Source organism: Protopterus annectens, chromosome 3.part1 (genome assembly GCF_019279795.1).
Source record: "Protopterus annectens isolate FY-2018-M chromosome 3.part1, PAN1.0, whole genome shotgun sequence".
In the NCBI taxonomy this organism is placed as follows: domain Eukaryota; kingdom Metazoa; phylum Chordata; order Ceratodontiformes; family Protopteridae; genus Protopterus; species Protopterus annectens.
Genome location: NC_056732.1, coordinates 421815743 through 421887831, shown reverse-complemented (window position 1 = coordinate 421887831; position 72089 = coordinate 421815743).

The window sequence follows — 72089 nt, the reverse complement described above, 5'->3', positions numbered from 1 at the left end:
GTCTTGGTTCTGTTTGGGATAGCATGATCCATGCACTTGTGTAAGTGCTTATAGAGTGCATTTGTGTAGGATTGAGCAGTTGTAACTGTATTGTCCATCTGCATGGGTGTCATGAAGTTCACCACTTCTGTCTTAAGACGCATGAAGTTGGCTTTGGAGAAATTTGTTACTGTGGTTTCCTTAATGGGGGTGGGATGTGGATATTAAGGGTGATTAGCTTATGCTTATGGCAACGAGGAGTTGACTTCAGGTGTGGAACACCGGTCACTCATGTTGGTAATGACTAAGTCTAGGATATTGTTGCCCCTGGTGGGGGTGTGGATAAGTTGATTCAAGGCATTGGAGTTTATGAATTCCAGAAAGCATTGAGCTAAGGAGTTGGTACACGAGTAGTTTTCCCAGTTAATGGTGAAGTAGTTGAAGTCGCCCATTATTAGGGTGTTTGGTTGAACCCTAACATTTTCCAGTACATCAAGAAAAGAAGAGTGGGATTCCTGGGGCATGGTGGGAGATCTGTAGCAAGCTACAATTTGGATTGCAGTTTTACCCAGAGTTAGGTACACTTGGATAACCTCGGATGCATTATGCTGAGCAACTAGCCTGGAGGTGTGGATATCCTTAATGAATATGGACACACCTCCATCTTTGGTGTTTCAGTCCAGGTTACATGGCCGAAAAGTGTGGTATGAGTTATAGCCTGGTAGTGCAGGGGTGCTCTGTGGAGCCTTGAACCAGGTCTCAGTCACTGCACAAATATCGATGTTCTCCATTTTAAGGAGTGCCTCGAGTGAGTGCATTTTGAGATTTAGACTTCTAGCATTGAGTAGCATTACCCTCAGTTTTTGCTTGCCTGTTCCTGTTATGGTGGTGAATTTATTTGAACCTTGCCTAAAAAAGACACTATAGGGGCAGCAGGAGCCTTAGCCACTATCTGGAATCCCAGTGGCGACAGGTGCAGGCCATCTTTGGCAAAGCATCGTGGTCTGTCGACCATATCATCCCAAGCAGACGGATACTGGATCCCCTTAGAATGACACCAGAAGCTTAGCCAATTGTTGAAGTCAATCATTTTGTCCTTGTACTGTGGTATCATTCTGGGCAATGGCAGAATGCTACTCAGGGCTAGGGTCATACCTACATGGGCTGCAAGATAGGAGAGCTCTTCCATGTCTCTTTTCATGTAGTCCTGGAAAGGATGGATGGATTTATATAAATTTGTGTGTATATACACACACACACATTTTTGCAATTCATAACATTGAATGTTTGAAAGAGTGAACATTCTTTTTTCCTTGCTTTACTGGATTAAGAGACTGAAATCTCTTAATTCTGGCTGCTGTGAGGACTGCATCCCCTACACCAATTCTGACTTAAATATACCTACTCTGAGATAGCACAATACCACAGAAAAAGGAAAAAATCTCTGCATCCCCTGTATTCAACAAACTCACAAAAACACCATTCTCCCACTCACACTTTCCTAAATGTATTCTGTTCTTTGAGGTTTATTCATCACATAATACATTGAAAAAGAATGGCATTCTGCAACATCAGGTGTTCCCAAATACACAGACATAAATATATATATATATATATATATATATATATATATATATATATATATAAACGTATCTACGTATATGTATATATGGATTATTAGATATAGAAAGGTGTGTGTGTCATACTCTCTTTTTATATACATCTATATGTAAATGCACACATTTTATATATATATATATATATATATATATATATATATATATATATATACACACACACACACACACACACACACACACATGTGTGTGTGTGTGTGTGTGTGCATGTGAAACATTTCTAAAAGTTAATTTTCCCCTTTCTTATACCCATTACCACAGTTTACAGCAAGACAAGTTCAGTCACAACAAACTGAAATCACAATATGTAAAGTTCCTTCTGAAACCTTGACTCGACTCTCTCATTTCCTGCCTAGAGAAATCCAGGCATGTTTAAATGGATGTATACCCATCACTTGGATGCAGAATGTAGTCTATGAATGTAAACCATGTATATTAATATTTCATAGAAAAACGCAATACAAGTAACTGCATTATATGTATAACTAAAAAGGGACACAAGTCTAGCTATGAAATCCACTTTCAGTTCATTATTAACATGAATTTGGCTTATATTAATACTCTTTTAGTGAATAATTGTGCCATCAAATTACAGGATGGCCCTGATGAAAATATATTTCTTTCACTGGTAAATATTCAGCTGTGGAAATGGAAAATATATTTGTGCAGATCCAGTGTTAATCCATTGCATTGTGATATCATTACATGGCATGCTTGTACATGTTTTTAAAGGATAAAAAAGCAGCAACTGAAAATTTCTGAGAGGCATTCAATCTGCCTTAATTTACAGTTCATTTATGACTAAAATTGAAGAAGAAAATTATCTTTGCTTGCTTTTACAAATGTCTGGAAAAGAGTGAAGACAAATACCCAAGAAACAAATAGAAGTTGTTATTACATGTTATTACAGATGAGCATCTGCTGTCCAATATATCGCAAGAAAGTCAATAGGAATAACCTTGTCAGACTGGGACTGGTAGAGATACTCTGTACCTCAGAACAAGCCTTAGGTAGCTGAGCAGCACTACACAATGAAATGGGGGAACATTCAATATTCAAGTCATGAAAAGCAGAGTTCCAGTATATAAATGAACAGCACTGCAAAGTGTAAGTGGACATAGCTGAGCAGTAAAACTATACAAATAGACATAGCTGTGCAGTGAAAATTCATACACAGAAGCACAAGGCACAATCCACAAAGAAATCATCCAGCACATTGTGTGGTCTCACAGCACAGAAAATGTGAATTCAGGCAGATGCATCTCAGATATGAAGGAGTGCTTGTATTAGCTAGGCTGACTGCATTAGCACATCCCTTGGCAGAACAGTACAAAATGTTGTAGAAAGATAAGCAGCCATACAGTACTTGTGGGGACTATAGACACATGTTTTCATTCTATAGAGAGAAGGAAAGATAAGGAAGGGTGAAAAAGAAACAGGACAGCAAAGGGGATAGGAGAATGTGAAGGGACAGGCAGACATACATACACAGAACAGTACTACCAAGGGTGGTAGTGCACACTCTAAGATGTAGAAATATTGGATGAAACAAGACAAGTAATGGATAATAAACAGTGATGGAGAGGGCTGGACACTGCACGGGGTATGAGCTGGGACACAAGAAGATTGGGAGGAAATATGGCTAGGGATGGGGTAGTATGAGTACCTGTTGTCCATCTTCCATCCTAGCTTATATGGACATTACAAGGATCCATCACTATATGATGGATTAGGGTAACTGATGATATAGGATACATCCTACAGGAGTCAGCTGGTTGATAAAATCTGGAATCCATTGCAGAAGGCTCTCTATCCAGACCATATATATGTCCATTATTCTCTCCGCCATAACTGTCATCACTAGCTCCAACGTTGGATGGGCCAGCTCAAACAATGCAGGTATGTTGTCTGCTGAGGGGGGCCGGAACCCTCTCTGGCAAGGCACTTCCAGCCTCCTCACCCTCATTCATATCAACCATGGCTTCAGCAGGGATGAGATGTGCTGGAGGTGCCTGCTGACTAACTATGTCCTACAGTGAGGAGACACAATGGAAACCTGTCTGTAAGTAAGTTTATCCTAACCATTGACCAAATATATTTAACATTTAAAATACATGGCAGCACTTGTTAGGGAAACAAACTCTGTCTGCAGCAAGCCTTCTCCGAATCCCATGAGAGGTGGCATGATTGCTATTAAGCTGAAAAGAAATGGGAACATCAGAGAACTGTAACATGTGTAAGGTAAGATGTCAGAACACCAAACACAACCTCATGCATATGTCCCCTTAGATGGGTGACAGGCAACAGGAACAATTATCTACCTTGCATGTACATTAACATAGTTATTAAACAGAATGTGGCACAGTTACAGATGGGGACACACCAGATAATGTGCAGGTGCAATGAAATGGTGCAGCTTAACCCTACCACAGAAATGAAAATAAAATGTAATAGGTATGTTACATTCAGTGCTATTAATGCCACCTCCACCTGACATGAAAAATCCAGGCACTAGCAGACATATTCCTTAGGCTGATGTTGACAAATGCATGTCAATATAAACAACAGTTACAAACCTAAAATATGATAAAAAGCAAAAGCATTTCTAAAGCATACAATGTTCTCCACTTAATATAATACTTTGGGTAATGCTCTCTAGCTCTCACTTCCCATGCATTGAACTCACCAGGGTTATGGTCCTACAGGTCATCATAATAATAATACCTGCACTGTTCCCCTGTCCTTGTGATATCCATGAGTGAGGGCATCTTCTCAGCCAGGTAATACCTAATATTATCAGTTTTGAATGCACCATCATAGAGGCCAGTCAGGCAATCTCTGATATGGTTGTGAATGAGGTGGACCATAACCTTGCTTTCCTTCATGTGCCATAGCTGCCATTCTCCCCCATTTCCTCTGAAAATGGTGTGAGTTTCATGGGGAACCAATGTTAAAGTGTGAGTCATGTTTGCAATCCGGTAGTGCAAAAAAAATTGCACTTCATCTGCTTTTACTGTATTTGTGTTTCTTCCTACTTTATTACTGTATTTTGCTTTTGCCTCTTCTTAAAAGTACTCATTTAAATTTATTCTACTGCATTTATTACTGCTTGGTAGTAGCCTGATTAAATTGCAACTGTTATTCTAAGCCTTTTGGTTTAAGCACTTGGGCTTCAAACCAGTTGTTTTACATTAAAAAGGTTTGTGGTCTGCCATGTTGTGGCAGGACAGGTAGCTTACATCCTTCTAAGTTGGGAATTGCTGATTGAAGGTTCAGTGTCTGTTATTCTAAAAGTATATTAGTTCTGGTTTAAGCACTTGGACTTCGGGCCAGTTATTTTAGATTAAGAAGGTGTGGTCTCCACTCTTGTGGAATGAGAAGGCAGATTCTGTCCCTAGCTGGGAAATTCTGGTTATAGGCTTATTCTGCCTGCTTATTTGAACTGTTTCTTTCTGAAATCAGTCCACCTTGTTTGCTGTAGCATAGACTAGATTCAGGCCTGCTGAATCTAGCTTTGTTTGTATAACTTGAGCACTGATCCAGATCATCTTTTTGGAGAAGGTTTCTCTGCACCCTAGTAGCATGAGTGTGCAGTTAGAACTTGCCTGATTGAAGACTACTGGAACAGAACTCAGTTTTGAGCTTTTTAACTGGTCAATTGGGTAATTTGTTTAAATCAGTTTTGCTCGTTTTCTATTGTTTTATATATATATATATATATATATATATATATATATATATATATATTGCACTTTATTCATCTGCTTTTACTGTATTTGTGTTTCTTTCTACTTTATTACTTTGTATTACTTTTGCTGTCTGTCCTTAAAAGTACTAAATTGCATTTATTCTGCTGCATTTATTACTGCTTGTTAGTAGCCTGATTAAACTGTAACTGTTATTCTAAGCCTTTGGTTTAAGCACTTGGGCTTCAGACCAGTTGTTTTACATTAAGAAGGTTGTGGTCTGCACTGTTGTGGCAGGACAGGTAGCTTACATCCTTCTAAGTTGGGAGTTGCTGATTGAAGGCTTAGTGTCTGTTATTCTAAAAGTATATTAGTTCTGGTTTAAGCACTTGGGCTTCGGGCCAGTTATTTTAGATTAAGAAGGTGTGGTCTCCACTCTTGTGGAAGGAGAAGGTAGATTCTGTCCTTCTGAGCTGGGAGTTTCTGGTTAAAGACTTATTGTGCCTGCTTGTTTGAACAGTTTCTTTCTGAAATTGGTGCGCCTCATTTTCTGTAGAATAGACTAGATTCAGACCTGCTGAATTTAGCTTTCTTTGTATAACTTGAGCACTAATCCAGGCCATCTTTCTTGGAGAAGTTTCCCCTGCACCCTAGTGGCAAAAGTGTGCAGTTAGAACTTGTGTGATCGAAGACTGCTGAAACGGAGCTCAGTTTTTAGATTTTTATTGGTTAACTGGTAATTTGTTTGTCAGTTTGCTCATTTGCTACTGTTATATATAAAAAAAAAAAAAATATATATATATATATATATATATATATATATATATATATATATAAATATATACATACACACTTTATGCATCGCAGCTTAGCTAGGGTTAAACTACTCTCTGCGCTATAAAGTCTGCTCTTCAAATTTTCCCTTAGAACTAGCCAGTTCTTTAGTTTTAGCACTCAAATCCATTTATTTAAGCTCAGCACTTGTTCAGAACCTGTTGTAAGCACTTAATAGGCTACAAATTACTACAGCACTCAACTTTCCTCACTTGTCTAGAGGAAAACAGTTTTAGTACTTAATAAATAAGCACCTATCCAGGCATGTATAAGGGTCAGCTCCCAGTGTTTCCTCCTGTCTACCTGATGAATCTGGGCATGTTGGGGCAATGCAGCAATTGCCTCATGTACACAGACAACCCTCTCCTCCTACCACCCAACACTACAACCTGTGAGAGATGCACTTATATAGTCAAAATGGAAGCAAAGCTCTCTTCACCCAAGACTGGACAAGACAGTCAAGAGGAGAAGGTAAACACTTGCATCACACCACACTCATCACATAGTCCCTCAAAACCTACATCACCAAAACACACACACAGAAACACAAAATGCACACCTACATTCACGGAGGCTCTCAATAAAAATCTGCCCAAGAAACAGAGACCTCCAAAGCAGAAGCGCAAGCAACCTCCACCCCCAACACAACCCAAAGGACACATAGCCCACAAACTCAGTGTGCCACTCAACCACAGCCCATAAGGCACAACAAGTTACCCAACACTCTAGTCATAGGTGACTCTATAGTCAGGCACACTGATGTTCCACTCACCAGGCTAAACAAGGAGAAAAAGTTACTGTCAGGTGCCAGGATCCACCACATAACACACACGCTCAGGTCACTCCACAACACGTACAAATATGACTCAGTCATTGTCCATGTTGGTGTGAATGACCTGAGATGTACCTCCCTGGACTACATGAAAAGAGACATGGAGGAGCTCTCCAATCTTGTAGCCCAGGCAGATATGACCCTAGCCCTGAATAGCATCCTGCCATCACCCAAAATGTTACCACAGTACAAGGACAAAATGATTGACTTCAACAATTGGCTAAGCTTCTGGTGTCATTCTAAGGGGATCCAGTATCTGTCTGCCTGGGATGACATGATCGACAGACCATGATGCTTTGCCAGAGATGGCCTCTGCCTGTCACCCTTGGGATTCTGGATACTGGCTAAGGCTCTTGCCACCCCTATAGTGCCTTTTTTAGGCAAGGTTCAAATGACAAATTCACCACCGTAACAGGTACAAGCAAGCAAAATCTGAGGGTAATGCAACCCAATGCTAGGAAGTCTAAACCTCAAAATGCACTCACTCGAGGCACTCCTTAAAATAGAGAACATCGACATCTGTGCAGTGACAGAGACCTGGTTTAAGGCTCCAGACAGCACCCCTGCATTATCAGGCTATAATTCATACCACATCTTTCGGCCACCTAACCTGGATCGAAACACTAAAGGCGGAGGAGTGTCCATATTCATTAAGCTATGCATAAACAGTTTCTCCCCTGAAAGCTTCCAAATCTGTGTACATTTACCTTACAAAACTTATAACTGCAAAAGAAAAAAAAAAGGTACCTCTGATTGTCTACTGTAAGAAATGTTAATCACTAGCATGATGTCCTGTTGTGTGTATATATGCTATATGTATGTTTGTTAATCACTAGCATGTTGTCCTGACACGTATATATGCCATATGTATGTATGTTCTATTTTTTTCTACTCTCATGCAATGTATTGGAATGTGGAGCTTTTCTCCCGGGGCCTCCGCTGAAAATGGACCTGTGTCCAGTCGAACTTTCTCGGTAAACAAATGTAAAATAAATAATATAAAAAATAAAAATAAATAAATAAAATTAAGGATATCCACTCCTCCAGGCTAGTTGCTCAGCAAAATGCATCCGAGATTATCCAAGTGCAACTAACTCTGGGCAAGACCGCAATCCAGATTGCAGCTTGGTACAGATCCCCCACCATGTCCCAGGATTCCCACTCCTCATTTCCTGATACACTGGAAAGTATTAGGGTACAACCCAACACCCTAATAATGGGGGATTTCAACTACCCCACCATTAACTGGGGAAACTACTCATGTATCAATTCTTTTGCTCAACGTTTTCTGGAATTCATAAATTCCAATGCCTTGAATCAACTTATCCATACCCCCACCAAGGGCAGCAATATCCCAGACCTGGTCATTACCAACATGGGTGACCGGTGTTCCATACCAGAGGTCATTTCCTTGTTGGTCAGATCTGACTACAAGCTAATCACTCTAGACATTCACATCCCATCCCCAATAGGGAAACCACCATAAAAATTTCTCTAAAGCCAACTTCACGCTTCTTAAGACAGAAGTGGCAAACTTCACAACACCCATGCAGATGGTCAATAGAGGTATGACTGCTGAATACTACACAAATGTACTTTATAAGCACTTACACAAGTGCATGGATTGTGCCATCCCTAATAGAACCAAGATGCTATCCTCCAAAAAAAAAGGAAGCCAATCTGGTGGTCCCCTGCCATAAACAAACTCTACAGCAGAAGAAAGAAACTTTTGCAAAAAAGAGTAAAATCCCATGATTGGAGGAACTCCCTGGTCAGCCTCAGTAAGAAACTGAGATCCCTCATAAAATCCTCCAAAGCTAGTTATGAAAACAAAATCACCACTGAGTCTAAGGACAATCACAAAGCATTCTATAGCTATGTCAAGAATCTCAATGGCAACACTCAGATCTGCTCTGAGTTACAGCACAATGACACTAAATATACAGAACCAACAGATATTTCCAACATCCCTGGCAGATAGGTTCAGTGCTAACGTTACCCCCCCTTTCACCCCCTAAAGGGCCCATCTCTATACCAGAAGAATGCAAAGTTCCTGAAATCACGGCTGCACAGGTAAAAAAACACACTCTCCAAAGTCAAGAACACAGCATCCATGGAACCTGACAACACCCCAGGCTGCATTCTACATGAACTACAGAACGAACTGGCACCCCACCTTAGTACCATGTTCAATCATAGCCTCACCTCAGGCTTTGTGCCTACTGAATGGTGCACAGTGACAGTTATCCCACTCCACAAAGGGGGAGTCACCACGGACCCTGGGAACTACCGCCCCATTAGCCTAATGAGCTTGGTCTGCAAGGCCATTGAATGTATCATCATGGAACTTATAACAAAGACATTGGTAATCTCCAAACTCTGGACCCCACCCAGTTTGGGTTTGTAAAAGGCAGATCATGTCTCCTAAACCTGATAAGACTTCACTGAAGCTGTCACCAAAGCTGCAGATGAGGGTAAGGTGGTTCACACAGCCTATCTAGATCTCGCCAAGGTTTTCAATACCATCCCACACTCAGGAATTATAGAAAAACTAACTAAACTACGTATAAATCCCTATGTCACAAGATGGGTTGCCAACTGGCTCACTGACAGAACCCATACTGTGAAAGTAGCAGACTCCAAATCATACTTCAGACCAGTGACAGGTGGAGTACCACAGGGTTCAGTCCTGGGTCCTCTCCTGTTTGGTATCTACTTCTCTGAAGTACAGACTAACACAGAAGGTCTTTGGCTAATGAAGCTCACAGATGACTGCAAACTAGGAGCCATAATCAAAACTCCTAACGATGTGGACATCCTACAAAAGGGACTCACTGAAACAGATGACTGGTGTCAAATCCATGGCCTCAAGCTCAATGCCAAAAAGTGCATTGTCATCCCCTTTGGTAAAAACTCTGTCCCCATGAACTACTACATAGGCAGTAGTCTACTTAACACTGAAAGTGTGATAGGAGACCATGGGACACAGGTGGACAGCAGTCTCTCATTTGATAATCACATCACCACAGTAGTCAGGAACTCCTTCTACGTGGCACACCTCATCACAAAAGGTTTCTCATCCAGGAAAAAAGAGGCCATTGTTCCCTTCTACTCGGCACTCATTAGACCCATTATAGAGTACAGCGCCCCTTTTGGTATGTACCTCACAAGACATCTACAACTGGAAAGGCTGCAGAAATACCTCACAAAGAGGATTACAGGCCTCAAACAGATGCCCTACGTAGATCGCCTCAAAAACTCCAGCTTTACTCTGTTGCATATCAGCTACTCAGAGGTGATCTCTGCCTAACATACAAAGCTATGTCAAACCCATAACTGTTGGACATGCTCCACTTAAGAAATCCCAATCCCTCCGAGCTACACACTCTACGGAACTAAACCTTGTCACCACAATAAACAGAACATGCTGGAGGGATAGAGACTTCCCATACTCTGGAACAAACTACCTATCTATATCAAACAAAGCTCATTAGCACTCTTCAAGAAAAATCTTGATGATTGGATGGGAAATAGGAAAGTAACCCCGGGGATCACTTCTGTAGCTCTGGTCGATAGGGGCACAGGAAAATAATTTTCTTGGGTGATAAAAGCCAGGGTACCTTTTTGGCTAGGCTTATATAGGCCCTAGGGCCAATAGCCTAGTACCTACCTATGAACATGCAACTACAAGGGAGCAAGATAAGTACTCCTGTGCACATCTTCAGCATAAATTCATATTTGTATGTTGTCAGAAGTCAGCATAGGTGTAAAGTTGCACATTAAGTTACACGTGCATGTCAGAAAAATAAAGTGATTTGCAGGTATTCATGCAGGTTGACCTAATTTATGTGTGCTTCACACAGGCAGTTACAAACTCATACAGTCTTCCTGAGACATCAGACATATTTGAAAAGCTATCTTTCATATTTGGGCATAAGCATTAAAAGAAATTCCAAAGTTATCTGGCTATATAGATAGTCTGATTAGGTAGCCAGTCCTTTGAAAGTTTATGGTAAGCTGTTTGTGTGGACCTTTGTAAAGATGTGCACCCCTGCACCGGAATTCACATGACAGAAGGCTAGCAACAGGAATATGTGGACCTGCATGTCTGTTTTCCTCATAGATTGCCACTGTTAAGATGATCTTATTGGCCATACCTCTGAGCTGTCCATGATTTTGTAAATTGTCCCTGATTTTGGATCGCATATTTGCCCTGTTCATCATAAATGTTTTTCATTTTCTGGTGAATCACGGAAGATTACAGTCAGTCATGTATGCCAGATATTAGGATTTCACACTAAACATGCATGTTGGTACAAAACCTGTTGTTCTACTAAATTTTAAGTGAAATAGGGCACTATTTAAAAATGTTTCTGGTTTTCTCCATTTTCCCCATAATTGTTTTAGGCTTTGTCCAGAATTCTTGTGAAAAGAAATTGTGAGATATGATTACATCCTCTCAAATATATGGGGAAATGTGGGATTGACAGAGGCAAACAAAAAAGTAGACAATTGTTGATAGGGAGGGTTGGATAATGTACAAGGTAGGGAATGGGACACAACAAAAAGGAAGCACACATGGCTAGGGATAGGGTGGGATACCAGTAACTGTGAGCCTATGGTGGTAATTACAGCAGTCATATGCCTACAAACATGTATTACCACACAGTACTAAGGTAGGGCCATATCACTGCCATTTACCAAGGTGACTCCAGATGTCCACTGCAAGGAAAACTGCCTCACACTATTCATACCTGTTGACAATACACATGCTGCATGTATTCTCAGATCTTTCCCTACATCTATCCCATAACATACCCTGACAGCTGCCATCATGATTTTAGTATAGCATAACTAGAATAATGCTTAGTCTGTAGCTGTATTCCCACTAGTCCTGCTAGTATACGGTCTATATCGCTAGATCACATATTCACAGTGCCTCCATATCCAAGAGATGAGGTGGATGGTAGAGGTTGGACAATTTCAGCTCTGTTAAAATGTATTATCCTGCTACAAGCACTTAGCACACGTTTACCACCTGCTGGACAGAGAGTGTGCTGGCAAGCCTTTACATGAACTGGTGTTGCAGACAGTGGTCCATGAAATAAGTGCTATGAGAGGGGACATAGTCACACATTAAAGCAATGTCATACGTTTGTTACTGATTTGTTGCATCATACCAAGGCAAAGACATGTTCTATATTAGCTGTGAAGTTGGCCATGGAATGGCCAACCTGGAGCTACAAGCTGACTGACCAGAGAGTTTTTGGTGTCTTTGCAGTGGTACAATAGTTCTGGGATCATTCAAGGAGGAGTGAACACTGAGGGCATGCTGGATTTACCCTCACACATCTAGGTGGAGGATGAACCAGACTAGTACGATATTTGCCAGATATCTGTAAAGTAGCACTCCACATAGAAACTGTAAGCTGACCACAGTAAATGTTGTTCATGATTTGTTATAGGAATGTCAGGTATCCAGCCACAAGAGAGTGGTAGGAGAGGTAGATTATGATTGCATGGTGCATCCTGCATGGATACCTTTTGTGTGTGTGCCGCAGGGACATGGTTTTGGAAGAGGTAAATTTAAATTCACAGGACAAGTTACTGCTGTGGCAATGCTTGTATAGGCTATATCAGGACAACAGACTGATGTTGACACTCATGAAGGGGCTGCTTCTGCTGCTGTTGTTGATGATGATGATGTCAATGATGAAAGTGAGGCAGAAATACGCAAGTCACAATCTGATGACACAGTGGTATTATCCGTTTCTATCTTGGGTGGGCATTCACCTACAAAACAAGCTTCAGGTGTGACTTCATTCATATATGAAGATGATGCCATACAGTTTGTATGTTCACTATCTTAATGGATTCCCCGTGGCTAACTACTAGTGATGCTCCCCTGTGATGATTGCACTGCAACTAACAGGGTATTGCTACCATTTTTCAGCCTCACAGGAGGGTTTGATGCCACCACATGTCACAGTTAGCCCCTGTCATGCCAGTGGCACTCAGCATCAATCAGTAGATGTGCTACAGTACCATCCAGGTACAATCTGCTGCAACCCAGTCCAGCATGTTGCTGACTGCTGTGCTGTGTGGCATCTCTGAGGACAAGGAGGCCAAGGACACAGTAATGATTGGTGTTATGAGCAAGGGCACTAGAACCATAGAGCAAGGGGGAGGGAGTGCCCCCCTCCCCACTTTAAGGACTCAACATGGATTTGTCTAAGGACCCATGCATGTGTCGCACACTAACGTGGAGTTTTTAAAAGCATGCTGATCACTGCTACTCCTTATGGTAGGTTGTTTTCAGGCACAGTGCGAGGTGTGTGTATTCCATTATGCTGCTGATCATGGAGAAGGGGTGTATGTAAAATGCCCCAGGATCATGGAGAGTATGTGTGTGTGTGTGTGTATAAAATGCCCCACTAAGGTATACCTGTCAGGCTCAAACCCTATACCTTAGGTACAAGGAACAAGAGCCTGAATTCTCTACCCATGCCACCACTTGTGATTCAGGGAGTTAAGTCCATAGCTCTCAACTGTCCAGATTTTTACAGAATATTTGGCTCACACTTTTGGTCTGTTCCTCTTACAATTTGTGGTTTTCTGACAAATCAGTGAGAACTGAGTTAATTAAATAATGATAGCCCTTCAAGTTTCAGTCTTCCAATCTTTCAGGTAACACAAAACACTTTATTTTAGCAACTTTCTAAGATGACACAAGCAATATTTAAAATGTGCCCCTGGTTTGGGCCTTTGCCCCCCCCCCAATAAATTTTGTCTTTTTCCAGATTTCTTGTGCTGCAAAGTTGAGAGATTTAGTTGAGTGTCAAGTGGATTTTACAAGGAGCTAAGCACTTCAGGCGAAGAGACATTTAGTGGTGCTTATGCTAAGTTGCTCGCATTGTTAGTAGCACAACAGGTAGTATGCTTGCTTTTGATGAAGAAGGCTGTGGGTTCTACTCCCACAGTATGCAATACTGTGTTGTACTTTAAAGGGAATAGATGCTGCAGTCCTGTGAATGTCCTCCTTTGGAGGAGTTACCTAGTAACTATGAACCTCTTATCAGTTTGCCATCCATTCCATATTACAATATTACTAGCTTACCATTTTTAATGTAACATAGGCAATGTATTCTTCAAGGGCAGCTGGCACTTTATTTGTAGCTGAAACAATGAAATATAAAGTTGTTTGCTAGCAGCAACCTCTTCATTAGTTACAGATCCCGTTAATGTGGAATTATTTATATGACTCACTTCTGCAGAGATTTTGCTTATTTACTGATAATGGTGGACTGTAATGACAGAAGTTTGAGTGGCCTTTTATGGTTGCAGTTTTCTAAAATGGGTAGTTTTGTCATTATTAGTTCATACATTTTGTTTAATAGCTTACCAGAAGACTGTTCAAAACTACAAATTTAAAGCACATTCTAACAAGTGGTGCTGTATTATACATGGAATATAATTTAATACAATCAGGAAGGCGAATCAAAGAAATCATACATGTATGCATGACCCTAAAAATGTGCAAGGAGCCTATGGTTTGAAAACAGCCCAGAGGTAAGCTTAGTCCTCCACTGGTCAGATGCAAAATGAATGTGGGTTTTCATGCCGTTTCAATGAATGCGAGTTTCAAGGGCAGAGAAGTTTACTGCTCATGCTAAGTCTGTTTTCATTGCAAGACTGTATTGTTTGTTTAGCAAATGGTTCAGTGTTTGTCTGAAACTCAAGTGTCTATCATTATTTAAGTTTTGCAGTCCTCATAAATTTGTCAGAAAATCACACATATGAGGAACAGACCAAAAATATGACAGAATCAGGGACAGTTCAAACATATTCTCTGACCTCTCAACCTCTTAAGGCAAGAATTGGGAGAAAGTCTGAAAGGTTCAAAATCATGGGCAAATTTTAAGCTTTACTCTTGTCACCAAAGCAATGGATGAAGGTAAAAAAAAGTAAAAGGAAATACCAAAGGGCTTTGGCTGACTAAGTTTGAGATGACTGCAAGCTAGGAGCAGTTATTGAATCTCCAAGTGACTTAACCATCATGCAGGAAGGTTTGTCTCAAACAATAACTGGTGCCGGAATCATGAACCTCCAAAAAATACATCATCATATCTTTTGGGAAGTCATCTACTCCAGGGAACTGCCAAAATTACAATGCCCCCTGAGAAGTGACCCAGTTGTTTGGCATTTGGGAACTTGTGTGTACAGTGACCTAACTTTTGACCAACATGTGCCTAGAGTCATAAGAATGTCTTTCTATATTGCACACCTTATAAATAAATTGAATGTGACTAGATCTAGAGATGTTATTGTCCCCCTTTATAAAGCCCTCATTAGGTCAATCATTTTATATAATGCCAACTTTGGCATGTATCTGTCCAAACCCATGCAACAATTGGAATACCCACAGGGATACCTTACTAAAAGGATACAAGTCCTAAACAATAGGTCTTGCATGGACCACCTCAAAGATTTATCACTATACTCAGTATCCTACAGAATGTTTAGAGGTGACACGTTTGGCATATAAGGCATCCACCGACCTAATACTGATGGACCCACTGAACATCAGGAAGTCAAATGGTATCAGAAATACTCAGTCCAGGTATCTAAACTGAATGTTGTGGCGAGATGGATATATATCACAGAGGCTACAACTGTTCCAAAACAGAGTATCCATTCAGGTAAAACAAAGCTTATCCCTGGCCATATTCAAATGAAACTTGAATCAAAGGATTGGTAATAGAAAATGGACTCCAGGGTTGCACATCATGCCACTAATGGATAGAGGCAGTTCTTAAATGCTGCATCCCTTACATGGGCCCCCTCAAATTATCTATGGTATGATCACGGTTATTCTTACTAGGGTTAATATACAATTATCAGCCATAGGATAGGTAAGACCAATCAGGAAATGTTAATTCAAGCACCAAAAGGGAACTGGCTAAGCTTTATTTTATTTATTTTTATTTTACATTTGTTGACCGGGCTAGTCTACAATTGTCTAAGCTTAAAATGGCCTCCAAGTGAACCTATGTTTTGCTAGTAAATAGTTTTAAAAAAACTGCCCTTTTTAGATCACTAAGTGCCCCTCTCACCCTCTGCCCCCCAGTCTTCAACAGCTTCCGGCACCTATGGTTATGAGGTTTGTGGTGGCATACATTGCTTTGATGTCCACCTCCATGTGGAGGATTGCCAGTGCCATCAACTATCACACTTTCATTGTTGCCTGAGACCAAGGTAGGGTATGTATCAGGAGTGGCTGTGTAAGGAGGACATTGTGGGGTACACACTCTTCATCTACGTCTGCACATGTACAACAGTCTCAACCCCTCATCATGGTTAACCACAACACTCATCATTCATTAGCAAGACACCTGATAAGAAAACCCCATCCATGTCATTTAGAAGGAATCCCAATTCCTAGTGCAACAAGCTAGGATAGTGGCTGCAGATCATGATCACACAGTGGCACCCCAGCCACACTGCAGAAGGAAAATGGGCAACTCTCTAAGACACAGAGTACTTATCTCTGTAGACTCCTGTCTTGCATCAGGACACTGTCATGTATTGCAAAGCCCACCTTTTTACAGGAACAAACTCTCTACAACATAAGGTATCTGTGCCTTTGAAACACCCATAACAACCTCCTGTGATATGCGCCCACTAGTGTGTGTACAGAGGCATATGTCATTGTGTTCCAGCCATTATTGCTCATGATGACTGCAACCCTTCCACACCCATTCTGTGGTGAAAGTGGGAATGTTTAATGCACTGTTTGGCTTGACCATACATTGACCAGCATTGTATAATATTAACTCTGCATGCATCATATTTGATTGGTGTGATACTGCACTGTCACTGTGTACTCAATGGGGCACATAAATCTGCACTACACATCACTGTCTGCACTGTCAAGTATGGTGCCTGTTGCTGTCTAAGGGGGTGGTCATGTGGCTGTTATTTGTTGCTGTTTCACCACACCCTTGTTAGACAATGTTGTTGATGTGCCTTGGTTCAATCCAATCATACCAATATCCTGAGGGTGCTCAACTTATCTTCTCACCACCATACTATGGTGCATACATTATACTAAGAACATCCTGCAAGCTGTCTTCTTCTTTTGGCTTTTCCCGGTTATGGGGTCGCCACAGTGGATCACCTGCCCACTCATGACTGGCAGTGGAGTTTTATGGTGTTGAGTTGCCAGCCCAGTGCCCAACCTTCCACGGAAGACACACACACACATACGCACTCATGCCTAGGGCCAATTTAGAGTATCCAATCCACCTACAGCCATCTTTGGGATGCGGAAGGAAACCGGAGCACCCAGAGGAAACCCATGCGACCACAGGGAGGACAAGCAGACTCCACACAAAAGTCACCCCAGCCGATGATCGAACCAGAGAACCTCTTGCTGTGAGGCGGCAATAATAACCGCTGCACCACGGCCGCCCATAACATCCTGCAAACTGTAACAGGGTCATACTGGAGTGCCCCCAAGATGTCAAGGCAGTGTGGGCAGGTTTGAGGAGACAAAACTTACACTCTGCAGTGTTTCTGGTTTGTGTGTGTGCTGAGTTATACTACAGTTCAGCCATGCTCTGTGGGTTCTATATGGGCACGGTAAGCCATGGCTCCAACAAATATCCAGCATCACTTGCTACAGGAGATAAACATAACAAGTATGAGCTTGTTGAGAGTTTACTACATTTGGGCTCAATCTAGCGGTATACAGTAACATTAACTATAATGCCTGGACTTACCAATTAGATGACCCTGTGGAATTTCAGTATGTAGGAAATGCTGATAAACCTGAGATATGCGCCACATGCATAAATCTTTCTAACTGCCTAGACATTGTGCAGACATGTTGGATATGATCCCATGTGACTCACACACTATCTAGAGGTTCACAGAATTGTGGTTATTCTTGTTTACAAGCCTCTATAACTGTGGGCCAGGTGGAGAATTTTTTCAAAGTAGGCAATCTACAGAACCCAGTACCTCAGGAAGGCAGGAAATGCAAAAGCACTTGTGTTGTTAGCTTGCTACTTACTTTGTTGTGCTAAGAAACTATATATGATGCTCCACATGTAGAAGCATTATTCTGAGGAACTTCTTGAGTATTCTAAAGGCAGAGAATTACAAAATTCCCATCATGTCCCCCATTGATCTCTGAAAGGTCTCTGTAGCTAAGATAGAAACAGCCATTCCTACCGTGATCTCTACAAGTATGGGAAGGCTAAACAATCTACATATTTTGCATGTAGGTTACACATGTCAAGCCAAGGCATGTACAATGTCTCTGTCAACTCTAGAGCAATCAATAATCTCTTGATCTGTAAAATCTGACAAGTTATCTGCTGGTGGTACCATTTACATCTGTGCCAGATGGTACCTTTCACATGCCAATGGGATCCAGCAGTGCTAAGGATTGTGGTATGCTGTTACATAACTGATTCAGCTCTAAGCATTTTACCTGTAAAACAAACAAAATGTTGACATGCTTTGTCCTTTTATAGTCATAAACACAGAGATGCACAAATTCTTCTCTATATGGCTATATATCATGACAATGTTCACCTTACATGCACCTCAGAATAATTTGAACCTAATTTTACTAAACCATTTCATTCACAAATTATTGATCCAGGTTTAGAATACTTTGCTGCATCATGCTAAGTGAATTTGCACAGTGAGCATCCACATGCAGACAGTTTGTGATTCAGAAAATGCAGCTAAACTATGTGGCTAGACCAAATATGCTGGACAGTCATGCAATATGCAAAGTACTGTATAATGAGGCCCCAAGTATGATAATGAGGCAAAACAAGATGGCAGAGTGGTTTAGAAATGTTTAAAGTCCTGGCAGCAAAACTACACCTGCTTTATATTTGAACTCATTCGTATGTCCTGTTTAGCTTGAGCATATCACACAATTATGCTAGAGGTTTCAGCAGCCATAGTGTATTAGCAGGAGCCTTACAATGCAGCTGCTTTGTCTGATGGTGTGTGATGTCACCCACAAAAGTGCAGGGTCATCTGATTGGGCTTAATATTTCATGCCATCCATGACACTGACATAGTGGACTGGTACAGTGTTGACGATAACACCATGCAACAAATCATGAAAATGTGTCAGCCTAGTCTACAGTCCCATGGCTGCCAAGAGTACCTATCAAGTGGATACAAAAGTATGTGTGGCTTTACATATATTTTCTACAGGAACATATCAGAAACCTGCTAGGCTACAGTGGGTTATCTAAGACATCTGCCTTGAGAATACTTCATTAGTTTCTCAATGCCATGTTTCAGCATGTAGAGGAGCATATGTGGTTCCCACATGCCCCAGAGAAGACAGCCAACAAGCTATGGGACTTCTATGATATAGCCCATTTCCCTAAGGTACTAGGGATCATAGACTGAATCCATATTGAAATAAGGGCCCCACCTGGAGAACTGGGAAAGAGGTATGTGAACTGCAAAGAGTATCACTCCATCAACTGCCAGGTAATCTGTATAGCAAAGGGTATCATCTACAATGTAGGCGCAGGCCACTCAGGCAGATTTCAAGACTCCCACATACAGCACACATGTGACCTGTATCAATGGTTCTTGAGAGGTGACTTCCCACAGGGCCATCTTGTTTGTGATTGCAGATAAGCTTTGGAACCCTGGCTAATGACACCCATCAGAAATCCATGCAATCCTACAGAGCAGGGATACAACCATGCAGTTTTGCAAACCAGAAATATAGAACATGTGTTTGAAATTCTGAAGGTGTTACTTTGCTGTCTGGAATAACTCCTTGGTAATCTGCAGTATAACCATGCCACAAATGTCATAATATCGACCATGCATACAATATTGCACAATACTATACTTTGGAAGCAATTACAGCAGAGTGGCCTCTTGCAGGACCAGCAGTTCCAGCACAAGAGGTACTAGAAGCTGAGACAGATGAGGAGTCAGAGGAGGAGCCAGCATCACAGGATGACTATGACAGACAGGGATGGGCACAGTATGCTATGGCACAAGTAAAGATGCAGTGGATTGCACATAGTTTTACAATATAACTATATAAGAGTTAAGCAGATACACTACAGCATAAATGATGCATGCAAAATCACCAGGTTTTTCTTACCTGTGCATAGGCTGGCCACACAGTGTATCAGACATAGACAACCCTAGTAACAATGTTCAAAAGGCAGGACACATTTATCATCATTTATACAGGTGGAGAAGGGAATACAAGAGTGCATGTCTTTCACAGGACAGTGTGTGTGTGTGTGTGTGTGTGTGTGTGAGTGCTGCACTGCTGTGTATAAAAAGAAAAAGTGCTTTTAATGGAAGTATCAGAACTGGTGTGTGGGGTTAATATCAGGAAGGGCCAGGGTCAGTGGACATGTATGATGTGCTGGGGGCAGTGGTGTGTCTTTATGTATGCTTGGACAAAGGCTCAGCAATTGGGGTAGCACTGTAGTTTGGCTTACTGGACAAGTTCAGGACATGCATGGCAAAGGGTGCAACTTACTGTGCATGTCCCCAGCCATGAAAGGTGACCCTGCCAGGAGCTGCACTGGCTGTACAATGACCCTAGCTAGATCCTTGTGGTGGGCTATGTGACATCAATCGATATCTGCACAGGATTTGTAAGCATGATCACCATGAGGACACCCTCTTCTGGGAGTAGTCACTACCACAACAGATGTTGCTGTGGAAGTACTAGGACTGGGGGAGTGGGACCTTGCACATTCATGCCAATTTTGGCTAACATCTGTCAGTGTAAGGAGATAACCACCTGTGAGGATGGCCCCACACACCTGTAAGATGACCCACAGAAGACATTGCATGGTCCAGTATGTGTTTCAATCTATTCAAGGAATCACACATATGGGATATGCACTCTCATAGGTCAACATGCACAACCAGGATCACCCTTTCTATCCCTGTATTAGCTGTGGTGGTACTACCTTGTGCCTCCATGATGGCCCTGCACATACATTTGATTGCATCCACTGGCAGACAAACGTCAGGGGGAGAGGACAGCAACCATATAGTTGGCAAACACCATTACCAACCACCATCTGTGGGGCTTCCTTCAGACATCTGTCTACTGGTGGCCACAACACTTCCCTAATCTACAGTGTCCCCAAAACCCTATCCTCTCTCACATGTTTGTGTATCATGGCTATCTGCAGGCAAAGACACTATGTTCATGGTCTGTGTAGGGGATGCGGTGGTCACATTTCCTGTATCAAACCCATACTGTGCACCTTCTGATTGAGCCATCTCATTTCTGCCATCATTATCAGAGGCTACAGATCCTCCAACATCAGACGGGGCAGTTCCGCAATGCTAGCGCAGGATAAAGAATTACCCGTGATTACACCAAAGCAAAAATATTCAGTGTAAGTATGACCCAGCATCACAACAACACATCCAACTGATATCTTTTCAACTATAGACATGTGATGGAAAAAAAAAAAAAACTAAGACTCCTGGCAAGACCTGGTGCAGACGGTCATGGCAAGTAGATCCCTGATGTACCTGGATACCATAAGACAGACAGATTTAATGAACTTTAGAGTAACTAAGCAGTAAGATGTACTGCGGTGGTGGTGCTGCGGTAGCATTGTCGCCTCACAGTTAGACATTGCCCGTTCAATTCTCAGTTAGAGCGTCTTCTGTGTGGCGACATGCGTGAATGGGCATTCCTTCATTGAAGGTTGTGCGTTAGGCCCGGCAAGCCAGCATGTAAAACTCTACTGCCAATCATTAGCGGACTGGAGTTCTGCTGTGGCGACCCCTAACCGGGAAAAGCCGAAAGACACAAACAAAGAGTAACTAAGCAGTAAGGAGGAATTGCAGCTATTGATACTATGAAATAAGACTACATTCCTGGGACATCTGCAGTTGAAACTCTCTGGGACCTGCCCAGCTCTATCCCAACATCTAGCACCACACTGTGAGACTCTGTGGGTCTGGCACTGTCTCTAAGTGAGGCCAGGCTCTCCTCTGTCTCTGTAAGAGGTGTTTTGGTTGACGGCTCACCACCTATTGCCCTATGTTCCCCTGCCACAAATTCTGCTCTGCAAGTGGCAGCATGGATCATATCCATGGACCTGTGTTGGAACATGTCATAGCTATGGTCCTGACCACCCAACTCATTAATATTGCTGATAATTTCAGCCAAGGAACTGTCATGGTAAGGATGGTCAGCAATGTGAACAGCAAAGAGCCATCAGCTATGGCAACGGAAAGCCTACCCTTCTAGGCCATATAATAATATGCTGTAGCTCTGCCTGACAGTTAGATATACATATCCACAATCTTTAAATTAAGGTCAGGCATGTATGTGCATTGAACACATATTCCCTACTAAACATGAACATAACTGCAACTGAACAACAAGAAGTGCAACAGCACCTGCCAACCATTACAATAGCATTTTAAAACATTTGTGACTAATGACATATGTGACATATGTGCAAAGCACAGAACATCAGAATAGTATTGAACATTACCCTGAATACGAGTTTATTGGTGAGTCTACCATCAAATGTTACAATCCTGCATGGTACTACATTCAGTACACTTGGAATGTACCTCCAATGCACTCTCTCTTTCTCGCAACATATATATAAATGTTAGAAAACGTGCATACTTGTAACCCAGAGAATGTATCCAGCAATACCATCAGCTCTCTCTAAAACATCATTGCTTCTGAGTAGGACATAGTAACAAGACATAATTTTAGACTCAACTGATGATACAAATTAAACTTCCCTTCATAGACCTCACCAAGACATCTATCTCATTAATCACTTCTTCATCCTTCACAAACTCATAGAAACTGGTATCATTTCAAGCACACTATCATGGTTTAAGGACTTCCTATCTAACAGATTCGTCAAAGCCAAAATAAGTTACCCTCCACATTAGTGACAAAGATCCATGCTTGCCCAACTCTTAGTTTCCATCTTAATTAACAAATGACCATACAACCCCCACCTCCCTTTCCTTTAATATGCTGATGACATGTTTACCTATTGGTCCAGTCTTAATGCTGCAGAAATCCAGTCTCAGTTTCAGACAGACATTCACTCATTACTAGGGTGCCACCTTTTCAAATGGCCAAAGTGGGACATTTTCAGAACACACATCAGATTTTACAGCCGACACATACCCACAGTCAGTACAAAGGATATAACTTAACTTTTTTTCCTAAATAACAGCTTATTCTTGTAGCAGTTTAGTTGCTTATTATGTTTATTGTAACATTTAGGTATTTTAGATACTGAAATAGCTATTTTATGCAACTATTACATAAAATATGGGACATAATTATGTCCTACAATCTCAGGACATTTGCCCTTTTTAATATTTTTTGTCAGGACACAACTGCCCAAAGAGGGACTGTCCCTCTCAAAGTGGGACAGGTGGAAACCCTACTCATTACATGAATGGCTAGTAAATCATAAATTAATTTTAAACCTTTGCAAGACCAAAACCATATTGTTTGGTACTTCTCAAAATACTCCTGTTCCTCAAAAGCCAGCCACATCACATTCCTTAACAACTCTAGTATAGCAATTAATACCTTGTTCGAGTACCCTGGAACATGGCTAGACCAAACCCTTAACTTTCAGGTACACAATGGGAAAACAGAAACAAAACCAACTCACTCCTGTTTTGGACAACATAATCTCACCCTATCTAAGTAGACCAGTAAGAATGGTTATTGGAAAGAGAATCCTTCTACCCCACTTAGAATATGGTCTCCTTATCATTGCAGCAGCCTGCAAAACAACTTGGATGCTCTGCAGTCCACAACCAACAAAATCTGTTGCTTCATTACTAACTCTCCCCTAAAGAGCACTTCTGCCTTACTCTCTCCAAATCTAATTGGGTCAACATAAATCAGACAGCCGACCTCCTTCTTGGATCTCAGCTTTTAAACTGTTATGTCTCAAAACATATTCTCCTCTATCATTAAACTAATTGAAAAAAAAAATGTTTTGCTATAATCCTAGAAACCTCATAAAGATGACTCCCTCCCTAGCAAATGCCACAACAAATTTACATTAGACCAAATACTCATTGTGAAGTAAATACCTTAACAATTATGCTAATTCACAACCCCCTGCCCATCACTAATTCCTTCTTCACTCAGGCCATCTTTCCCCAGCCAGCTAAAATAACTTTGACTCAAAGTTATGTCATTGTCTGAAAATCCACCTCCTATATAAAGCCCATTCCTTCTGCCTTTATATCATTTAACAAATGTCCACCTTTCAACTACCTTTGACACTACCTCCTTCTGTTTTCCAGTCTCTCTCTGTCCAAAGAAAATGTACCCTAATTCCATTTACCACTTAGACTAGCTCTCACAATATATTCACTTGTACTATGTGTAAAAAGTTGTAAAAATCAGTATATACGTTTCTTCTTTAACAATAATATTTGTTTCTTATTATGACTGTTCCTTGCAGCAATGACTGTTCTTGCTGTAACATAACTCTGTTTATATTTAACAAATCTTACCGTGAATTAATTCATCAAAGCTGTGCCTGAAAATGGTCAACTTGATTACAGTACTACCCTGGTAAAGAAACTTATACAAGATATGTACACAGACATACATACATATATATATTTATATATATTTATAATTTCATATTATATTGTTTAGTTTTGCTTTAATTTTGCTTAGTAAAACAAAAGTAATTGGGGGAGGTTTCACCTCTCACACCCCCTAACTATATGTTCTAATTCCAGGGTCGCACTACAGTGGGGAAGGGGGCATATCCCATTTACTTGCCAATAATACTTGTCAGTCAAATGAAATTTCAGTCAAATGGGGTCGGGCAAATGGGTGTCGGGCAATCGGAAGATAGGGCAAATGAAGTAGATCCACACACATATATGGGTAGTAGTGACCCATTCGAATGAGTGTTAGGTTGACAGTTGACTAGGCAGCTGATCAACAGGTGTGTGAGATCGCACAAATTCAGGAGTTGGGAAATTTGCTCTCACCCTGTGTTTCTGCACTCTCAGAATTTGTATATATAATTAGCAAGGGGTGTGGGAGTGCGGGAGGCTTGCCCCCCCCCCACAAAAATGTTTTATTTTTGTCTTTTTTTTTTTAAGTTAAAGATTGCATATGCTGAGGTTGTTTCTCAGCGCATGCATGTTGATGTCATTTTTGAAATTTTGACGTCAACATTATGCCAATTGACAAAGGATGTTTTCATTCATTAGTAGTACACCTATATATGTAATAATAAGAAGGTGTGCAGCTCCAGTGGTATAGTGGGATAAAGCCCTGACTATGGCCCAGGCAACCAGCATTTGATTAGTGGCTCAAACACTTACTGTAGTTGGCATGGGGAAGATAGAAAGGGTGTGGCTTAGCGGACTTGTTGCTCTTAAAAGAGAAGGTGTGAGGTGCTTATCTGGGGCATGTGATCCTGTGTTACTGTCCTCAATGAAGAGTGGAGATAACACTGACCACTGGCTTCAATGGGACAGGGCAGTCTTGAGAGTCTTAACACAAAGATAACTGCACTTACAAAAATATTACTGTTTGTGTTATGCTGATTATTTTAGGAAATGGTCATATCATTGCTTGAACTGTTACTTTGTTGAGTTGTACAACAGGTTCTTGACTCACGTTTTAGACTTGCATACTTGAGAAAAATGATTTACTTGACCACAAAGTGGCACTTTCTGTTAAGAGCAAGACTTGGCTTTTTCAGTGCTGATAACCACACTTAGAACAAAACAGTAGATCATTGACAGAAAACATTTAATTTTTAACTGCATCATCAGTCTCACACATTACTGAAGCTCTCTAAACTGCCACTCTTTTACTCACAATTTTCAAAACATGCCTCGACTACACAGTAGCATTATGTGATTACTAACAAAATCTTGCTTTATTTTAATTTTACAAACATTTAAATATTCAACAAGCTCTGAGATTTAAACACAGATTAACTTACTGCTCTGTAGACATTCATAGCCTTTTCCTGTGTTAAATGTATTTCAGATAGTAGTTTTCTGTTTTGTTTTTTGTTTTTGTCTTCTCAGATACTACACACAACTGCATCTCTCAGCAGTGAATCATGCAAATCAGCAAACTCATATCCGGTGATTCATTAATATGCGTATACATATTGCTCTAAGCTTGTAAGCTTTATTCATGTTAGTGAGATGAGCAGCAGTGCTCACTGAATATGCAAGTGTCTAAGCATGGCTACATGTTCAACAGCACCTGTTTGTGGCCATAACTTCTACTAGCAGCCATGCTGAGGAACACAGAGGCTTGTGTACACAATATAAACAACAGGTTTTACATATGGACAACCCCAGAAGCGAGCATGCACAAACAGCACAATAGAAGGTTAATGTCAACTTGAATTACATAATTAAGAGGCAGAGGTAGCTTAATGAGGAGAGTGTAGATAGATACAAGTAGATTAGTGTACAAATTAGTGTACAAACAACAGTAATTACATTTATTTTTAACTACAGAATTATTCCTACACACTTATGGACACATATATAATAAAAAGGAAATGCTAATAAATGATGTAAGAGGGACACAGCTTCAGTGTAACAAAGGAAGTAAATGTGACAAGTAAAATTAATTTAAATTGCAGAGTTGAAGTAACAGTTAGCAAGGAAAACAGATACATTAGGGGATATTGCATACACTGCAAGTAGTGCACATCAGTTGTGTGTCCAAAATGTTATTTGTTGTAACAAAGATTATGCTGCAGTCGATACCTATCATGTAAAACAATTGTACTGAACTCTAAAGCTGTTGCCCTAAGCACTTCATAAAGGGACATTTGTTGTCATTTTCTGGCACTTGTAACCACAGACAGTTTATTATAAAGTTAAAACTGTAACAACTGTGTTAGCATGTGTTGAATATTAATATAATTATACAATAGCTCATACAGTTAAAAATATATATATACTGTATATTTCCTAATATATATCCCTGAGACATGCTCATAAAAATGTTACAGACACATGATTACATTGAGAATGCCTAGCTACACCCCTGTTGGAGGTGCATGTAACTACACTGTCATTGTAATGTATACTGTGAGAGTAATCAAAGGAAGTAATTTATAACCACATGACTGATGTCAGAACATACATACAGGATAAAAAAATTGTAAAGGCTTTCAGTGCCTTGTGTGTATGAAGGAAACAATAATGAAGTTGTTAGAGGTTCACTGGTGTTTACTAGGCTAATGACCACAAGGGCCTTTGTAAGCCTAGCCATACATTCCAAATCTCTGGCAAATTCTAATACCTTTGATAAATGCAAGTAGGGGCTTGGGAGATGAAACATTTGCAATCAGGGGCCTGGGAGATGAAACATTTACAGGTTGCCTGTGTCCAATAGAGACATAGGTGTCAAACCAGGGATGAATTTCCTGTTCCTCATCCAACTGACAAGTTGCACTTGAAGTGGGTTAGGGAGGAACTCTGCTTCACATGGATGGGGAGCCTGTTCCAGAGATGAGGTAGTCTCTGGGATACATACCTATCTCTCCAGCAGGTCCTTTTTATTATCACAATTAAAGTTTAAGTCATTAGAATGGGTAATGCTGGTGCTGCTTTTTTTGTGGATATGCAGGAGGTCCATCACAGTGAGGTCTGGCAATGCCCCATATGCCAGGCATAGATCTCCCTCAAATGTCTGTAGAAGACAGAATACAAGGATAGAGCCTTGAGGTGGTCTGCATAGGACATTTTACTTACACTCTGTATTCTTTTAGTCAGGAACCTCTGTGGACATTCCAATTGTTGGATATGCCTGGTTAGGTACACACTCAATGATATGTCTGATGAATGTCAAGTACATTGAAACAATGACTTCCTTGGACTTGGGTGCCATACCTTTGTTTATACATTGCGCAACATAGAATGATTTCTTCACTACTGTAGACACGTGATGGTCAAAGGTTAGATTACTGTCTATGTGTGTCCCCAAGTCCCTGATTACTGGCTCATCTCTAAGGGGTGTGTTGTCAATATGATAGTGAATGAATTCCCGAAGGATACTATTATGCATTTTTTGTTATTTAGTTTTAGTCCATGGCACTGACACTAGTTGTTTGGCTGTGTAAGCCCTTCCCGAAGAACATTTGTGTCTGTGTGGGATTCAATGGCAGCTCCTAATTTTCAATCATCTGCAAATTTACTCAGCCAGAGACCACTTACATTGGTTTTGACTTCAGAGAAGTAAATGCCAAAAAGGAGCAGTCCAATGACCGATCCCTGAGGGACTACACTTGTGACTGGCCTCTTGGTAGAGGTGAACTCCCCAATTCTAACTTCCTGGGTCCTGTCTGTGAGCCAGTTGGCTATCCATCGGGTGATAAGGGTTTGTACCTAATCTCTTGAGTTTGTCAACAATGCCTGAGTGGGGTATTGTGTTAAATGCCTTGGATGGGTCAAGGTAATAGTGTGAACCATTTTTCCTTCATCCATTGCTTTGGTAACCTTCTCAAAGAAGTCCACCAGGCTGAGTAGGCATGATCTGCCTTTGATGAAACCAAACTGGGTTGGGCCCAGTGTCTGGAGATTTACTATATCACTATTGATCATTGCCATGATAATTCTTTCAATGGCTTTACACATAAGACTAGTGAGACTTAGGGATCTGTAGTTTCCAGGGTCTGTAGATGGTCCATATTTGTGCAGAGGGATGACTGTTGCTATTCTCCATTCATGAAGCATGAAGCCTGTTTGGAGGCTACAGTTAAACAGCAATTTCATGGGGTTTGATAGGTCATGTTTCATGCTACTTAGAAGGCATCCTAAGATATTGTCTGTGTCCACTGATGCAGTGGTCTTGGCCTTAGAGAGAGCATTAAGGATCTGTTCCTTAGTGATAGCAGGGGGAGTTACATTTGATGGCATCTCCTGTGGGAAGGTTGAGGGGGATAGAGAGGTAACGTTGCAGTTTAATTTATTGGCCAGTAGGTTTGCTATATCTTCTGACTCAGTACAGGTGGCTCCATTTACAATGAACTCTACACACAATTATGTATTACCTTTGAGGCTGCAGACATAGCTAAATAATGCCTTGTGGTTGCCTTTGGCCAGGGAGGCCAAATGTACCTCAAATTTGGTTTTTAGTAGACTTTATTTGTCCCCTGAGTTGTTTGTTTAGTTTGATGAGAGTGATTTTTATCCTTCTGGGTGCTGCACCTCCTAATTTTTGCCATGATTTTCATCCTTCTGTTACACAGCCTATTGCTGATGTGATTCCACCAGGTGGCTTGTTTTTTTGAGTTACTTCTGTACTTCTTCTTTGTGGGCACGGCTACCTCTATGCAGCTATTAACATACTTGTACAGGGGTTCTGTGAACAGTTCTGCGTAGAACAGCAGTGTTTGTGGGTTTATGAAGGCTTGAAATGTTGCCAGAGTATCACTTAATAATAGGAAGTTAGCCTTAGAGTAGCTCCTGAATATTCAAGGTTTAGCTGGGGGTCTAGATTTTATTTTTACTTCAAAGGAGACCATTTTGTGGTCTGAACTTACTAGGGATAACATTACAGTAGGGAGTGTGCAGCACTCTCCCATATTAGTGAAGACCAAATCCAGTATGGCTGCACTCCTGGTTGGTGTACTGACAATTTGGTCCAGACAGTTTGTGTTTACAAAAACCAGGAATCTCTGTGCCTGCATGTTTGATGTTATATAGGATTCCCAGTTAAAAGTGGGATAATTAAAGTCACCCATGAATATGGTATTAGGATGGATGGTGAGTGTTTCCAGTAAGTTTAAATACATGGTACAGGTTTCCTGGGTTATAAAGGGGGATCTATAGCTTGCAAGGAGTTGGCATTGGATTTTGCCTTTGGTGATTTGAACATGAAGCAGCTCCAGTGCATTGTTCTGTTTAACCAGCCTTGGGGTATATTTATTTTTGATGTAAAACGAGACACCTCCACCTTTTGTGTAGTACCTGGTCTAAATGTGTGGAATGCATTATAACCTTGCACTGTTGGTGTGCTCTCCATGGCATTAAACCATGTCTCAGTGACCGCACAGCTATCAGCATTCTCTAGAGGGAAGGGAGCTTCTGGGGAGTGGAGTTTTTTGTTTAGACTGCTAGCATTGAGCAGAAATACCTTTAGATTTTCTTGGTTTTGATTTGCTAGAAGTACTTTCAGTTTGACATTGCCTAAAAAAGGCACTAGGGGGCAAGACAATATTTTAGCTAATATTTGAATGCCTACAGGGGAAGAGGTGCAGAACATCCCTGGGAAAGCAGCAGGGTCCATTGATCATCTCCTTACCTGCTGACAAATATTGCACCCCCCCATAGATGACACTAGAAACTAAATCAATTATTAGTCAGTCATCTTTTGTTCGTATTATGTATCATCCTTGGAAAAGGTAAATTGCTGCTCAATGCTAGGCTCATACCAAACTGAGACACATATTGCAAGAGCTCCATGATGTTTCTCTTCAGGTCTACTTCTAAGTTTGAAGTTTCAATACATCGACTTTCTTATGGTCGAGACCATAAGATCGATGTTTGGAAATTCGAACCATTTCAATAGAAATCACTGTACAGTGCAGAATGGTATATTTACTGTTTTTCTTGCTGTAGTGCAAACTCAGTGTTGGCATATTTAATTAGCAGGGAGTGTGGGGGGTACAGGGGGACTTGCCTCCTGTAAAAACGTAAAAAAAAAATTTTTTTTGTTTTTATTTTTTTTTTATTTAAATTTCAAAGTTTCAAAATTTTGATTTTATAATCTTGACCATAAGAAAGTCAACGTTTTGAAACTTCGAAATTTAGAAGTAGGCCCCTCTCTTCATATAGTCTAGGGAGGAATGTCTCAGGTCATTTAATCCCACATGGACTATGACTGAGTCATACTGGTACTTGTAGTCCACCAAAGACCCGAGTGTGTGTGTATAATGTGGTGGATCCTAGCCCCTGATAAGTAACTGACCATAACTTTCTCCTTACAATGGCTAGTGAGAGGGGCATCAATGTGTCTCATAACTGAGTTTCCAATGACCAGAATGTTGGATTGTGTGGTGGCTTACCTTATGGGCTTAGAATTAGAGGGTCCATGAGATGTACTTCTATGTGTTGATGTGGGTGTTGTTTTGAAAGAGTGCATTTGAAGCTGCTGAGGGTACTCATTATGTGTACTTCATCTAGGAGGTCTTTACAGTCAGGAAGGTTACATGTAAGTGTCTCAGCATAAGTGGGTGTATATCTCTGCTTTGAATTGTGTGTACTACTGACAGCCTTAGTGACATTAGAAGTACTTTTATTTGAGAGCTTTGCCTCCAGTGACATTGTGTAAATACATCTCTCACATACCATATAAATTTGTTTGAAAATTAACTTGTCAGTAAACATGAGGCAATTTCTACCTTGCCCACATCCACCAAACTAGTAACATAGATAGTTGAAAAGTTCATAGCCATGGCAACAGACTCTTTTTTATTGTTTAGACAGTTGGAGTGAGAATATATAGCAATGTCAGAAGTATCTGGTTTGCAACTCTGGGGACAGCACTTGTCACTGCAAATTAGTTGTCCTGTGTTTGACTAGGTATTGGTGAAATTCAATTATGTTTTTAAAGGGAAAATATCATTCAAGGTGTCTGTGCCTGTACAGGACACTGCCAAACACTTGAGGGGAAACTAATATGTAGACCCTGAAAATTTAAGGATGAAGTATTTAGGCAGATATTCTGAAGTTAGAAACAAATCAAGCAGTACTTACTGAAAGCAAAGAATTAGCTTGATAAGAATGATGAAAAGAGGAGAGTCGTTTGAATAGCTACTGCCTGGCTACTACTAGTGCTGGTCTCACCGCAGTTTCACTCTGCTGGGATACAATGCTTCTTTGGTTCTTCTCTCACCAGACACAAAACATGAGCACCAATCCTAAGATAAGAAGCAGGCCACAGCCTGCTTGGTGATCAACAGTCTGTCCCAGATGATGCAAGGGTCTATAGGCTTGCAATAGCCTTTTCTCAGTAAATGCCTTGAATAGCAACCAGACCAATCAGGAACGTCAGACACAGAGACTCACAGCCCAACCAGAAACAATAAGGATACAATGGACTTTGTTTCTTCTCTCACCAGGAGTAGAATATAAGCACACATTCCAAACTGTAACCTATAAAGCAGTTATTAGGCTTTCTGTTGATCAGAAATCTCCAGGAAATAATGTCATGTGCTCCTTCTCTCACCAGGAGAAAAGCACTAATCCCAAGATCACTACTGAGAGGCAGAATGTGGGCTCTCCAATAATTAGTGGTTCTCCACTTAGACAGCTAAAAATAAGTTACCCCCTTTTTCATATCTAACTGCTTAGTGCACAGTGCAGTGCTTAGAATATTAACCCATTTTCCATCTTACCTTTAAAATCTGCAACATCTATTGCAAAACCACCAATTATTGGAGAGCCCACATTCTGCCTTTCAGTAGTCATCTTAGGATTAGACTGAAAGGGGGGGTGGGCACTTTGTATTCTGGTTCTATGGAATACAGTGGGATGGCCAATAAACTTAAATAGTTGAAGGGGAGTGATTTCACAAAATGATAACTTTGTGCTTATTCACAACAGCTAGTGAAAGGGGAGAGGGAAGGCGATATGTGGTCAAATTAACATAAGGGGCAGGCAACTAGAAAGACAGTTGTGTTTAAAAACACAACAGCAACAATATGGAAGGGTGGGAACAATTTTAAAACATTCTGTGCGACTCACAAGAGACACAGCTGTAGTCTCTTTCCAAGTTTTAATATGCAATTAAAAGCAGAATACAAATAAAACACAGTGTAAAGAAAACAAATCACAGTATACCAAATATAAGAAGGCAATAAAATAATACAAAATACAAGAAAGCAAAATCAAACTAACCTTACCCTCACAAAAAGTTGAGGCAGAGTCTGGGTGAGCTTTTCCAGTAAAACTTCAAACTGTTTTACTGTACTTTACCCCTTAAATAGAAGGTTTAGTTCCTAGCTCCGCCCCCTCAGTTCACAGATAATTAACCTTAACTAACCTATTCTAACTTCTGTGTGACTCCTTAATTCACCTGTTCTAATTTCTGTGTGACTCACAAGAGACACAGCTATGGTCTATTTCCAAGTTTTAATATGCAAAATTAAAAGCAGAATACAAGTAAAACACAGTGCAAAGAAAAAGAATAGTTGCGTAAAAAACATAGATGTCCTTCTCTTCCATGTTGCAGTATTCTTGGTGTGGGATTTCCTGCCTTCAGGTGACCCATACATCAGCTCCTATACAAAAGCTTCAGCTTGGCTGTTGCAGCTGCGTGGGACGTCACACGTAGGACCATAAACCAGCAACCTTATGTGTGATGTCTGCATGCACAATCCTCAGAGCTTGAAGCTAAGCAGGCAAAGTAGATAGCCCAACAAGATAGGCTGCCAAAAGTGACATGCATAAGGCCCTGGGTCTCTTCTGTAATGGAGAGAGGCATCAGGGAGCAGTTTACACTGGTAGAGTCTGAGAGGGAATAGTGGGTGGGAAGGAATACTGCAACATGGAAGAGAAGGACATCTATGGTTATGGTAAGATTTTACACAATGATTCTATGTCCTTCTATTCCTATGTTGCAATATTCTTGGTGTGGGAGAGCACCACAGCTTAGTTTGATGAAAGGGTGGCAGATGCAGAAGATGATTCCACAAAGCCTTGTAGGATTGCCCTGGCAAATCCTGTGCATGCTTTGGAGATTTGGTCCAATTTGTAATGTTTGGTGAAAGTGTTGATAGTGGACCATGTAGCTGCTTCCATAATGGAAGCTGTGTCCACACCTTTTTGGAAGGCCTTGGAAGTGGCCACTGCTCTTGTGGAGTGTGCCTTAACCCCAACTGGAGGGTTATTTCTGTGGTGTGAGTAGCAGAAACCAATTGCCTTTCTAATCCAGGATGCAATGGTCTGTTTGGTGACTGCCTTGCCCAATGCCCTGGGGTGGAAAGATACAAAGAGTTGTTTGGATTTCCTAATGTCTTTAGTCTTGTCTAGGTAAAATCTCTGTTGTCTGTGGACATCTAGGGAGTGGAGTATCATCTCTCCTTGGTTAGTGGGAGAGGGGAAAAAACTGAGTAGGTGAATGGATTGATTTAGAGATAAGTCGTTGACTACCTTGGGCATGAAGGAAGGGTTAGTTCTCAGTGTGACCCTCTCCCTATGAAAAATGGTGTAACGTGAGAATGCCATTAATGCTTGTAGCTTGGAGACCCTTCTGGCAGAGGTAATAGCAACTAACAGTACTGTTTTCTAAGTACAAAACTGTAGAGAGCCTGTATTAGCCAGTTCGAAGGTGAGCTGGGTGAGTTTTTCCAGGATGAAGTTTAGGTCCCATGGAGGAAGGATAGGCTTCTTAGGTGGTCTGATATGCAAGACCCTTTAAGGAAGAGTTTTGCATGTAGCCTGGCTAACAAGGGATGATCTAAAGGTAAGCAGGCTGATAATGCAGAGAGGTGCACTTTCACTGATGAATAGGAAAGTCCACCCTTTATAAGTTGACACATATATGAGAGGACTAGGGAGGGTGTCAGCCTCATAAGGGTCCCTTTCCTGTCCCAGACACCACCAAGTAAATCTTTCCCATTTAGCAAGTTATGATTTTCTAGTAGTGGATTTCCTGGCCTCCCCCAGAACTGATAGCACATCCTCTGAATAGTGGTGTCTGAATGGGGTTAGTAATTTATCACCCACAGAGTCAGGGATAGCATTTGCAAGTGTGGGTGTAGGAGAGTTCCTTTGTCTTGTGTCAGAAGGTCCACCTTGTGAGGTAACTTGCAGTGATTGCCCTTGGCTAAATTGTGTAGAAGGGGGAACCAGTGCTGCCTTGGCCAGTAGGGGGTCACTAGCAAGATTTTTGGTTTGTCCTTCCTGATTTTCAGAAGGACTTTCTGAATCAGAGGGAGGAGGGGACGCGTACAGGAACTTTCCCACCCAGGTGAAACTGAAGGTGTCTACTCTCCAGGCCTAGGGGTAGTAAGTCTTTGTGCAGAAGGTCTGCAGCTGCCTGTTCTGGGGGGAGGTAAACAGGTCTATTTGTGGAGTGCCCCACTGGTGGACTATGTCTAGGAATACCGTCCTGTCCAGCATCCATTCTTGTTGTGGAGAGGATGTTCTGCTCAGGACGTTCATAGGTTCATAGGTAGGTACTAGGCTATCAGCCCAAGGGCCTACATAAGCCTAGCCAACAAGGTTCCCTGGCTTACGTCACCCAAGAAAGTTATTTTCCTGTGCCACTGTTGAGCAGAGACACAGAAGTGATCCCCGGGCTGTAGTTCCTATTTCCCATCCACTCGTCAAGATTTTTCTTGAAGAGTGCTAATGAAGAACTTTGCTTGACATAGATGGGTAGCCTGTTCCAGAGTATGGGAAGTCTCTGGGACAGGAATCTATCCCTCCAGCATCTCCTGTTTATTGTGGTGACAAGGCTTAGGTCCCTAGAGCGTGTAGCTCAGATGGATTGGGATTTCTTTAGGTGTAGCATGTCCAACAGCTCTGGGTTTGACACAGCTTTATATGTTAGGCAGAGATCACCTCAGAGTAGGCGATATGCTATGGAGTAAAACTGGAGTTTTTTGAGGCGGTCAGTGTAGGGCATTTGTTTGAGGCTAGTAATCCTCTTTGTGTGGCACTTTTGTGGCCTTTCCAGCTGCTGCAGATGTCATGTGAGGTACATTACAAAAGGGGCATTGTACTCTATAATGGGTCTAATGAGTGTCGAGTAGAGGGGAACAATGACCTCTTCTTTCCTGGATGAGAACCCTTTTATGATGAGGTGTGCCACATAGAAGGACTTCCTGACTACTGTGGTGATGTGACTATCAAAGGAGAGACTACTGTCCTTCTGGGTCCCAAAGTCTCTTATCACGCATTCGGTGTTAGGTAGATTGCTGCCTATGTGGTAGTTCATGGGTACAGAGTTTTTACCAAAGGGGATGACACTGCACTTTTTGGCATTGAGCTTGAGGTCATGGCTCTGACACCAGGCATCTGTCTCAGCGAGGCCCTTCTGTAGGATGTCCACATCATTTGGGGATTTGACTAAGGCTCCTAGTTTGCAGTCATCTGCGAACTTCATTAGCCAGAGGCCTTCTGTGTTAGCCTGTACTTCAGAGAAGTAGATAACAAACAGGAGAGGTCCCAGGATAGAACCCTGTGGTACTCCACTTGTCACTGCTTTGAGATCATATTTGGAGTCAGTGAGCCAGTTGGCAACCCATCTTGTGACGTAGAGATTTCTGCCTAGTTTAGAGAGTTTAGCTATAATTCCAGAATGGGGGATGGTGTCAAAAGCCTTGGCAAGGTCTAGATAGGCTGTGTGAACCACCTTACCCTCATCTACGGCTTTGGTGACTGCCTCAAAGAAGTCGATCAGGTTTAGGAGGCATGATCTGCCATTCACAAACCCGAACTGGGTGGGATCCAGAGTTTGGAGGTTACCAATGTCTTTGTTTCCGAGTTCCATGATGATATGTTCCATGGCCTTGCAGACCAGGCTTGTCAGGCTAATAGGTTGATAGTTCCCGGGATCAGTGGGTCTCCCCTTTGTGGAGTGGGATAACTGTTGCACCATTCAGTGGGCATAAAGCCTGATGCGAGGTTATTATTGAACATGGTGCTTAAGTGGGGAGTCAGTTCGTTCTGAAGTTCATGTAAAACGCAGCCTGGGATGTTGTCCAGTCCCATGGATGCTGTGTTTTTTGCTTTAGAGAGTGCAGCTTTTACCTGTGCAGGTCTGCTTGCTTGTTATCCTGTGAAGGGGTATAGCTGGCTTGCAGAGATAGCTTGTGCTGGAATGCTAGGTCCCAAATTAGTAGGACTAGCCTGCACAACTGGTATGCCTTGGTACTTCCCTATTTGTTGATGTACCACATTACAGTGGTATTGTCCGTCACTATCAGAAGAGGACCTGGTAGCAGTAGGGGTATGAAGGTCTGTAGAGCTAAAAGAGTTGCTGTCATCTCCTTTACATTGATGTGTTTGGTTTTCATGGGAGGTTGCCACTGGTCCTGGACTCTGTAAGAGAGCAAGGTGGCTCCCAAACCAGAGTCTGAGGCATCTGTATGCAATATTTGTGTGGTTGAGGGGGCTGCAGTGGAAGCCCTAGATTTCCTTCTTTAAACAGGGAAGAAGGGAGATAACTTGTTCCAAGTGATTCTGGTGTTGTGACCAGATATTTTTGAGGTACCATTGCAGTTTTCGCATATGCATTCTGGCCAATGGTAGCATGGAAATGGTTACTGTCATCAATCCCAGAAGTCAAAGGAATTGCCTTGCAGTGACTGTCTGGGAAACCAAGACTTCCTGGAAGTGGGAAGTTAGAGATAGAACCTTGTCCTGTGGGAGAAAGGCTTTCATTCATTCTGTATTGATTCTGCAACCTAGGAATATCTTGTCCTTGCCTGGGTTCAGGGAGGACTTCTTGAGGTTTGGGGTGAACCCTAGACTTTGTAGAAGGGACATAGTGAAGTGTAGATGTCTTAAGAGGGAATCTTTGGACTGTGCTAGGATGAGGATGTTGTTCAGATATGGGTAAATCTGGATTCCTCGGATCCTGCAGAAGGCAATGGCTGGAGCTAGGCACTTTGTAAACACTCTTGGGGCAGTGGATAAACCAAAGGGCAAGGCCGTAAATTAGAAGTGTGAAGATGGGCCAGAGAAATGCAAGAAACGTCTGTGTGAGGCCCTGATCGGAATGTGCAGGTAAGCATCTTTTAGATCCAAGGTGACCATGAAAGCATTTGAGGGTATGAGGGGTAAGAAAGTGGGAAGTGAGAGCATTTTGAAGGTGGGTACCTGCAGGTAAAGGTTTAGGAAGGAGAGATCCAAAATGGGTCTCTAGGGACCGTCCTTTCGAGGGACCAGGAATAGACAGGAGTAGAATCCCTTTCCTTCTTGTCCTGAGGGAACAGGCTCTATTGTGCTTTGTTGCTGCAGGTTTGGCAGAATTTGGGGAAGGAGATGGCATTGTTTTTTGGGGGGAAATGGAATGCCCTTCCAGGGGGGAATTTGTTTCCAGGATAGAAAGTACCCTTTTTGAATAATGGTTAATACCAATTGGTCTGTAGTAATTTTTTGCCAGAAGGGGAGACAGTGGGTAAGGCGGGCTGAGAGGGGAAGTTGGGCAAGTCATTCATGCATTATTAGGACCTCCCCTATCCTGAAAGGGTTGTCTGGGCTGAGGAGGTGGGCCAGTAGGCCTGGATGTTCTAGTTCCTCCTCTGGGTCTGGAGGAGAAGGCAGCAGAATGCGGGTTACACCTAACAAAGGTAGTCTTAGCCAGGTAGTTCCTATAAAATGTGGGTATAGGGGCTACCAGGAGATGTTTTATATCCTGTAATTATTTGTTTTTTTTTCTTGAAGATTCTTAAATAGGTCTGCAGTTTGCTTTCCAAAGAGGAGGTTGTGATCCAGGGGGGCATCCAAGATTTTGAACTTGAAGTCCTCTGGCAGATTCTGTAGTCTAAGCCAGGAATATCTCCTAAGGACAAATGCTGATGCTGCAGAGCCAGCAGAAGCTTCTGCAGCATCGTAGCTGCATCTTACAGAGTGTCTAGCCACTTGTAGTGCTAAGGACAATTAGGAGGAGATATCCGTTTTAATGGGACTGTCAGGAATTGAAGCCAGCATAGAGGTGGCTTGGGATACTAAGTCCAGAGCATACTTGGTCATGTGTGTTTGATAGTTAATGGCTCTGAAGGCCAAAGTGGAGGAAGTGTACAACTTCTTGCCTATCCTATCCAGGATTTGCTATCTTTATCTGTGGGCAATAGGGAGGCAGAAGGTAACAACCTAGACTGTTTATCAGGGGCAGTGACAATCACTGCTGGGTCTGCTAAGGGTGGCTTTATGAGGAATTTTTGTTCCTCTGGCACCTTGTAGAAGCAGTCAGGGTGCTTGGGCACAGGAGGCTGTGAGTCAGGTGTTCTAAAGGCTGCAGTAAAGGCATCCAAGTATGCTGGAAGAACAGGGGGTACAGCTGGAGGGGAGGGGGACTCCACTTGCAGCAGTTTAAAGTATCTTTTTTGGGTTTCTGTCATTTGGGAAGCTACCCATGTGAAATAATCTTCCATTTTGGTGATGGTTTCACCAAATGTAATGTCTTCAGGTTGAGAATCCCCTTCCACAGAATCCTCATCAGGAGAATAATATTCCTTGGGAGAAGCAATCTGGGATGCATAAGAGATGGATTCATCTGAGGAAGAGTAGGAAGATTCATGTTCTTCTTCATCCAGGAGGGAAGCTATGGGAATGGAAGAAGCAGAGGGAGGCCTAGGGCTTAGCAGAGGCAACGTAGTTGTGGGTGAGGCAGAAGGCCTGAGGAAAGAACTAACAACGGGACCAGCAATTCAAGCAGCAATCATTCCTTTTATTTAAGTCTAAAAGCACATACAAGAGTGAAAGAACAGACCGGTTTCGGCTATAAAATTAGTTAGCCTTCCTCAGTGTAAATGAGATCAAAAAACAAACACTCTTTATATAGCTTTAACAAGACATGTGACCATTCAAAAGTGTTCATTTAAACCAGGTGTGAATAAAGCCCCTAACTTACTTATCCACTTCTTTTCTTTTTTGTTTAGTATATCATCCCAACCAGTCTTATTGTTCCTTGGTCCACTGATTTTGTCAATTATTGTAAAACTGAAAGATGCTTTAACATGTGTTAGGGTATGTTTGTATAGGGCATTCATAATTTTGTGATTTTTAACTTCACTAAGGCGTTCTGACATCCTAATTTTTAGTGGTCTAGAGGTCTGTCCTACGTAAAAAGCAGAACATTGACAACTAACTAAATAAATGAACATTGACAACTAACTAAATAAATGACCCAATCGATATATCAATTGGCAAAGAAAGGGATATCAAAAACATGGGATGTATTTTTACTACTGAAAGTCCTAGTTTTGAGAATTTTTGGACAATGAACACAATGTCCACAAGGGTGACAACCTATTAAAGGTCCACCTGAAAGGGTGTTCTGTAATTGTGGGGTTTCCCTAGGTTGTCCTTTTTTATAGTGGCTAAGGATGGATTCCCAAATTCCTCCCTTTCCTGAAAGAGAAATGGCATCTATCACCTAATATTGCACCTAGAGAGGCATCAGCCAACAATATATTCCAATAATGTTGCACATATTCCATCAGAGCGCCTGTGTTTCTACCATAAGTGACCACAAACCTGGGGGGGGACTTACTGTCCTCGTTTGTGTGTTTATACAGGAGAAGACTGTCCCATGTTATATTATCAACCTTATTCTGGGTTTGTAAGACATCCCCCATTTTATACCCTCTGTCCTTAAATCTAGATCTCACATCATCCCTATCGTATTTTTGCTTGGCTGGCTCAGAACAAATCTGTTTGACCCTCATAAACTGTGATTTGGGAATGTTCCTACAAATATGGGGTGGATGACAGCTGGTGACCTGGAGCAAAGAGTTATATTCGGGGAATTTACGATACACTTCAGTAATTAAAGTGTTATCAGCAGCCCTTGATACCAACACATCCAAAAATTTAATTTTGCTCCTATGATGGCTCAACGTAAAGTGAATTCCCCATCTATTCTCATTCAAATAACTCACAAATTCTTTGAGATATTCAACGTCCGATCTCTAGACCAACCAACGATCATCCTGATATCTTCTCCAGATATCCATCTCACCCATAAAAAGATTATGGGAGTTATCATAAATAAGCTGTTCTTCTATATATGCCATAAACAAATTGGCATATATTGGCGCAAATGATTTCCCCATAGCAGTAGCTTGAACTTGTAGGAAACATTTATTTTGATAAAAAAATAATGTTCTTAGTTAATACATGCTCCGCAAGAACCAGCAAGAGTGTATTGAAACCAGGGGGGTAAAGCCCAGATTTGTATAGCCAAAATTCAAGGCCAGCCCAATGAGGGATGTTGGTATAGAGGGCTGTCACATTCAATGTACATAATAACCAATCAGGCTCAAGTTGTGTTTCTGAAATCACTTGAAGTAACTCAGTGGTATCCCTGATTCTAGCCTGTACCCATTTCAATAATGGTTTAAGGTATTTTGTAAGGAAATGTGATAGGGGTTCCGTCAATGAGCCCCTCCCAGAAACAATGGGTTTTCCTGGTGGATTGTTAGGATCTTTATGGATTTTAGGCAGAAAGTAAATGTATTGTCGACTGGGATCAGAAACAGTTAAGTGTTGTTTGGTAGTTTTAGTAATGATGCCTTCCCCCATGGCTCAATCTGTTTTTTGAAATCCAAGGTGGGATCAATGTGCATGCATGTATAATAGCGGGCATCCGAAAGTTGTCTCATGGCCTCTTCATCACACCGTGTCCAATCCTGGACCACATCAGCCCCTAGGATGACCAGGCCATGATTGTTAGCTAGCTTTGAAATACAATACGTTTCAATCCTATAAATATTGTTCAGCTTGGGTGTGAACTCAGTAGAGAGAAAATGTAGATCTTTAAGAATCATATTCTGAAACATAAGTACATTATGGTTCATAGGTGGCATAAACCCAGATTTGTGGTATCTGAAATCATCTGACATATCCGATTCTCTGTCCTGAAAAAATATTTTAAGATTAAGGTTTCTGAAAAATGTTAAAACATCATTAACAAAAGCATCCTCAGGGACAAAGAATCCTGGTATAAAAGATAACCCTTTATTTAGAATACCAATTTCGGCAGGAGAGAGGTTATAAGATGAGATGTTAAAAACATTATTTATTTCTTGGCAAACATTTGTATTAGTTCCTCCATGTTGGTTACTGCTCCGATGTTTCCTGCCCCCCCCCCGGTCTAAACCCAAAGGACCATTGGAGTTCCACTTTTTCTGTGCCAGCGAACCAGTGGTACCCCCAATTTCCCCCTCCAAGCCAGAGGATTCCTCACCTAAGGTGTCTATATTGGACATAGATCCCTTTTTAAGATGGATCTTGGCCGCTTTCTCTTGGGTGGATTTTTCCTAGATTGAACAAAATGAACATGCTTATCTTTACCCATATTAAAGGGGTCCCCCCTATCATAGTCAGATTGATCCCTCAGGAATTTCCTCTTCTTCCTATCCCTAAGCTGCTCTTCCAGAATATTGAGTTCATGACTACGTTTTTTCAAGCAGGACTTATAAATGGGTGATTCCTCATATTTTTTAACATCATCACATAAAGTATTTATGATCTCTATTTCACTGTCAATAGTTCTGTTATGATGTTTGGCCAAAATTTCGACAGACCTGAGAGAGGCTTGTTGTTGAGCTTCGCCCCATGTTTTTAGAAGGATCTCATCAGGATTACTAACCAGTGGTTTTAAGCATACACGCAAACCCCTGGGTGTGATTCCTTTAATCAAATAAGCCCGAAACAACCTATAATGCCAGACATTGTTTCTGAGCTGTTGCCTTGTAAGTTCCAAAAAAATGTTTTCACATCCTTCATCATTGGTTACTATATTGGTTTAATTTGCCCACTGGAATTGTCTAAACCAAAGATGGCCAAATTATCTCTGTCCGAGGCAAGCCCCCGTAACAGGTTGGAAATATCCATCATGTGGTACACTAACGTATAAATAAAAATTCAAAACCTACGTAATTTCTGTGCCTGGTCAAGTCAACCCATTCGGTTCAAAAAATACACTCCTTTATCACTTCAAAATCCCAGAGCCAAATGGGAAAACAATTCAAATTCCACTCAATGCTTGTTATCAACTGGACGATAACAGTCCCTGCTATTCTTACTAAATCAGCAGTGCTGTGTCCTTATATTAAACCCGCAGGTTCAGAATTTCAAGTGATCCAATGTTAATATCTGGACAATATCAGCCCCTATATATAATTAAACATAGTGCTGCGTCCAAACAGTATGGCTACAGTTTATTATTAGGACAAAAGGGTCTGTACCAATTACACCAAAGTGTACCAGTGTACCACTTGATGGTAAAAACACACAACTCCCCAGCTTAAAAATTAAAACTAAACTTAGACAATAAATATAGTCTGAAAATGACCTAGCACCAATATATCTCATCAAAAAATAGATGTCATATATATAAGACATCAATTCATCCAAAGAGGCATATAGAAAAAGCTAAAACAATGCGGCCTATAAAACAATACAGACTTTAAATGGACTATCAAATTTGATATGTCAATGGGTCTTCTAATTGAATTGTAATAATTACACAATAGAGTGGCCACATGGCCACATATCCACTTGTACTCAGGAATATCCCCAAACTGAAGGGGAGTCCACCAAAAATATTGTTACCCAGTATATTCCTAATTCTATTCCTCTACCTATTAACCCGATAGCATTATTAGATGGTAACATCAATCATAAATGCCAAATAAGGCCAATGCTGTAAGCATATATAGCAGCACTAAAAAACTATTATTAAGTTGCCCTACCCAGTATGAACAAGGTGCCACACAAAAACACTCCAAAACATACGATGTTAAGATAAGAAATACATCCGCTAGGTCACAAACACATGAAATAGCTTAAGCTCAACGTCACAAGCGTTCAGGCAAAAATTGCAAAGTTCTTAGGTACTTCCATATGATAAACCACCGGAAAAGAAGCCAGCCGATGTATCCTTTTCAGTCCCAATCCTTGTTTGCCATATCAGACAAATGATGTAAGCACAAATCATATGCTAGATGGAATATACCTTTTTGTTAAACATTTGTATAAAACCCATTCAGTATTAATGGTCCTTAGTTATCCATATGTTGAAAAAAAATACATGCATCTGTAAACATATATAGCCATACTAAAATGCCCTTAATATTTTGCTCTAAAGTTAGAAATTTAAACAATACATAAAAATATCATGGACAGTACTTAATCACAAAACACTCAATGTCCCAATGTATTTTACTCAAAGCTTGTTGGGCCGGGGTCGGCTGTTTGTTCCAGAACTCCACTCCTAGTCCAAAGTCTCTGATTGGAACGTCTTCACTGTTATTTAACATCCCCTCATGTAGATGTGCCCTTAATTTTGTTTTTTTAAAAAAAACATCTTAGGGATATATGTCCATTCCGCTGGTGGAAAATACACAATAATGAAAAGAAGTTCACTGAAGTTGAGGCCTGTAGATAATAAAAAAGGGGACCGTGTCCCAAAGATGTTGTACTTACAGTACGTTAGGCCACAGTTCTACATAAACAAACTCAGCCATCAGTTCCAATGACCACAATATTTGTATAATCCCCATAGGTTTCCAAATAAATCAACCACCATCCAGCAAGCTTACTCATCAGCAAATAAGTGCACGTTGACACGTTAACATGGAAGGCATGGTGAAACAGTACAATGAGGCAATTCACACCTGTAATCCCCCCCCCCCCCGGTAATAACCAGGAGATCCAAAAGCACTACTTCCAAAGTAAACCTTTGGTCACGCAAGAAATCTTCATAAAAACGAACATCCAGCCCAATGCTGCCACGAGCCCACAGCAGAGAAAGACAGGAACTCCAACTGCAAAGAAACCCTGCACATACCGCTACTGCCAGGTCCCAAAAACCATGAAGAGCAAAGAACTAAGAACGGGACCAGCAATTCAGGCTGCAATCATTCCTTTTATTTAAGTGCAAAAGCACATACAAGAGTGAAAGAACAGACCAGTTTCTGCTACAACATTAGTTAGCCTTCCTCAGTGTAAATGAAATCAAAAAACAAACACTCTTTATATAGCTTTAACAAGACATGTGACCATTCAAAATTGTTCATTTAAACCAGGTGTGAATAAAGCCCCTAACTTAATTATCCACTTCTTTTCTTATTTATTTAGTATATCATGCCAACCAGTTTTATTGTTCCTTGGTCCACTGATTTTGTCAATTATTGTAAAACTGAAAGATGTTTTAACATGTGTTAGGGTATGTTTATATAGGGCATTCGTAATTTTGTGATAAAAAAAAATGGGAGATGTCTTACAAGCCCAGAATAAGGTTGATAATATGACACGGGACAATCTTCTCCTCTATAAACACACAAACAATGACAGTAAGTCCCCCCCCCCAGGTTTCTGGTCACTTATGGTAGAAACACAAGCGCTCTGATGGAATAAGTGCAACATCATTGGAATATATTGTTGGCTGATGCCTCTCTAGGTGCAATATTAGGTGATAAATGCCATTTCTCTTTCAGGAAAGGGAGGAATTTGGGATCCATCCTTAGCCACTATAAAAAAGGACAACTCAAGGTAACCCAGGTGGACCTTTAATAGGTTGTCACCCTTGTGGACACTGTGTTCATTGTCCAAAAAGTCTCAAAACTAGGACTTTCAGTAGTAAAAAGACATCCCATGTTTTTGATATCCCTTTCTTTGCCAATTGTAATACCAATTGGGTCATTTATTTAGTTAGTTGTCAATGTTCTGTTTTTTACGTAGGACAGACCTCTAGACCACTAAGAATTAGGATGTCAGAACACCTTAATGAAGTTAAAAATCACAAAATTATGAATGCCCTATACAAACATAGTTAGTTCTTTGCTCTTCATGGTTTGTGGGACCTGGCAGTAGCCGTATGTGCAGGGTTTCTTTGCAGTTGCAGAAGGCCTGAGGGCTGTAAATGCCTGCATAACAGAAGAGGTGATGGCCTCCCAGTCTGGTGGGCCTTCAGAAGCTGGCATAATGTGTTTTGTTTTCTGCTTCTTTTTGGTTGGAGTGGCCTTAGGAGCCAGTCTAGATCTGGGTTTGGCAGCGGCTGTATCTGAGGTCTGGATCCCGGTTGAAGGAACCACCAGATCTGGTTGCCCCTTGACATTGACAGGCGTCGATATCTGAGAAAAACTCCATGGACGTGCCGGTCGTTGGCTGAGCAGCGGCCTCCGTGAGGGAGGTCAATGGAGCTAACGGATCCACCGAGCGCTCCTCAACTCCTACAATCAGTAGTTGGTGGGGGGTCAAGGTGCGAAGCAGCAGGCAATGAAGGCCTAGGTATCTTGGCCTTCTTACGAGGAGGTTTTTGGGCGGCCTCCAAAGCGGGATCCATCCTGAGAGTCAGCCGTTTGAGTAGCTGGTTTCCTAAGTAAAGATTTAAAGCTTCCAGGTGACTATGTAAGGTCTTAGACACAAAAGATTTACAAACAGGGCAGGCGTTATGGTCATGTTCCCAGACTAAGCAGAAAACGCATTTGTCATGAGCGTCCTTATCGGGAATTTGGCACCCACATTGGCACTTTCCCTTTTTCCCTGACATCAGCTGGAAACTACAACAGCCAAGCCTAAGCAATGCGAAAGATTGGTAAAATATCAGAAATGCAAACACCCAATGGGTTACTTATCTATAGTTAATTCGACGTCTGGAAAGCGATCGTATGATGCAAAGTCATCTGCAGCTGAAAAGTTCTGAGGATTGTGCGTGCAGATGTCACACATAAAGTCCCTGGTTTAGGGCCTTACATATGACATCCCACACAGCTGCAACAGCCAAGATGAAGCTTTTGTATAGGAGCCGACGTATCAACTGAAGGCAGGAAATCCCACACCAAGAATACTGCAACATAGGAACAGAAGGACATCAAATCATAGTATACAAAATAGAAGATGGCAATAAAGTAATACAAAATACAAGAAAGCAAAAGCAAATTAACCTTTCCCTCACAGCAAGTTGTGGCAGAGTCTCGGTAAACTTTTCCAGTAAAGCTGTGCACATACCTTTAACAATGTGAAAATACTCGAAAGAATCAAGGACACCTATGCAATCATTCCAATAATAGGATTAATGCATGAAAAAAGAAAGTCTGGCAACAAACTACATGCTAGAAAGTGTGATTGTTTGGATTTACTTTCCAATTTCGAATTACCATAATGTCAAACTGCAAAATCCTGAAACCAGAAACTCGAAAGTTCATAAAACTGAAACTTGAAAACATTGAGACTGACTTTACCGAAGTTTATAATATCAAATGTGAAGTTGTGCGGAATGGTAAATTTGCCCATTTACTAAATGTAGTGTGATCTCAGAGCTGATATACTTAATTTGTGGGGGCACAGTCCCCATGCAAAAATGTAAAGTAAAACAATTTGTTTGCAATCATTTTTTAAATCGATAATGTTGATAATACTTACGGTAGATATATAGCTTTAGCAGCAGTGTTTTTACTTTGATATTTTCTCTACCACTGTATCTTACAGTTTTAATGAAAAGCACTTATGTTTTTAGTTGATTCAGTTCCATTGAAGTTTACTGCAGCTCCTAGAACAGGTGTGCCATGTTGGTTATGTTAGTTTTCAGAATATTTAAAAGGACAGAAGGTTTTGTTTGGTAAAGTAAATGTCGATGTTTAGTAGTTTCAAGTGTCTCATCTCGAGATTTTGCAATTCAGCATTGTGATATTTCGATATTTTGAAAGTAAATCTGTCTGTTCACACATGCTGTGTATGTATGTATGTATGTATGTATGTAGTGAAATCCAGAAGGACATGACCCATAGACAGAACTGTCACTTTGACAAGGATATCATCAGAATAATGATGTCATATACACGTTAACAGCTAACTCTATGAATTACTGATGACATTCCTGTACGGTTGAGCTATGTTTTAGCGTACTACTGTACAATACTTGCATGTGTCGGTAATCATTTCTCTTTTTTACAGGTCCATCACTTACCTTGGTTAATGCTGCTGCTAAAAGTTGTGTCTTCTGGGATTGACCATCTTTGATGCTCACAGAACACACCATTACATAGGTAAGTAAAGGTTACTGATTTTGCAGGCATCACTGTTACTCTTTGTACATGCTTTGCATCTTAGGTTTTCACTTAGGTATTGAGTGTATGCACTATCCTCTTCCTCTTAGCCCAGGTCATAGCATATTATACATGCCTACATCTGCCATGATCATCTACAGCTGCTGGTTCTTCCCCTGACTCCTCATCTGTGTCTGCTGTTCCTGCTTGTGGTGCTGGGAACTGTAGTTCTTGGACTTGTCCTTGTTGTAGCTGTCCCCTGACAATTTTATTATGCAACATGGCACAGACTGAGTATTTTGGCCAAGGTACCTGGCTGATACTGCATGACATCACCGGAAGTATCTAGACATCGGGACCCTGATTTGGTCAACCAAGTATATGTTTGATAATATTCTTAGTCTGAACATGTACATCACTGCTTCCTTGCTCAGTGGGGTTGTGTGAGTTTCTCATGGGTGTCGTAAGCCAAACTGCCAGTGCATAACCTACATTTCCAACTAGATGCTCTTATAGAAACTCACTCCTAGGAAACCTTACATACAGATCACAGCTGTGAAATATGTCTGAGTAGTGAAAACTGCTATGGTTACCTGCACACATGTAGTTGATCAGAGTGATATTCTTTTGTGTTGATGTCCATCCTTCCCTGTTCACCAGGTGGGGCTTTTATTTAAATGTGTGTGGTATTCATGGTGGCCCAGTACCTCAGAGCAGTATGGCATAGACATGTTTCATGGTGGTAGCTCTCTCCTTGGGGTATATGGAAAGCAAACATGATCCTTTACATGTTGTAGCATTGTATTTAGAAATTGATGTAATATTCTAGAGGCTGAGGCATGTGACACCCTTAATATTTCCCCTGTATGTCTCTGAAAAGTGCCTGTAGACAGCATATGTAATATTACATGTAGTTCTGTCTCCACTGGGATGGGTTATCCATGATTCCCCTGGAGCCTCAGGTGAAAGAGACAAGAGGTTGCATATTTCCTCTAAGGGATCCCTGTCCACCCTGCAACTCTCTGCAGTTTCTGTATCACGAAGTTCATGATAAGTCAAACAAGGTCTGAACACTCGTCTCCTTATAGAAATCACATTATATTAAATCCTGTTGCACATGCACGTTAATGTTAACAGCAGCAACCCCTGATGATTTCCTCTAAGTGTGTTGATGTCTGTATTCCAAGCAGTACTGGAACTGAGGCCAAAGGTGAGTGCAGCATGTACAAGCATATTTTATATGTTCATGAATTGCTCCGCCATGTTGAATTCCTTCATTAACATGTATTTCACCTACTTATGCCTTCATTAGCATATTCCGCCACTTACCCTTGTTTTGAAGATGGGTGTGGTATGCAGAGCTGTTTAATGAATATCAATTTGCACACTCATCATCTTTTATCTCTGAGCTTTAAATCAGTGACATAAACATAACAGAATAGTGTGTACCCTGACCTCTATTTAAAAACAAAACAAAACAAAATAAAAGAAAAACAAACATAAAACATTTGGGAAGGTCTTTTTGCTCTCTAGTATTGCTGAAAATTGAGCTATATAGTGTCTATGTCAGAACACTGATCTTTAATAAGGTTAAAAGTGCAAAGTACCTTAATCACACCACACCGGCTAATTGCGTAAATAGAACCACCTGAACATCTGTAGCTCTTTTAGTCAGAACTGAAACAACGTTATAAAGGCTGAACTTCTGCACCCACTGTTTCCAAGTGTCTGACAAATTTTCTTAAAGGACGAATGCTGTTGGCATTGGAGATGAATTGCTGAGCCCATGACAAATCTTTGACACCCAAAAGAAGTAAATGGAATTTTGAAGATTTCAGAAGTCACTGTAGGACACATGCGGATACTGGAAAGTTCATCTAAAATGTTTGAGAATGAAAAAAGTTACAGTACTTTAAGTTTTTGTCATTTTTGCTGCTTTACTAAAGGATGTCACTTGTGCTATGTCAGACAGGCAAATCATTATTGGTATCTATGCCCTGCTTTGAAGTGGTTTTGGCACTTTTCTTGAAAATGATGATTTTTCAGTAGCTTTTAACATTTTGAATGCAGTCACTTGTTAGTCTAGAGGTTACCTCACTTGAGAATGAAAAAAAAAACTTTTTGAGGAAATGGCATCCTTTCAGTTCTGACAATGATTCAGGCTTTAATTGTATTTCATCAACTGGACCATGGAACAGCTTAAATTGTCCAATGAAAACTTCCCAAAGCATACCTTGTAAGGAGCGTAAAAGGGATCAGTGCTTTGTGTACTCCTCTGGAAAGCTATAGTGTGTGGCAGAGAAACAAAAGCTTGAGAATGGCAGCCTTTGCATTTACTGGTATGGGAACAAGTGAAAATGCAGTCACACAGCATGCCATAATCAAGGTACTATGGGTACTGAATGTACACTGCTTTCCACATTATACAGTCCTTCGACAAATACTAAATAACACACCAGTGGTTCATCTGTGGTCAAAGATCCACAATGATGTCACTGCATGTTGGTTAAGGGTCTAACAAGGTATACGGCATGAAACAGAAGAATCTTAACCTCTTAAGGATGGCAGCTCATCTCTGTTCAGCTCTTGTCCCAGATGGCATTATGGCTTTGGCCAGCCAGTGAAGGAATGGATGGGTAAAAAATGAGAGAAGGGGCATGGCAGTCAAAGGGAGGGGCAGAAAAAAAAAAGTAAAAGAAAAAAATGTATACTGTGAGCAATGTACTGGAGTCAGTCTTACTGGGACATATTAATATATGTTTCCATGCTCCACAGGGAAGTTGTACACCGAGAGAGAATTTCATAACTCCCTGGCAACCACATTCTTTTGCCTAATGTCCTTATCTTGGATAAAACAATGTACTGACTGTAAAGCATAGAGTCCAGCTAGAAGTATAAGTAGGCTAGGGTGAAGGGGAGAACTGCCCTGGGTGCAAAGTGTTAGGAGACATGACTGACAAATCCTGATCAGTCTTCAGTGCATACATGCATTTAGAAAAATATGCCAGTACTGCATTTGCATTCAGAAATGAAGCACTGTAGTACTTCGTGTGTGGCATAAACTATATCAGCAGTTTGCTACAGTATAAAGTTTTTTTTTTTTGTTCCTCAACTTAAACCTGGGGGAAATTGAGGAATGGTAGAATGGTACTGGGTGCAAAAACACCCAGCTATACCTCTGAGTCTGGCAATCCCTGGACGTATAGCACAAGTTCTTTATAAAGCCTGCTTTCAGAATTATGTAATATTCGTATAAAATCTATGATTAAAAAATATGAAATGCATTCAATAAACAATCTCATTTTTTTATAAATGCAGACTTTATGTTATTCAGAAACAGCATACTAATCTGTTTTTTGTCATCTTTGTAATACTTAAAAATAAAAAAAAAAAAACTATGGTTTGCTTAAGACAGCACAGCACAAAACAGCCTTTAATGCCAAAGAGAAGGAACCATTACAATACAACTCCATTTGTTTTCAGGCTTAGTTAGAATCATCTAGCATGTTAATAGCATTTCCTATCTGTACACATTTTTGTTTAGTTATTTCTATCACTTAAACTCTAGCTCATTCTAGTCTTCAAACCACTAAAATATCAAAATATAATTTATGAACCTCCTGAATGGCTTCAGTTACATAACTGGGTAGATGAGGGTACTGAACTGATCTGGCAGATTGTTACTTCTTGAAACACTAGAGCATTGCTCACTCTGCTTTGCTACACTTGCCTACCCTATCCCCAATCCCTCTACTCTCACATTATTTCATTTCACTTCCACTTACCTGCCAACAAACAGACTTCAATTTTATATACACCCCATGAATAAAATACCTATGTTCAAAAATACAATTCCCCTGTAGCTCTTTCTGTCTTTCCCAATCACCTCTTATTTTAATATTAACAAAGGACAGCAAAAAAAAGAAAAAAGTTTATAATGGCAAATTTTCTAGTTATCGGTACATAAATATGCATGCTTATATTGTCTCACAAGTCTGAATAAGCAAACCATCTCAACTTTCATCATTTTCCATGAGTCTACTATAAGTCAGTAAACGGCAAAAATAATGTAACATATCCATTTAAGTTTAATGTTCCAAAATTTTCAATAAAATTAACACTCATGCTTTATTTTGTTCTTCTAAAATACAATATAAAACTTAGGCAAGGCTCACCTTTCTCACCTTCTAAGACTACCCCCACCTTCAATCACATATGCATACCACAACTCTGACCACTTAAGCTTGTGCTACTTAATGCGGACAGCATTAAAAAACCTAGAACCACTCAATACTCACTGTTCAGACATTTTAGGTCTCACCAAATTCTGGATAAAAAAATGACACTCATAACCTTAACCTTAAGTACTACTTGCCTGGTTGCATATATTTATTTAAGTCATGGCTTGGTAGGAGAATTTGGGGAGGGGCATCTTATTACTTCTCAAAAACTCATTACAAATAGACACTGTAGCTTAAGCAACCTCAAGCAATGACCATGACCAAAACTGCCTTATGGCACATTTCTCATTAATTTCTGTGTAATCTACTCACTTAGCCATTAACTACATTCATACTCTGCTACCTTTCACAAATATAAATAGTTAATGCTCCAGTTACTGCAGAGTTTCCAACCATAGTACTAATTTAACACTAGCAGGTCCTAATATCAACTTCCTTGGTCTCAACAGACATGAAATCAAGGATGTCCTTACTAAGCAAAACCATTTCATAAATAATAAAATTTCCCAGTAAGGCCAAACTTCAAAACACACAGCATCTTCTTAATTGATCTCATTATGACAAATTTCATAAACCAGATTTCTGATACTGACATCCTTCAACCCTCCTTGTGTGATCTCTCAGTGATAGCTTTATCTGAACATGGGGAAAAAAATGCCTTCCAACTACAACCCACCCGTACTAAACACAGAACTATCCACTACAGACTAGTCTATTATCCTTGGTACCAATAGACTCACAAGAGTAGCTGAAATGTAGAAAGCAAAGCATGTGTACCAACAGAAGAAACACTTCCGTATCACCTCCAGGCTTTACAAAACCAAGACTAAAGTTTGGATTATGAAAGAACTAAAAGTTCTGATTAAAACTAGGGACAAAGCCTGGCTGAAATGGAAATATTTTCCAAAACATGTTACCACAAACTAATTTATTAATCTCAGAAACTTAACAAAAGGCTATTGGAAGACATAGGGCTTTCCATCTCTGTGTGCAACAAATCTCCTCCAAGAATCATCCCGAGCAAGACTTCCCTATTCCTTGCCAAGAACAAACTAGACGAGGATCTATCTGGATGGGTTCAGTTACGTAATGATGAACTTCTTGATCACTGCTCTCTAAAGAGAATCATTGCTGGCACACTATCTAAGTGTACTCCAGTAGAGATGGTATTCATAGATTTCACTTTTCCCATTTGCATACTTCCACGTAAATTGGCTACATGTGCAGTAACACCCAGGTGTACGTCTTAAACACCTGTTAGGCATCATGTGTGGCACATGCCTGTTATCTGCCAATGATCTGCTAACATGACATCAACATCACTTTCAAATATTGATTTTGATACATTCACAGATCAGACCATTGCTAACTGCAAAATGAGTGGGACCTCAGTGAGCATTTCTCTGTTTTTTGCATTTTTTCATTGCAGGATTGTGATGGCTACTTCAAAGAAGCTGAGATGTGTCTGTGCACCCAACTGGACTGAAGAGGAGACCACCCAGATGTTGAACGTGTTGCTGGAGTGGACCATCAGATGAGAGCCTGGCCAAGAAACTTCACAATGATGGACATATTGCAAGGGGAGCACCAAAGATGTACAGGGATCTACCACACTGGAGTGCAGATTTGCCACTGCTTTGATGATCTGCATTAGATGGACATGGAGAAGTTTCAATGGAGGGTCACCGAGGTGTGGAAATAGCCTCTGGATCCCTACAGTAAGTGTGACCATCCTACATACACCTAAGCATTCCTACAGTTTTTAGATATATATGTATGTCTGATATATATCAGATAGATGTTTTTATAACCATTAAACAGTTGTTGAGACAATTAACGCATGTGGATAAATAAGTGGATGTAATAAATGAGCCATATATAACGATGGGTTTGATTTCCATGCTGTTAATTTTTCTAATAATGTTTATAATATATGTAATTAATAACTTTGTAGATGTACATATGTTTAACAACATCAGACAAAATAATTTTCACACAGACACTGTCCTCATGCATCACTGATGCCTATAGTGCCTAGGCTGTGGATGACTGTGCATTTCATAGCTTTCCATTATAGTACCACACTATCACCTAGTGCACCATTAAACATCAAAATAAAAACTCATACATAACTTCTTTAATTCATTCCTCCTAATAAAGTAAACAGTCATACTTAAGCTACATCAAATGCTTACACATCTATTATCAGTTATGTGCTGATAGCTATTTCTGTATAATAAAATATCCAAAAAAGTGTTAGTAATTTCTGTATTCATCTATTCTCTGCAGAAATTCAAATAAATACCTGCAGGACCCGTTTATTAAAATAGAAACTGTGCTGCCTATTAGCCTGGCCTATAAGGAAACCAAACAGCTTGCTTACATTTTAGTGTGCTGTGGGGTCCAATCCACATAGGAGAAAAGTAGAGTTTTGTACCTACCATAAATGTAGATGTTCGAGTGTATACCCTGCTGCAGTCATCACACTTGGGTTATCCTGTCGTCAGGTGGTCCCGCAGTTGGCCTGAATTCCAAAGTCTTGGTCCGGCGTTGGTTGCTGTCACTTCTTCCCTGACGTCAGTGTGCCAGGTTTATATAAGGGGCATCCAATGCCATTTTCTTCAGTTTTTTCTTGCCCCAGATGTCAGGTGCCCCCCCAAAAGATGGTCAGTAAATAGTACCAATAATAAAAACTTAGCACAAACAAAACATCCCTCCAGCTATAAGCAAATACACCACAAAGGTTGTATCAGATTTTAAGGTATTGAAAGGTTTTAGTTAGGTCAGAGGGGATGGAGGGAGGGTAACCTGGACTGCAGCAGGGTATACACTTGAACATCTACATTTATGGTAGGTAAAAACTGTACTATGTTCATCGTGTTACCCTGCTGCAGTCATCACACTTGGGTAGAATCCCAAGCTAAGGATGGGAGGAGGGTCAAACAGGGTTAGAGGAGGCTAGAAGGCCCTGCAAAACTGCAGTGGCGAAGCCAGCTCTAGTCTTAGAGTAAAGTGGTAAGTGATAGTGTTTGGTGAAGGTGTGTACTGAACTCCAAGTTGCAGCTTCCAGAATATCCTTGGTTGGCCCCCCCCCTGAGGAAGGCTGTAGATGTAGCTGCTGCCCTGGTGGAGTGGGGCCTTATGCTAGCAGGAACTGGTTTTCCATGATGGGTGTAGCAAAAACGTATGCAATGTCCTATCCATTTGTAAATGGTCTGTTTTGAGATAGCCTTTCCTTGTGATGTTGTAGCATAGGATACAAAAAGTTGGTCAGATTTTCTGAAAGCCTTAGTTTTATCCAAGTAGTAATGTAGTTGCCTGTGAATGTTCAAGGAATGCAGGAGTCTTTCTCCTTTGTTCTGTGGATTTGGAAAGAAGGTGGGTAAGTGGTTTGATTTAGAGCCACACTGGATACCACCTTTGGCATAAAGGAGGGGTTAGTTCATAGAGAAACTCTGTCTTGATGAAAAATGAGGAAAGGCTCTACTGCCATTAGTGCCTGTAGCTCTGAGACTCTTCTGGCTGAAGTAATTGCTAGGAGCAGGGCAGTCTTCCATGAAATAAACTTTAAGTCAGCTGAGAAAGCTGGCTCAAAAGGTGGCAGCGTAAGTTTTTCCAGAACAAAATTTAGGTCCCAAGTTGGTGTTGGCCCTCTCCTGGGAGGCCTAATGTTTTTTGCCCTCTGAGATACTGCCTTAGAAGTGGATGGGAAAATAAGGGAGGATCCGTGTTGTAGTGAGCTGAAATAGCTGAGGCGTGCTTTTAATAGATGAAAAAGAAAGTCCTTTGTGTAACATCTCAGTTAAATGTTATAGAATCTGAGGCATGTCCGGCTGAAGGTATTTTGGCCTTTAGCTTGGTTCCAGGCACAAAATCTTTTCCATTTGTCTGAGTAGGCTTTCCTGGTGCTGGGCCTCCTGGCATCCAGAATGACATCCATAACAGCTTGTGGAAGAGGGGCTGGCTGGTCGCTTAGGTGATGTGCCATGCAGCCAAATTTAAGGTTTTGAGCTGGCTGTGTAGAATCTGACTGCCTTGCTGTGTGAGTAGATGAGGAATTTGTGGTAAAATCCATGGTGGGCCCTGGGCCATGTTCCTTAGTAGTGGGTACCAGTGCTGGCGTGGCCAGTCTGGGGCAATGAGTAGCATTCAAGGTCTCTCCATCCTGACTTTCTGCAGCACCTTTGTGAGAAGGGGCAATGGAGGAAAGGCATATACTGTCAGCATTTTCCAACTGAATGAGAGTGCGTCCACTTTCTAAGCTTGATGGTGAAATGTCCTTGTGCAAAATTTTGAAAGCTGATGGTTTTGGGGGTTAGCAAACAGGTCTATGTCTGGGCGCCCCCATTTTTGAGTTATCATTGCAAATACTTGTGGATTCAGTTTCCACTCGTGGGGATTCATGATGTTTCTGCTTAGGTCATCTGCCAATGTGTTCTTTTTTCCTGACAGGAATTGAGCTTGTAATTGAACTTGGTAAGCCAGTGCTGTGTTCCACAAGGTCATTGCTTGCCTGCATAGAGGGGTAGGAGTGTGTAGCCCCTTGTTTGTTTATGTACCACATTACTGTGGTGTTGTCTGTCCTTATTATAAGCTGTCCTGGATGTAAGAGGTCCTTGAAGGCTGTCAGAGCATTCTGTGCAGCTAGCATTTCTTTTTGATTGATGTGCAGATTCCTTTGATCTGCAGTCCCTATGCCTTGAACGCACCATCCTGCCATGTGTGCCCCCCAGGCATAGTCCGATGCATCTGTTGTCATAGTTTGCCTGGCTGGGGGTAAGGTGAAAGGCTGACCCCTGTTGAGGTGACATGCCTGTGACCACCATAGAAACTCCTGTTGAAGGCAGGGAATGAGAGGTATCATTGCTTCCAAGCTGTGGCTGTGTTGAGACCATACGCTTTTCAGGTACCATTGTAATTTCCTCATATGCAGTTTTGCAAATGGTATTAGTAGTATGCAAAATGCCATGAAGCCCAAGGCCTGCAGAATTTTTCTTGCAGGGAGTTGGGTCTTTGTTGCTATTATTTTGAAGTATTGAGCTAGTTGTAGCTGTTTGTCTGGCGTCAGAGAAGCCATCTGGGCCATTGTATTCAAGCTGGCACCCAGGAATGTCATATTTTGTGAGGGCACTAGTTTTGATTTCTTTTCATTTACTGTGCACCCTAGGCAACTTAGAAGGTGTTTTACAAAAGTCAGATGTTGTAAGAGAATGTCTTTGCTTTCTGCTTGAATGAGGAGTCGTCCAGGTATGGGTATATTTGAATTCCTCTTTATCTGCAGTATGCAATTACTGGTGCCAAGCATTTTGTGAAGACCCTGGGTGCAGTAGATAAGCCAAAGGGCAGTGCAGAGAACTGGTAATGGGTTGAACCTGCAATGAAATGGAGGTATCTTCTGCAATTTTGTCTGATAGGGACATGCAGGTATGCCTCCTTGAGCTCCAACGTTACTAGCCAAGCTTTCTTGCCCAACATGGGAAGAAGCTGCTGTAGTGTTAGCATCTTGAATTTGGGTACTTGCAAGAAGGTGTTTAGAATTGAAAGGTCCAGAATGGGTCTGGGGACTAGAAAGAGCCTTGAGTAAAATCCTTGGCCTTGTTCCTGTGTAGGTACCAGTTGAATGGCTCATGTCCATGAGAGCTGTAATTTGTTTTTGTGCCTCTGCCCATTGATTTTGTGGCAAGTTTGGCATTCCTTTTATCCTTGGCAAGGTGTGGAAATGGAATCTGTATCCTTGTGAGATAATGTCTAGGACCAATTTGTCCTTTGTGACGATGCACCAGTTGTCTATAAAAAATGCTAATTTTCCTCCCAAGGGAGCTGCCAAGAGATTTTTGCTTGGCAGTTTGAGGTTTAAGTCATTGTGTTTGTCTTCTAGTAGTTTGGGACCGGTCTTCTCCTCCCTTCTGTGTTGCAGTGGCCCATTGGCGAGGTTTGTAAGGGATTTGTGCTTGTCCTCTGCCCCTTGGGCATCTGTATTTAAACCTCTGTGGTCTGTCAGAAGCTGGAAAGAACCAATTTTTTGCTGGCCAATTTCTGCTGAAGCATTGGGGTTGTACCTGTAAGAAATCTTTGACCGCCTGCATAGATTTTGCCTTATCCTCCATTTTCTTTAAAAACCTCTTCTGCTTTAACCTCAAATAAGACATCCTGCTGTAAGGGTGCATCTAGTAACTTTGCTTTAACATGATCAGGCAGAGTTTGTTCCTTTAACCAAGCATGCCTACGTATAACAGACCCAGTAACAGCTGCTCTACAGGAAGCTTCCAAGGAATCAAATCCACATTGTAAAGTATGTTTGCCCACCTGTTCAGCTGCATGCAACAGATCCTGCATTTCCTTGAAATCAGACTGTTGAGGGTGCGTGCTCTTCTTTTGTTTTATTTGAGACATTAGGAATTGCTAGTATTTCAGCATGTGAAATTGACAATTTAGTGCTCTCATAGCTAGAGTAGCTGAGGTGTAAACCTTCTTCCCCACCTATCTAGTGCTCTGGAGTCCCTTTCAGAGGGTACAGGATTTTTAGCCATAGAAGCCTTAGCCCCTTTGGGACCCTGGGAGACTGTCTCTGGGTCAGCAAGAGGGCTTTTGTAAAGGAATTTGTGTGAGTCAGGCACTCTATAATATCTATCTGGTTTGGCTGGAGCAGGAGGCAGAGAATCTGGATTTAGACTAGATTCTAAGTAAACATCATCCACAATGTCTAAAACTGGAGGGATAGCAAGTGGTCTGTGCTGGGGGAGTAAAAGAAACTCTCGGAGCCTTTTCTCTGAGTCGGAGTAGTCCTGACCTTCCCAGTGGAAATGTTCCCTCATGGTATGTAAGGTTTCCCCAAAGGAATAGTCTTCAGGGGGAGAAGCTGAGGGAATGGAATCTTCAGCATCAGAATCTTCATAAGGGGGAAAGGAGTTATCCTGTTCCTCAAAGGAGCCTGAGGAAATAGACACTTGATCAGAGGAGGCATAATCCTCCTCTTGTCTAGGCCTTTTGTCTGGGGGGGGGTTGGGAACCCCTGATTAAAGAAATCAAATCTTCAGCCATTTTAAGCATCTGTTTCTTAGGCATGGGGCCTGCCTTGAACTGGAGACTGATGTGCAGTCTTTTTTTGGTTTTAGAGCAGTCTTAAGCTTAGCATAAGATTTTATGGTGAGAGTAGTCGGTCTGAAGACACCTTCTGTAACCGAAGGTGTTTCCGCAGCACCGGCTTTTCCTTCTGTAATGTTGTCGGTAGGGCCTAAAGAAAATGGCTGCATCGGCCTAGAACTCTCTGCTAGAAAATCCAAAGCGGTCTGGGGTTCCAATTCTGTGGTCATCAGGGGCTGCGTAGGCGCCTCACTGAAAACCAGAGAACCGGCAACCAGCCCAGCCGAGGCCTCGGAGTCTGGCTTGGATCTAGGCTGCCTGTCTTTATCTTTGCATTTTTTATGCACGCTGGTAGTCGGTTGTTCCGACGGCATAGTGTAATTAAATTTCCTACCGAAGTAGTGTCGTGCGAAATCAAAGCGTCGCTTTATAGTTTGCTTATTGAACCTAGCACAAAACCGACAACCAGTGACGTCGTGGTCTGGGCCTAGGCAAGGTATACAATAAGAATGAAAGTCCTTATGAGGTATTTGCTTCCCACAAGAAATTCAATTGTTAACTTTTTCTGACATCAGACTGGGGCAAGAAAAGGTTCCCCAATGGGGTACTTAGCTTTGAAGACTTCGGACTGAAATTCGATTTGAAAATCTCAGGTGTCGGCCGAACGGCACTTGCGAACTGCTTCTGCTTTGGGCACCGGGCACCGCGCAGCAAGAAAAACTGAAGAAAATGGCGTTGGATGCCTCTTATATACCCCTGGCGCACTGACGTCAGGGAAGAAGCGACAGCAACCGACGCCGGACCAAGACTTTGGAATTCAGGCCGACTGCGGGACTACCTGATGACAGGATAACCCAAGTGTGATGACTGCAGCAGGGTAACACGATGAACATCATATCTGAAATTGCTTCACCCATAGCCTTTCCTTAGAGAAGCATATTCCACTAACTGATGTTAATGTTTATGTTGTGCATAATTACAAATAACTGAGTTAGTTGTATTCCTAAGAATATTCCTGTGTATTCCTAAGAATATTCCTGCAATCCTTAACACTCGGCTATCAGCAGCTTTTTAGCAGGAGGGTTAGTAAAACAGAACCTGCTTGCTTAAAAAGAATGGGTGCTAGCTTTTATCTTAACGTGTAAGGAAACTGGCCAGCATGTCTACAGTTTGGTGTGCTGTGGATTCCAATCCACATAGGGGAAACACGCACAGAAATTAATTCACCCATAACATTTCTTTAGAGAAGCAGATTCCACTTGGTATTAACGTTTAATGTTGTGCATGGTTAGGAATAACTGAGTTAGTTATTGAATTCCTATAAATATGGCTGCAATCCGCACCCTCCTACCATTAGCTTTTTAACAGCAGCGTTAGTAAAGCAGTAGCTGTTAAAAAAAAAAAAAAAGGTGTGGTATTTTGCAACAATGGTTGCAAAGACATGCATCTGGAGCATTTCTCCCAGTGCCTCTGATGAAAATTGGCTCATTCCAAGTCGGACTTTCCTGGTAAACAAATGTTAAATAAATAAATGTGCTGGCTGTTAGCTCAGTATGTAAGGAAAAGTACAGTTGTGTACACTTACCATAAATGTAGATGTTCGAGTGTATTCACTGTTGCAGTCATTACATTTGGGTTTTCTGCTTGCAGGTAGCCCTCAGTCAGCCTGATTATCAAAGTCTTGGGTACTGCGTCAGTTGCTGTCTCATCTTCCATGACGTCAGGTCATTCAGGGGTATAAAGAATGCAGCCAATGCCATTACATCAGTTTTCCTTGCCCCAGATGTCTGGTGCCCCCATAATGGGAAGCAATTATATACAAGGTTACATCTCCAACAAAAAAGCAAATACACCAGAAAGCTTTAAGCATAGTAAGCAAGAATAGAGGTATAGTCAATAGAAGTCAGGGGGCTGGAGGGAGGATAACCAGGACTGCAACAGTGAATAAACTTGAACACCTACATTTATGGTAAGTGTACACAACTGTACTATGTTCTTCGTGTTTCACTGTTGTAGTCATTACATTTGGGTAGATTCCCAAAGTTAAGGAAGTGAGGAGGAAGTTAGATAGCATTAGGACCAGCTATAAGGCCCTGCAAGACTGCAGTGGCAAAACCAGCTCAACTGACAAGTGGTAATGCTTGGTGAAGTTATGTACAGAACTCCAGGTAGCAGCTTCTAGGATGTCCCTGGTAAGAACAACTCTGAGAAAGGCTGTTGAAGTAGATGCAGCCCTGGTTGAATGTGGTCTTATCCCCTGTGGGGTAGGTTTTCCATGATGCTTATAGCAGAAATGAATGCAATGGCCTATCCACTTAGAAATGGTTTGCTTTGAAATGGCCTTCCCCTCTGCCCCTGCAGCAAATGTAACCAGCAGCTGTTCAGATTTCCTAAGAGGCTAAGTCCTGTCCAAGTAAAATCTAAGTTGTCTGCGCACATCCAAGGAGTGCAGTATTCGTTCCCCTTTGTTCTGTGGATTAGAAAAGAAGGGTGGCAAATGAATGGACTGATTAAGGGCCACACTGGATACCACCTTGGGCATAAAGGAGGGATTGGTCCTGAGGGACACCCTGTCCGCATGAAAGGTGATGAAAGGCTCCACTGCCATGAGGGCTTGTAATTCAGACACCCTTCTTGCTGAAGTGATGGCTAGGAGGAAGGCTGTTTTCCAAGAAAGAAATTTAAATTCTGCATTTGCAGCTGGCTCAAAGGGAGGTAGAGTGAGCTTTTCCAATACAAAGTTAAGGTCCCAGGCTGAAGTAGGGGCTCTCCTGGGTGGTCTTAAGTTTTTGGCCCCTCTGAGGAATTGCTTCAGCAGTGGATGAGAGAAGAGGGGTGGCTCTGTATTATAATGAGCTGAGATGGCGGAGGCATTAATTCTGATGGAGGAAAAGGAAAGGCCCTTGTGAAGCATCTCAGTTAAGTATTGAAGAATGAACGGTAAATTGGACACAGTTGTGTCCATTCCCTATGGTTGGTTCCAGGAACAGAATCTTTTCCACTTTTCAGCATAGGATTTTCTAGTACTAGGCCTCCTTGCCTCCAGAATGACATCCATCACTTGCTTACTGAGTGATGGTAAAGGAAAGGTCAAGTAATTAGCCAGGCTGCAAGGTTCCAGGTTTGAAGCTGTGGGTGCAGAATCAAGCACCCCTGCTGGGAAAGCAGGGCAGGGGCCTGAGACAGGTGCCATGGTTCTAGAAGTGACACACTGTGCAAGAAGGGGTACCAGTGTTGGCGTGGCCAGTCTGGTGCAATAAGTATTGTCCTTGGTTTGTCCTGTTTGATCTTTAGTAGCACTTTGGAGAGGAGAGGCGGAGGGGGGAAAGGCATAAACTGATAGGTTTTTCCAGCTGAAGGACAGGGCATCCACTGTCCAATTGGTAGTTCTGAGGGAAGGCAAATAGGTCTATCTCTGGGATCCCCCATTTGATTATCAAAATGTTGAATATCTTTGGTTCCAGCTTCCATTTGTGTGGGTTCATGAGATTTCTGTTTAGGTCATCTGCCAATGTATTTAGCTTGCCTGGCAGGAATTGAGCTTGTAGGTGCACTTGGTAGCTCAAGGCTGTGTTCTACAGAGCCATGGCTAGTCTGCAGAGGGGTTATGAATGGGTTCCCCCTTGCTTGTTTATGTACCACATAACAGTGATGTCCATCTTTACCAATAATTGTCCTGGAAGAATGTGGTCCTTGAAGGCTGTCAGAGCATTCTGTACAGCTAACATTTCTTTTTGATTGATATGCAGGTGCATTTGATTCGGGTTGCATTTGCCCTGAATGCACTGCCCTGCCAAGTGAGCTCCCCATGCATAGTCTGATGCGTCTGTTGTTAGGGTTTGGGCAGCAGGGGGTAGAGTGAATGGCAGTCCTTTGTTGTGGTGGCAGGCCTCTGCCCACCAAAGGAACTCTGTCTTTAGACAAGGAATGATAGGAATCATTGATTCTAGGTCCCGAGAATGTTGGCACCATAAGCTTTTTAGATACCATTGTAGTTTCCTCATATGCAGTCTTGCACATAGAATTAGTAGAATGCAAGAGGCCATGAATCCCAGGGCTTGCGGTATTTTCCTTAAAGATAGCTGGGTCTTTGTGGCCAGTAGTTTGAAGTAGTCTGTCAAATGAACTTGTTTCTCTGGCGTGAGTTATGCCATCTGGGAAGTTGTATTCAAGGTTGCTCTCAGGAATACAATTTGTTGGCAGGGTACTAGATGTGATTTCTTTTCGTTTATGGTGTACCCCAGAGAAGTTAGTAATTTCTTTATAAATGCCAGATGATTTAAAAATATGTCCTGGCTTTCTGCCTGAATTAGACAATCGTCCAGGTATGGGTATATGTGAATATTTCTTTGCCTGCAAAATGCAATGACTGGAGCTAGGCACTGCAAATACCATGGGCGAAGTAGATAAGCCAAAGGGCAGTGCAGAGAACTGATAGTGCAAGTAGCCTGCTCTGAAGCATAGGTATCTTCTGCAAGATTCCCTTATTGGGATGTGCAGGTAGGCTTCCTTTAAATCCAGTGTTGCCAACCAGGCATTTTTGCCTAACATAGAAAGAAGCTGATGAAGAGTTAGCATTTTGAATTTTGGGATTAACAAAAAAGTGTTTAGGGTAGACAGGTCCAGGATAGGATGCCAGGAGTTTTCTTTTCTGAGTACCAGGAAAAGTCTTGAGTAAAAACCTTGACCCCATTCTTCTTCTGGGACAGGTTGAATAGCCCTGATGCTTAGAAGAGAGAGAACTTGCTTTTGAGCCTCTGCCCACTGATTTGGGGGTAGGTCTGGCCAACCGTTTGGGGTTGGTAAGGAGTGGAAGTGGAACCTGTATCCTTGGGGAAACTATATTTAAAACCCATTTGTCTTGGGTAATGAGTTCCCAGTTTTTTGCATGCAGGGCGATCTTTCCCCCTAAAGGAACATTCAGTTGAGCAGGGCTTGGAAGGTTTAAAGTTAAGTCATTACCATAGGGGGGGTGTCTTACTACTTCCAGCTTTGGAAGTGGGAGCCCCCCACTGCTTAGGCCTATGAGTACCTTGGGACTGAAGCCTTGGTGTTCTGCTGGTTCTGGGTTTGGACAGAGAAGGCCTGGAAAAGGCAGGAAAGGACCAATTCTTAGAAGGCCAGTGCCTACTAAATCTGGGAGGTTGTACTTGTAGGAAATCTTTAACAGTTTGCATAGATTTAGCTTTTTCCTCCATCTTTTTAAGTACTTCTGCTTTGTTGACAAACAGGCGGTCTTGGTTTAAGGGAGCATCCAGTAATTTAGCTTTAAGATGATCTGGCAAAGATTGCTCCTTAAGCCAAGCATGCCTTCCAAGTACAGACCCAGTGACAGCAGCCCTGCAAGACGCCTTTAATTAATCAAAACCACATTGCAAAGTATGTTTGCCAACTTGTTCAGCAGAATGCACTAAATCCTGTAATTCTTTATTTTCAGCACAGTCAGGAATCATCATTTTCTGTTTAAGCAACCCAATAATATGCTGCTGATACTTTAACATATGAAACTGGCAGTTTAAGGCCCTAATGGCCAAAGTTGCAGAAGTGTATACCTTCTTACCCCATCTGTCCAGGGCCCTGGAATCTCTATCCGAGGGGGTATGATTTTTGGCAGTAGTAGCCTTAATACCTTGGTGCCCCTGTGAAATGGTCATAGGATCTGCAATAGGATTCTTAAAGAGGAACGCGTGACAGTCAGGGACTCTGTAATACCTATCAGGTGTTCTGGGAGCAGGAGGTAAAGAGTCAGTGGCCAGGATAGATTCCGAGAAGGCGTCATCAACAATGTCCAGTACAGGAGGTATAGCTAAAGGCCTGTGTTGGGGCAGGAGTAAGAAATCCCTAAGCCTCTTTTTGGAGTCAGAGTAAGCCTGGCTTTCCCAGCAAAAATGCTCCCTAAGAGTATGTAAAGTTTCACCAAAAGAGAAATCCTCTGGAGGGGAAGCAGAGGGAATGGAGTCCTCTGCAACAGAATCCTCATAGGTAGATAAGGGCAACTCCAGGTCATCAGAGAAAACAGAAATTTCAGAATCCTGATCAGAAGGAAAATCAGTCCTAGGTCTCTTAGAGGGAGAAGGGTGGCTTCCCCTGATTAGAGTAATAAGGTCTTCAGCCATTCTTATCATTTGTTTTTTAGGCATAGGGGCCTGACCATGCAGTCTGGGCATTGGTTTTCTAGGCAAGGATCGAGTTGTAGGCCTTGGCCTTGAAGAAGAAGATGGCGTCAGTTTAATTTGCAAGTCAATAGGCCTGAATACACCCTCAGAAGCCGGTTCCTGCACAGCGGCTCCCGACCCATCCAAGGTAGAGACAGCTGCAGGTTCCACAGTTGAAGAAGCATCTCGTGGCATACCGGACTCCGAATGGGTCTCAGTAGAGGCCTGAGAATCTGAAGTAGTAGGTATCAGGGGCTGCGAAAGTGCCTCACTGAGTACCGGTGAACTGGCAGCTAGCTTAGGAGAAGCGTCGTCAGCAGCTTTGGACCTATGCAGTCTGTCTCTGTCTTTATCTTTGCATTTTTTTTAGAATGTCAGTAGTCGGGTGGCTTACCGAAGCCATTTCTGGATAACTGAACTGAGTACCAAAATATTTAGATGCGAAAATGAACAGACGACAAATAGTTTGAGGTTTGAATAAGGTACAAAACCAACAGCGAGGTTCATCGTGGTCTGGGCCTAGGCAAGGAATGCAGTACGAATGAAAATCTTTGAGGTATTTGCTTTCCACAAGAACTACAACTGTTAACTTTTACTGACATTGGTTTAGAGCAAGAAAAAGGTTCCCCAATGGGGTACGTAGCTTATTTGAAGACTTCGGATCTGAAACTTGAAAATGAAAATTTCAGGAGTCAGCCGACCAGCACTTGCGAACTGCTTCTGCTTCGGGCACTGCACGGCAAGAAAGACTGATGTAATGGCATCGGCTGCATGCTTTATATCCCTGATGATCTGATGTCATAGAAGATGAGACAGCAACCGATGCAGGACCCAAGACTTTGATAATCAGGCCGACTGAGGGCTACCTGCAAGCAGATAACCCAAATGTAATGACTGCAACAGTGAAACACGAAGAACATCTAGACAGTATGTCCATAATTTGGCATGCTGTGGGTTCCAAACCACATAGGGGAAACATATCTGAAATTGTTATCTTGTTTTAATTGACCCATAGCATTTCTTTAGAGAAGCATATTTATTTTATTGACATTATCATATATTTTGTGAATGGTTGTGAATAACTCAGTTATTTGTCGAAGTCCTACAAACATATTCATACTCCATAATGGCCCATTAGCTTTTAACAACAAGGTCAATAAATCTTGCTACGAACTGTTATATGTCTGACCAATGCTTTTGCTAATGTTATACAATTTGTAAAAGTGCTATCAAGTTCTTTTTATTATTATTACATTCTATTATAGAACTATATCATCCTTCTCTTTTCAGGCAGTGGAATGGGCAGACTTAGTTGAAATGCAGAACAAGGAAGATGCATCTCTTTGCTTAATGACGTGAACTTTTCCAATGAATATCATGGTCCTCACAGATACCTTAATGTATCCCTCATGTACAGCAACTTGTATGGTTCTGTTCACAGAAGTTCTATGATACGTGACATTGTCCTACTGTCTGGAATGAATGCTTTCCATTACTGTTAATGTTTCTGACCACAGTGCTGACATGAATTAAGTTTTGCAAACTCTTTACCTACATGACCAGCACATGTTCATTCTTTGAAATTCTAAGCCAGGATCCATATTAGTAGACCACCCCCCATCCAGATGATGGTATAAAACCAAGTCTTTTCACTGCATTCATAACATGCACTTTCAGTCAAGATGGATAAGCTAGCAGGTGTCTCTCGAGGTTAGAGGTTGGATGTACATTGTAGCTGCACATTTCAATCTTATGTTCTCCAATCTGTTCAAAAGTGTTAAAAACCTATATATAACAGTGAAAAATGTGTATGGTGATTATCTAACATTCTTCTAGAATAAATTCTAGAGAAACTGTTCTGAGCAAAGTATAAGTTATTTGAGGAGTACGTCATTCATAGATTCTCTTTTCTGTTTTCAGGAGATGAAGATTGCACCAGGAACCACACTGTGTGCATTGAGCAGGTGCACAGGCTTGAGAGAGGTACGTTGATTATTTATTTTATATTTGTTGACCAGGCTAGTCCAACTGGATATATGTCCACTTTCAGTGGTGGCCCGGGGAGAAAAGCACCAACATAGATGATAATAAAACATAAACATAACATAAGAAACAATATATTTGTAATAGTAGAACACAATTATAAACAACTTGTAGAGTATCCTTTTAAGACTAGAGAGAATTAAAACATAGACTTAGAGATCAGGTACGTATTATCCAATAAAAAGAAAAGAATAATATACATTAGCTGGGGGCATGCATACAGAGTAATGAGCAAGCAGATTACATCACAATTCTTTGGTAGTGTAATTAAGAGCAGGTTTAAGTTACTACAGATGCTGAAGACACATTCCTACTGTTGAAAGCTAAGAGACCAGGTTAAAACTCTGAGATGGTTATATAGAAAGACTAAGTAAATACAGACTTAGTTAGCTAACTGCTCATATTCTGTAAGATTAATGAAAGGTACTGGTAGTGTAGCAGTACTGAGATCAATGAAGGTGAGAGTAGCAGGCAGCAGCTTGTTAGTCTGGGTTGGTGCATGGGCAAAGCCAGCGAGTCTTGAGGTATGCTTTAAGTAGCTTTTTGAAAAGTGGTGTAGAGGAGAGGGAGGTTAGTTCACTAGGGAGCAGGTTCCAAGTTTTCCCTACAGTATTGAACAGAGAGTCCCCAGCCCTATTATTGGATTTCAGTGTGGATACTAGAAGTTTACTTGATGAAAGTAGGGTTTTAAGATTTTTGTAGGGGGTGATGAGGGTAGTAAGTATAGGAGTATTGCCAGGATGATAATGGGTCTTATGGATGGTAATAAGTTGATGAAAGAGAAGCTGATTAGATAGTTCCAGCCATCCTAGCTGTTTGAGATTATGACAATGGTGGGTTCTAAATGGGGATCCAGAGGCAAATCTGGCAATGTTATTGTAGGAGGTATTAAGCTCGTTGAGGTTGCTTTTAGATAGGTTGGTATAAATGGGAGAGGTGTAGAGGAGGGTAGAGATAAGATGGGTATGGGCAATAGTAGTTCTAGCTATTGGAGTAAGAAACTGTTTTAGCCTATAGAGGGAGCCTAGTTTTCTGTTCACTGACTTTATTGTAGTATTGATATGGGTATCAAAGGTGAGGCTGTGGTCTATAGTTACACCTAAGAGCTTAGTGGTTGGGTCAGGAGATATGAGAGTACCATTATTAGATGTTACTGTGAGGTGTCATGGTGAGGACTTTTGTGTAGGAGTAAAGAGCAATAGTTTGTTTTTTGGGGGGTTTAGGAGGAGGCAGTGTTGGAGGAACCAATTCTCTACTATGTTAATGTTCCTTGGGTGAGGGATTGCAGTTCAGATATGGATGAAGTAGAGCATATTAATGGTGAGTCATCTGCATGTTGTATCATTGATAAAAAGTGAAAATAGGAGAGGGCCCAAGATGGAGTCTTGAGGGATGCCCAAGGTAACAGGAAGAAGGGTGGATAGGTTATTCTCCCAAAGTACAGATTGTTTCCTGTTTTCTAAGTAGGAGTTGAACCATTTTAGTGCCAGAGTATCAAGTGAGAGGGAATTAAAGTATGTTCATAATTAGCTGGTGGTTAACCATATTGAAGGCTTTCGAGAGGTCAATAAAGAGAGCAGAAGATGGAGTATTGTTATTGCGAATTTTGTTGATACAGTCTGAAAAGGATAAGAGGGCAGTGGTGGTGCTATGGAATGTCCTAAAACAATGCTGACAGTTTGCTAGTATGTTATTTTGGAGTAGGTGGTCTAATAGTTGATGGTGGATACATTTTTCCATGATTTTTGCTAGTGGGGAGAGTAAGGCTATTGGGCGATAGTTAGATAGTTCAGTAGAGTTACTGCCCTTATGAAGAGGGATGACATGGGAGATTTTCCAGACTGATGGGATGGTGCCTTCAGTAATTTTTCTATTTATTAGAATGGAGATAGGATATGCAATTACTTTAGCTGCAATTTGTAGATCTTCAGCAGGTAGCAGATCAGCAGAGGGGGGTGCATGGTTTAAAATTTTCAAGGAGAGAGCAAATGAGGGAAGTAGGAACTGGTTCTAGATGAAATGAGGGAAGAGAGGTAGTTGTAATGGGAGGCAGGCTAGTATTAATGGGGGGGGGGTAGTGAGCTGGCTAAAGATTGAATAGCTTCAGTAAAGAAGGTATTAAAGGTGTCTGCAATATGCTTAGGATTGCTGCGGGAGGTACCTGATGGGGTAGGTGTTTTGGAGCGTCCTGGTTGTACTAGTTTATTAATACCTGCCCAAACCTTTTGGGGTTTGTACTGATGTTTATGTTGGAGATAAATGTAATTTTTTTTCTTGTCAAGGAGTATAGATATCTTGGTACCATTTCTAATATGTTTAAAGTTATGATGGTCTGTTGGGTTTCTGGTAGTTCTCCATTTGGCCCATGTTCTATTTCTCAGTCTGATTTTTTGCCTTGTGTCTTTAGTAAGCCATGGGGCAGTTTTTGTCCTGTTTCTGATAGAATGAGTAGGGGCATGGGAGTCCAGGATTTGTAAGAATTTAGTGTTAAAGTATAACACTGCATCCTCGAGTTGGAGGTATTAGACCAGTCACAAGCCCTAAGTTCAGTGTGGAAGCTATCTGGATTAGAATATCTATTGGTACGACTAGTTCTATATAAGGTTAGGATGGGAATGTTGGTCCTTTGTCTAATTATGTAGGTCAGTGAGTGGTCACTGATGTCCTCAGGAATGGTACCTGTTTTATATGTATTGGGATGACTGTTAACAAGGATCCAGTCTAAGGTGCTTTCTTTGTTGTTAGGTTTATGTGTTCTGGTTGGGGAGGTAATAGTTTGGGAGAAACCATATAGGTTAATATGCGTAGTAGGTTTAGGTGAACTACAGCTAGTCCAGTCAATGTTAAAGATGCCCAGCACTAAGGATTCCTGTGGTAAGTTAGTGGAAAGCCAGCTAAGGATATTTTCAAGTGTATTAATGTTCTTTCCAGGAGGGAGATAAGAGCATATTATATAAATGGCTTTACATGCATTTATCTGCAGTTTGGCAATAAGGATTTCAGTATTACTGTCAGTGGGTAGTTGTGTATCAAATGAGGTAACTTGTAGCCATGACTTATATAATACTACTACTCCACCACCTTTTTTAGTTTTGCGGACAATTCTAAGTATATATTTTTATGTTTTATGAAAGGAAATGAATCTGATCCTTTTCACAGGCCTGCATTTTCACAAGAACATGTATATTCCTTAGAATGGGGGAATACCCATCACACATCAGTAAGGTAAGTGAAATTATCACACTATAGCTGTGCTTACAACTGTGATTGAAATCCAGAAATGTTGAACTATCATCTAGTATTAAGCCATTGCTTCAGCACGCAGTTTTTGAATTGTACTCCACAACCTAAATAGCAGCTGAGTTTGTATATCTGTTTCACATATTTTGAGGTGGTTGTTGTATATTTAAGTCTTAGTGCTTTGATTGCTGCTTATAATGCATGGTTTGGCACAATTCTATGTGTGGTTGTGTTTTCTAGGGACTGACCTGTTGTGGGTAACCTACCTCTTCAGACTGAATGGGTGTCTGCTGTGTCAGTGTTTGCACTGCTCTTACAGACTGTGCATCATGCCCTTCAGTTCAATATTGCTATTGCATCTGCCTTTAGCACCTCGGGTGTTTTTGTTAAAAGACAGTTGCAGCCTAAATTTACTGACACTTGTGCAGACAGACAGTTTTTTGCAGGCATTCATAATCAGCACACCCTGCAGTTTAACACTGGTATTGCATCTGCCTAAAACATCTTGAGTGTTTTTGGTAAAACACAGTTATAGCCTAGGTATGCTGACACTTGTGAAGACATTTCTTTGCAACAGTTCATAATCAGCAAGCAACATCAAGATGTTTACATTTTGCAGGCTGTTGACTGGTACTAATTTTAGGTAGATACCGCATACAGTTATATACATAAAATATTGTTACTTTTTCATATGTCACAGGCTGTGGTGATTGAATGTGTAAAATATTTGTTACTGTTGTATTCATTATACTGATGTGTGTTCAGCAAATTAGCGTGCTGCCTGGCTCAGATGTTTGTCATATAGCTTGCCTATTTCTACAATATTTTCACATAACTTTCTCCTCATTTGGTGGCTGTTCGTATGAATCATTACATGCAGACAGTACAAACTCTTGATTTGAACATTCACACATTTTTTACAATAATGCCCCAAGTGGGTGTCAATAAGCCTATGCAAGCTTCATAAAAGAATAATGATGTCCTGTTTATAAATAGGACTTTAAGGGGCAGGCATTTATAAAGTACCTCTGTCCATAATGGACATTGTGTCAGTCCTTGTGTAAATCTTTATCATTTTCATATTAAGCTTTGCTTTTCATGGGAATGTTCTGTGTGATAGACATTTGCTTTTCATTTCTGTTGTTTTTTGCTATTAATCTTTACAGAGCATGGGACCCATGGACACTCTCCTCTTCAGATGATGATGGTGATGATGACGGGGATGACAATGATGAGGAAGCTGGACTCACCCCTGCCTAAGACATTGCTCCTGCACCTTGGAGATCATGATGCCAGGACATGAACAGAGAATATTAACAGGAGGAAATTCGAGAGATTGTGACCAATGTATTCTAAACACAGATGAGGGACATGATGGGAACATTCACCCAGGATATTGCACTGGCTATGTGCAATTCCATTCAGGGAGATAGCTTATGATATCATTAGTGAGTGTCAATCCATCAGCCTGGTACCTCAGGTCTGTAAGTATACTCTGTGTGCTCCACTTGTGTTATGCTGCCAACATGCTGATTGCCATATAATTGATTGGACTATATATGCACTCTTGTGCAT